Below are 72,089 nucleotides of genomic sequence, written 5' to 3'. Positions count from 1 at the left end.
CCTGCGCCTCCTGGTTGGGGATAACCAGGAATACCCGTCAAGCGCCTTCACTCCTTTGTTCCTCCGCAAGGACTGGGAGCCACTCATGGCTTCCAGTCCGACCTTCAACGCGCGCGGGCTGGTGTCGCCTGCGCTCTCCGGAGCCCCGACGGCACCGAAGCCAGTGGAGCTATATTCTGACGAGTCCCGTGGGGAGGAGGAAGAGGAGGCGGACTCGGAGAAGACTCTTGAAGAGGTGGGGGAGACTCCTCCTCTGAGCAAGGCCGAGATCCTCCGCGCCCTGCCAGACGATGCCGAGACCGACGCTCGACAGGATGAGAGGGAGCAGCCCCTCATCCCGACAAGGGGTAGGTCGTCGTTGGTTCCTCGAGATGATGCCTCCGTCTTGACGCCTCCTGGGGCCGGCTCCAGCCCTTCTGTTGCGCCGCCTTCTGCCGCCGGAGCCCGCGTGCCCACTTCTCAGGCCCCAACGCTTTCAGGCTTCAAGCTTCTTAAGCGGAGGGTGGAATACACCACGGTGGATCAGTAAGTGCTCGATCTCCATCTTGTTTTTGCTCATGTCGCCGCTTCCTGACGTTCATCCTTGGTTGAGCAGGCCGTCGTCTGCGGCGAAGAGGAGGAAGGAGGGTACGGCGGCTGCGCCCCCTTCTGCTGAGAAAGGAGACGTCAGCGCTCGCACCTCCCCAGCCCGGTCGTCTTCGCGAGGCCAAGAGGAGCGTCGCTGGGAGGAGTCAGCCCCCATTGCCCCGCTGGCCCCGAAGGTGCTGACGTCTGGCTCGGCTGAAGAGGTCCCGACCGTTCCGGAACCCGCAGTCTCCCAGGCCCTGGTGACGGCGTCGCCTCCTCCCACTACTGCACCTCCACTTCCAGGTTCTTCTGCCTCTGCTGTTGTCCTAGAGCATGCTCTTTTGGAGATGACCCAGTTGCAGGCAGATCTCCTGAGCGCGGACCCGCGCCTGGTGACCGGGCACTTGGAGCTGGCCTCTGGCTGGCTTCACTCCGACTTGGTGATTCGCGCGATGCTGAGCCAGGCCGCGGCGTCTTCCGAGAAGGAGAAGCAGAGCGCTGCCGATGCTGCAGCCAGTCGTGAGGTGGCACTGAAAGACGCCAAGGCTGCCCGCGACCGCTGCCAAGAGCTGGAGGACGAGCTGAAGATCCTGCGCGACAAGCACGCCGAAGAAGCATGCGGCCGCCAGGTGAAGGAGGAGGAGATGAAGGCCCGGGAGGACGCCGTCAAGAACTGTGACGCTGAGCTAGGGGAGTTGGGGAAGACGCAGGCCGCCGAGCGCAGCCGGCTGGAAGAGCTGGAGCGGAAGGTGAAGGCGAGGGAGGCCGATCTTCATGCAAAGGCGCGGGTCCTGGCCGAAGACCGAGTGGCCTTTGCTGATCTTGAGGAGAGGTCTCGCATGGCACTGAAGACGCTCTACGAGCACGACTTGGAGAGGCCGCTGACCACCGATGAGGACGGCCCCGCCCTGCTGCTTCCCCTCTTGGTGAAGGCGCTCGAGGAAGTCGCGGATGGTATCGGTCCCATGGCAAAGGCAGAAGCTCGCGTCCTGTCTTCAGCTGCATTGACTCGCGTCTTCAGCCATCTGCACCTCCGCGACCCCAACGCTTGTCTTGACGAGCTGCTGGAGCCTGTGGCTGATGATCACTGCGCAGCCGCCGCCGCAGCTGTGCAAGGTCAGGTGGAGGCCCTGCTGAAGAAGTTCTGCGGCTTTGCCTCCGCACCCTTGTCAGGTGATGCCGCCGATCCTGCGGCTAGTGGTGCAGGTGAAGGCGACATTACCCGGGGAGGAGCACCTTCTGCAGGTGGTGGCGGTGTCCAGGGGTGACCTGCGGCTGCTCTCCTGTTTCGTTCCTGTAATATGCATCAAGCCTCGTGGAGGCGTTAAACTTTTCACTTGATATTGTGAGGACAATATGTTTTGTAATATTTGCTTCGAGATTTTGTGATTTTCTTCCCATCCGCTTTGTGTTCTGCGTCGGCAGAGCCCGGCCCCGCGCATACCTCAACCGCCATTGGGCCGACCGGAGACCAGGACGGACCAAGGAGTGAGGGGCTACATGACCAGTCAGGCTCCTGAGTCGCGATGCTCAGGAGTCCCCCTTGACACGCAAACAGCTTATAGGGAGAGTACGCGAGGATAGATTAATGTTCTACGTCGGCAGGGCCCGGCCCCGCGCATACCTCAACCGCCATTGGGCCGACCGGAGACCAGGACGGACCAAGGAGTGAGGGGCCACGTGACCAGTTAGGCTCCTGAGTCGCGATGCTCAGGAGTCCCCCTTGACGTGCAAACAATCTCCATACCTGCCCTCACCGAGGCCTCGGGAGGGGTGTGCGACGACCAGGTCCGGGAGACCTGGGTGGCGTGCGCTTGGGCGTGACCTGAGCGCAGCCCTCGGGTCCGGGAGACCTGTGGATGGCGTAGGCTTGGGCGTGACCCGAGCGCAGGCCCTGTGCCCAGCCCCCTCGCACGGCTCTCCCGAGTGGAGGCGTTGCGGTGAGGCCGGACGCTGAGCTCTGGGGCTCCCTGAGGTTGGTACGACCACGAAGCCGCCCTCAGTTGTTTATCACCAGCGCGGAGCATAGTGCTTCCGCTTATGCACGGGCATAGCCGCTCCTCGGTAGTGTCGACGGCCAGCACGGAGCATGGTGCTTCCACTTGTGCATGGGAGGGGGGCCCCCTCCGGGAGGAGCCCCCGGGGCATGTACAGCCCCGCCCTGACACGTGGCTTGCATGGCAGGGCTGCGAGGTGTATCTAGGCACTCGTGAGCCAGCGCGGGACTCACGAGGCCCTACCTCAAGGCGGGTTGCGCCTGGTCTTGGGTCTTGATAGCTGTATGTTCCTGCGAGGCGGTTACGTGCAAGCGCTCTATGTCCTTAGGTCCCGGCCCTCAAGTGAGCTCAGCCGCCGCTGGTATGCCAGGTCGCGATGCCGTGGTCAAGGCCAGGGGGTGAGGGCTGGAGAGCCAGTAAGAGCTCCTGAGTCGCGATGCTCAGGAGCTCCCATTTTAACGCGCAAGCGAATTGCATGATGGAGGGGTGGACCCGTCGCGGGTGGCAATCGAGCAGGTGATAATCATGGGTAGATTAAGCATTGGAAGGCAAATCAGCTTGGGTAAATGCAGGAAGATACATGCCACTTGGGTCAGGCCCGAGCGGCTTGGGGATGTTGCGGCCCGAGGGGCGCCCCCAGCAAGGTAAGCTAAAGACATAAGCAAAAGAGATACATGCCACAGGGACGGACCCACGCGGCCTGGGAATGATGCAGCCTGAGGGGCGCTCCCAGCTGAATGAACTTAGAAAATGTCACCTGGTTCTGTTGATGAAGAGATGTCGGGGCAGCTGAAGGTACGCGGCGGAGAGGCTGCTCCTCACGAGCCGCCAGGGCCCTGAGCCTCGGGAGGCACTGGGGGCCCAGGCGGTTCCCTGAGGACCGTCTCCATCTCTGCCAGAACGGCGTGGTGCCTGGCCTCCTGAGTCGCCAGGACGCGCCGCAGGTTCCGCTGGTAGACGAATGACACGCTCGGCAAGCCAAATGGCATGCGAACGTAGCTGTGCGGTGGACCCTAGCACCGGCCCACGCGCGAAGGCCAGAAAAGCTCCTGAGAGGTGGCCCTGTTGAGCCCTGGGACGTCAACGTAGACGCGCAGCCCGGCATCCCCGCCTGGATGGGGAGCTGCGCCTCGCGAGCGGCGGTCGCCGCGCATCGTCCTTGCGTCTTGTAGTTCCTGAGTGGTCTTGGTGATGAACTCCTGAGCGGTGGGCGCTCCTTGCCCTGTGTTCTCCTGAGGGAAACGTGCCTTGAAGCACGCCTCCAAGTGGTGCCCGAGCGCCTCCCTCATGATGTGGGCAAGGTCTGAGGCCCTCAAGGAGAGAGCCCCCGAGCCCTGCCGGAGGAGGGCACCGAGCGCGCCTTCCTATGCGATGGAGGGAGGCGCGCCTGGAGCGGGCGCTGATCCTGACGAGGCTCCAGCTGCGTTGCCACCCTCCCGAGGCCCGGTACGGCGCAACTGCTTCTTCTTGGGGATGGCTTCCGGAGGGCCATCGCCCTGGCTGTCGGGGTCGTTGATTGCTGCAGCTTGAAAGGCACGCTCGAGGGAGCATACCGCGTCTCTTTCTTCGCATGGGACTGTGATGATTCTGCCGCTTCCCGGCATCTTGAGGACGTTGTAGCCGTGGTGGGTCACTGCCATGAACTTGGCCAGGGCTGGATACCCAAGGATGGCGTTGTATGGCAGACGGATGTGCGCAACATCGAAGTCGATGAGCTCGGTGCGGTAGTTCTTGCGCTCTCCGAAGGTGACAGGGAGGCGGACCTGCCCTATCGGTGTGGTGGAGCCGTCGGTCACTCCTGAGAAGGTCTTGGTGGGCTGAAGCTGGTCATATGGCACTTGGAGGTTGTCGAACGTGTCGACGGACAGGACGTTGAGCCCTGCACCGCCGTCGATGAGGGTCTTGGTAACTTGCATGTTGCTGATGACTGGTGAACAAAGCATCGGGAGGGCACCAGCGGTGGCGGCGCACTTGAGCTGATCTGCCGAGTTGAAGGTGATGGCACACTGGGATCACCTGAGCGGGCGTGTGGCCTCAAGCTTGGGGAGGACTGCATTCACTTCACGAGCAAACTGTTTGAAGATACGCTGTGAGGCTGGGGCCTGAGCTTCGCCCAAGATGCGGGCGATTGCATGCGGCTCCTAGAAGCCCCCAGCCCCCTCGTCCTGATGGTGGTCGTCATTCCTTCTTGGCGGTGGCGGCAGCGGGGGAAGACCGGCGTTGCCCTGAGGACGATCCTCACGAGGCTGGTCTCTCCAGGCGCCCTTGCGAGGATGATCCTGCCAGCAGTCCTCGCGAGGCCGGTCGCGCCACTCCTGGCGCGGGCCACGGTCGTCCCAGCGTCCGCCACCACGTTCTCCCCCTCGGCCGTAGCCCCGGTCGCTGCGCTCGGGGCGTCGACCGAAGCGTCCTTCTCGAATGGCTCTGAGCTCTTGACAGTCACTGGTGTTGTGGGTGTTCAGGTTGTGGAAGGCACAGAATGGTCGGCTGCTCTTGGATGACTTGGGCTGATCTCTGCCTCGCTTGGTGTCCGGCTCCGCTGCGAGCACGACTGCCTCCTTGCGCTTCACGTCCTTGGCCTTGGCTTTCTTCTCCTCCGGGCCCGCAGCTGGCAGCTCGAGGAGGGATAGGCGCCCCTCCTCAGCTCTTGCGCACTTGGTCGCCAGGTTGAACAGCTCCTGAGATGTGCACAGCTCCTCATGGATAGCGAGCTCCTCCTTCATCTTGATGTCGCGGACGCCGTCAGAGAACGTGGAGATGATGGCCTCGTCCGTGACCTTGGGGATCTTGAGGCGAGTGTTGTTGAAGCGCTGGATGTACTTCTGGAGGGTCTCTCCTGGTTGTTGCTTGATGCGGCACAGGTCATCCGCGGCCGGCGGGCGGTCGCGAGTGCCCTGGAAGTTGGCGACGAAGCGGTCGCGCATCTCGTCCCAGGAGGAGATCGAGCCCTGATGCAGGTTCAGGAGCCACGAACGGGCGCCGTCTTTGAGTGCCATAGGGAACCAGTTCGCCATGACTTTCTCGTCGCCGTTGGCTGCCTCGATGCTCAGCTCGTAGAGCTGCAAGAACTCCGCGGGGTCGAGGGTGCTGTCGTAGCGAGGAGGCAGATCTGGCTTGAACTTGCCCGGCCAGGCGACGCTACGCGGCTCGGGGGTGAAGGCGCGGCAACCGGCCGTGGTCGCTGGGGCCCGCCTTGGAGGTGGAGCCTGGTCTTGATGCCCACGCGCTGCTACGGCAAGCGGCGCGGGAGCCTGCCGCGACAGATGATCCTGGCGCGGTGGTGCGAGGAGTGGCGGGGCGTTCTCTTGCGGTCGAGGAACTTCTTGGTAGCTTCCTTCTTCACGCGTGGGCGCCGGACGCGGCGGATCGCATCGCGGCGGCGCACGCCTTGGTGCCAAGGCGCCATCTTGGGGCAGAGGCGGTGGAGGCGCTCCGTGAGCTGCGTCGCCTGAAGCTGGCGGAGGGCCAGGCGGAGAGAGGGACGGCGCAGGGGAGCCCCCTGCGGCGCGGACAAGCTCGGTGAAGCGGTCAAGCCAGTCCTCGTAGAGGTCGTCGACCGGGCAGTAGCGCAGGAGCTCATGCTCCATGAGGAGCGCGGCCCGTGCATCCATGGGAGCTCGACGGGCGTGGGATGATGACCCGGCTGGGGTCAGCGACGGAGTGGCGGTGCGGCCGTCCTGCCGCACCGAGGGGTGCAACAAGGACGCCTGCTGCTCATTCCCCACCGGGCCAGCGGCAGCGTTGGTGGCAGGAGACAGAGAGCGACGAGGTGGCCCACCGACGGGAGCCGTCCGAGCGATGTGGGTGGCCAAGGCGGCCCGACGCTCAGCGCAGGCAGGGCGAGCGTCCGCCATGGAGACGACGGAGCAACTGGGTGCGAACGATAGAAAGGAAGCTCCGGCGCACCCCTACCTGGCGCGCCAAATGTCGGATCACGGGTTCCGGCAAAACCCTCAAGGTTCGAACACTGGGGTGTGCGCGAAGATTTCCTCCCTACCGATCTACGTCCTAGCTTGCTAAGTTCTCGCGGACGAACTCGATGAACTCGCAACACAAAGACACAAGATTTATACTGGTTCGGGCCACCGTTGTGGTGTAATACCCTACTCCAGTGTGGTGGTGGTGGATTGCCTCTTAGGCTGATGATGAACAGTACAAGGGGAAGAACAGCCTCCTGAGGTTGGGGTGTTCTTGTGTTCGGTGTGTGGCTAAGGATTGGCTCTCGATCAGATGAGATCAAGCTGCCCCCTATTGTGGTGGCTAGTTCTACTTATATAGGCCCTGGTCCTCTCCCCAAATATTGAGCGGGGAGGGAGCCAACAACGGCCAATTTGAAAGGGGAGAGCTAGTACAGCTTATCCTGACAAAAGCGGTCTTCGCCTGCGGAAAGCTCTGGTGGTGACGCCGTCTCGGGCTCCACGGTGACCTCCGTCCTGCCGTTCGGCTGGTCTTGGTCTTGTTGCACTGATATGGAAACCTTTGCCTGATGCCTCGGTACTCCGCGCCTGCGCTGGCCTCCATAGCACCAAAGAGGAAACAAGGACGTTGCGCGCTCTGGCGCCCGCCTGGCGCCCGCCTGATCTTGATCGTCATGGCTCACATCACGAGAGCCTCGCGAGGTTTGCCCTGCCTTGATATCTCGGCTCCTCGCGAGGCAGCCTGGGGAGGCCGCTCCTGAGAAGGTCTCGCGTCGTCCGCCTCGCGAGGCTTGGCCCCTAGTGAGGGTCTTGATTGCCTTGTTGATGAAGATGGGCCGTACAGGCCTCCTAGCGCAGCCACGCCGTGGGCCGCAGGCAGGCAAGTCTGGGGACCCTCGTTCCCAGAACGCCGACAATAGAGGCCATAGCAAGCATTCAAACTACTTAGAGCACTAAGAATTCAACATGCAAGCACATCTACAGCAGCACCAAGAGTAGCTAATTATTCAAAGTATAAACCACTAAAGCAAAAACTAATTGGACAAACGGTGGAGTCGCATACCAAGCAACAATCCCCCGAAACAGTTTCGAAAACCGAGCTTCGAGCAAAGAGATCAAAATCCTCGGGTTTGAGCTCAAGAACACGAGAGAGAGAGAGCAATGGAGAATTTTTTCTGGAGGTAAGTGATGAGGTGGGCTAAAGAGATAAGTGAGGAGGGCCCACGTGGGGACCACAACCCACCAGGGCGCGCCTGGGGGTCCTGGCGCGCCCAGGTGGGTTGTGCCCACCTGGTGCACCTCCCTCTGGTATTATTTGCACCAAAAATTCATAAATATTCAGGAAAAAAATCATGTCCAATTTTCAAGGCATTCTGAGACTTTTTATTTTTGGGTCATTTTTTATTGCACGGGAAATTCAGAAAACAGACAAAACATGGCATTTTATTTTATTTAGCTAATGAAAACAGAGAATAAAAAGTAAGGATAGAAGGTAGTGCTTACTAAATTCATCAACTTCATACCTCTAAAAAATGATCCATTAATAAGGTTGATCAGGTCTTATTAACAACCACTTTCGATTAGCATGAAACCGAAGAACTTTCGTAAATCACAAAGTTACCTCAATGGGGATATGCATTTCCCCAATAATAATTACTTCATATTTCTTTTTGACAGTAGGTAGAGGTATTTGAAAACTTCCAATAGTGATTGTCGAAGATTTTTCAATAACATTAATACCATTCACTTGGAATTGTTTCTTCAAAAAATGCACCGTATGCTCATTACCATTAATATGAAAAGTGACCTTGCTTTTATTGCAATCAATAACAGCCCCTGCAGTATTCAAGAAGGGTCTACCAAGGATAATTGACATGTTGTCGTCCTCGGGCATCTCAAGTATAACAAAGTCAGTCAAAATAGTAACATTAGCAGCAACAACAACGGGCACATCCTCACAGATACCGATAGGTATGGCAGTTGATTTGTCAGCCATTTGCAAAGACATCTCAGTAAGTGTGAGTTTATTCAAGTCAAGTCTTTTATATGAAGAGAAAGGCATAACACTAACACCAGCTCCTAAATCACACAAAGTAGTTTTCACATAATTCTTTTTGATGGAGCAAGGTATAGTTGGTATTCCCGGATCTCCAAGTTTTTTAGGCACTCCATCTTTAAAAGTATAATTAGCAAGCATAGTGGAGATTTAAGCTTCCGGTATTTTTCTCTTATTTGTGATGATGTCTTTCATATACTTTGCATAAGGAGGCATTTTAAGGATATCAGTCAAGCGAGTACGCAAAAAGACTGGACTCAGCATTTCAGCAAAGCGTTCAAATTCTTCATCATCTTTCTTTTTAGTTGAATTGGGTGGAAAAGGCATAGGTTTTTGAACCAACGGTTCTCTTTCTTTACCGTGTTTCCTAGAAACAAATTCTTTTTTATCATATCTTTTATTCTTAGGTTGTGGGTTATCAAGATCAACAGGTGGTTCTATCTCAACATCATTGTCTGGTTCTTTTTCATTATTTGGTTGAGTGTCTTCATGAACCTCATCATTATCTTTTTCATCACTAGGTGAGTGTTCATTTCCTGATTGAGTTTCAACATCAGAGATTGAAGTTTCATTTTCATTATCAGGAGGTTTTTCTATTTCAGGTTCACTAGAAGTGTGCAAAGTCCTATCATTTTTCTTTTTCTTTCTAGAAGGACTAGGTGCACAGCTCTTTGTGAATCTTGTTCAATTCTTTTTGGGTGTCCCTCAGGATAAAGTGGTTCCTGAGTCATTTTACCTCCTCTAGTTGCAACTCTAACAGCAAAGTCATGCATATTATTATTCGTTTCATCAAGCAATTCTCTTTGTGATTTAGCAACTTGCTCTAGGTGAGTTTGAACCATAAAAGCATGTTTTCCAACACCTCTAACATCATTTGAGATTCTAAATAACAAGTCACTCAAGCGATCAATTATTGTATTTCAGTTGTTTCATAACATTTGCATTGAAGTGATCTTGTTTTCTAATGTAGTTTTCAAACTCATAAAGGCATTGACTAGGATGCATATTGTGAGGATTATCATTTTCATTGAACTTCGGTAGAGAATTTACCTCTACCACCTTAGGCACTGGTGGTGTATTAAGCCCATGTATTTCTTCAATAGGAGGTAAATTTTTAGCATCCTCAGCTTTAATACCCTTTTCCTTCATAGATTTCTTTGGCTCTTGCATATCTTCAGGACTGAGATATAATATACCCCTCTTCTTCGGTGTGGGTTTAGCCGGTGGTTCAGGAAGAGTCCAATCATCATAATTTTTCAATATGTTATTCAATAATTCTTCAGCTTGTCCAACAGTCCGTTCCCTGAAAACACAACCAGCACAACTATCTAGGAAGTCCCTAGAAGCATCGATTAGTCCATTATAGAAGATATCAAGTATTTCATTTTTCTTAAGAGGATGATCAGGTAAAGCATTAAGTAACTGGCAAAGCCTCCCCCAAGCTTGTGGGAGACTCTCTTCTTTAGTTTGCACAAAATTAAATATTTCCTGTAAGGCAGCTTGTTTCTTATGAGCAGGAAAATATTTTTCAGAGAAGTAATAAATCATATCCTGGGGACAACGCACACAACCAGGAGCAAGAGTATTGTACCAAGCTTTAGCATCACCCTTTAATGAGAACGAAAATAATTTGAGAATAAAGTAGTAGCGAGTTTTCTCATAATGAGTAAAAAGGGTGGCTATATCATTCAACTTAGTAAGATGTGCCACAACAGTTTCAGTTTCATAACCATGGAAAGGATCAGATTCAACCAAAGTAATTAACTCTGGGTCGACAAAGAATCCATAATCCTTATCATCAATAAAGATAGGTGAGGTAGAAAACTTAGGATCACTTTTCATTCTAGCATTCAGAGATTTTTCTTTATACTTGCATAATAATTTCTCTATATCATCTCTATCCTTACAAGCAAGAATATCTCTAGTTGTCTCCTTATTCATAACATAACCTTCTGGTACCTTAGGAAATTCATATCTAGGAAGGCTAGTTCTAGCAGGTTTTTTAGGAGTTTCAGTTTCAAGCTCATCATCAGATTCAACAACATCATGTTGTATTACTCTAGCAATTTGTTCATTAAGAAATTCACCAAGTGGCACATCATCATTATCAAGCAAGGTACTAGCATCGTCATAAGCATCATTCATAGTAGAAGTAACATCATCAATAACTTGCGACATATTAGAATTGATAGCATGTGGTGGTGTTGCAAGTTTACTCATAAGAGAAGGTGAATCTAAAGCAAAACTGGATGGCAGTTCCTTACCTACTCTCGTCTTTGAGGGAAATATCTTAGTCTTTGGATCCTTCAAATTCTTCATAGTGATAATATGATAATAATCCCAAGTGACTCAACAAATATAGCTATGCTCCCCGGCAACGGCGCCAGAAAAAGGTCTTGATAACCCACAAGTATAGGGGATCGCAACAGTTTTTGAGGGTAGAGTATTCAACCCAAATTTATAGATTCGACACAAGGGGATCCAAAGAATATTTGAAGGTTTTAACAGCTGAGTTGTCAATTCAACCACACTTGGGGATTAATTATCTGCAGCAAGTAATCAGTAGCACAGTAATATGATAGTTTTGATAGTAGTGACAGCAGCAACGGTAACAGTAACAGTGATAGCAGTAATTTTGTAGCAAGTGTAACAGTGATGATAGTAGTAGTAACTTAGCAGAGACAATATAAGATAAATTCGTAGGCATTGGATCGGTGACTTGTTGGATGATATTCATCATGTGACAGTTATAACCTAGGGCGATACGGCACTAGGCATGTATTCCGTAAATAGTCATACGTGCTTTATTAAAAGAACTTGCATGACATCTTTTGTCCTACCCTCCCGTGGCAGCAGGGTCCATATTAGAAACTAAGGGATATTAAGGCCTCCTTTTAATAGAGAACCGGAATAAAGCATTAACACATAGTGAATACATGAACTCCTCAAACTACGGTAATCACCGGAAGAAGTCCCGGTTATTGTCACTTCGGGGTTACCGGATCATAACACGTAGTAGGTGACTATAACTTGCAAGATCGGATCTAAAACATGGATATAATGATGAATTCATAAATGGTTCAGATCTGAGTTCATGGCACCCGGGCCCAAAGTGACAAGCATTAAGCATAGCAAAGTCATAGCAACATAAATCTAAGAACATGGTGGATACTACGGATCAAGCCCTAACAAAACTAACTCGATTACATGATGAATCTCATCCAACTCCTCACCGACCAGCGAGCCTACGAAGGAATTACTCACTCCCGGTGGGGAGCATCATGGAATTGGCGATGGAGAAGGGTTGGTGATGACAAAGAACGAGGATCCCCCTCTCCGGAGCCCCAAACGGACTCCAGATCTGCCCTCCCGAGGAAGAACAGGGCTTGGCGGCGGCTCCATCTCGTGGGTCGTGATAATTCTTTCTCTCTGATTTTTTTTCTGGAAATATGTGATTTTATAGTATCAGGGGGATCGTCTGCGGGGCCACCAGGTGGGTACAACCCACCTGGGCGCGCTAGGAGAGGGGGGCGCGCCCTGGTGGGTTGTGCCCACCCAGGTGCCTGTCAGGAACCTGACCTTGGGCAGTGCTAGTGACTTTAGTCCCACCTCGGATATGGGAGGAGGCTAGGAGCTCTTTATAAGGGAGAGTGCCACACTCCCTTCAGGCTGGTCTTTTGGGATGTAGTGGGCTCTCCGCTTGTAGTGGAGTGTCCGATGTGCACCGGAAACGTCCGAACATATGCTGATGGACCGGGAGCTGGGCCTAGGCTGCTAACAAGTGGTATCAGAGCTAGGCCCCACGCCACCCTAAGGGGGGCTTCCCTAGGGGGGTGGGGCGTCAGGAACCTGACCTTGGGCAGTGCTAATGACTTTAGTCCCACCTCGGATATGGGAGGAGGCTAGGATCTCTTTATAAGGGAGAGTGCCACACTCCCTTCAGGCCGGTCTTTTGGGATGTAGTGGGCTCTCCGCTTGTAGTGGAGTGTCTGATGCGCACCGGAAACATCCGAACATATGCCGATGGACCGGGAGCTGGGCCTAGGCTGCTAATAGTGCCCGTCTCCGGCAGGTCTTGGCTCCAGAAATTCTCTTTATTGATATAAAAAATCCTCGCAAAGTTTCGTTCCATTCCGAGAACTTTTATTTCTGCACAAAAACAACACCATGGTAGTTCTGCTGAAAACAACGTCAGTCCGGGGTTAGTTTCATTCAAATCATGCAAATTAGAGTCCAAAACAAGAGGAAAAGCGTGAGAAAAATTAGATACGTTGGAGACGTATCAATCTATTCGATGTAATACTTTTTTTGCGGTGTGTTTGCCGAGATCCGGTGAATTGTGGATTTATGATCAGCTTATCTATGAATATTATTTGAATCTTCTCTGAATTCTTTTATGAATGATTTGATATCTTTGTAATTCTCTTCAAACTATCGGTTTGGTTTGGCCAACTAGATTGGTTTTTGTTGCAATGGGAGAAGTGCTTAACTTTGGGTTCAGTCTTGCGGTGTCCTTTCCTAGTGACAGTATGGGCAGCAAGGCACATATTGTATTGTTGCCATCGAGGATAAAAAGATGGGGTTTTCATCATATTGCTTGAGTTAATTCCTCTACATCATGTCATCTTACTTAATGCGTTACTCCGTTCTTTATGAACTTAATACTCTAGATGCATGCTGGATAGCGATTAATAGTAGTAGATGCAGAATCATTTCGGTCTACTTGACACGGACGTGATGCCTATATTCATGATCATTAGCTTAGATATCGTCATAACTTTGCGCTTTTCTATCAATTGCTCGGCAGTAATTTGTTCACCCACCGTATTATTTGCTATCTAGAGAGAAGCCTCTAGTGAAAACTATGGCCCCGGGGTCTATTTTCCATCATATAAGTTTCTGATCTACTATTTTGCAATCTTTTACTTTCTGATCTATAAACCAAAAATACCAAAAATATTTACTTTATCGTTTATCTATCTCTATCAGATCTCACTTTTGCAAGTAACCGTGAAGGGATTGACAACCCCGTTGTCGCGTTGGGTACAAGTTGTTTGATTGTTTGTGCAGGTATCACTGGTACGCGTCGGTGCTAAACAAACGGTTTTTAACCCCTTTCCGCGACGGTATTTGGAACCGTCACCAAGTGAGTGTGGGCGATAGGGGGGTCCTTCCCACACGACCCAGAAACCGTCGGGGATATGCCCTCCTGGCACACACGCTCGGCAAAATGATGTTGTGTGCGACCGGCGAGCGCTCAAATACGAAAATATGTACAGTAGAGCTAAAAAAATACAATTATATGGCGAAATTGTTTCCGGTCGCAAGTACATCCCACACAGTCAGTCCCCACTAAATGTTTCTGTTCGTATGTACATCCCACACAGTCGCTTCAAGGAAAACATTTCCGTTCACAGGTACATCACACACAATTTCTCCCGTTAAATCGTTTGTGATAGCGTTGCCATTGCACACGATATTAATAATTTTATCGTTTACGTTATTGAATGCATCACACATGGTGCGTAGAAGAAACTGTGTGGCAAAGGTTGTCCATCACACACACTTTTTATGTGGTAAACGTTTGCACAAGGTGGCCTAACGCAAACAGTTTTCAAGAGAAAGTCGTGTGTGCAGTGGAGATTGATCGCACACACAGTGGATCCTAGAAACGTTTCTGATCTCCATGTATATCGCAGACGTTTCGCTTTCGCAAACCGTGTGCAGTGTAATCCCTAATTAATCCAATTAATCCCTAATTTAAAAATCACATGTTTTGAATTTGAAAGTAGGCAATCACTTATTTCATATCCAACCATGTTTATTACAAATATAGGTTCAACCACGAATCCATAATTCGATGCACAGGTACATATACTGAAGAACTAGAGAAGCACCAAGTAAAGAATGATGAACCACACTTATACTAAAGACTGTAAAGAGAGAGGCGAAAGACATTCTGGTTGCTGGAGAAGGTGAAGCGGAATGCCCATATTGTGCCCTCCACCATGCGTAATGCGCGCACGACTCTAGGCCAACCCCTTGTGATGGCTGCCCGTCCATCCTTCACTGTCTTCATTACGACTTCTCGATGCTCATTGTACTCTGGATGAAATACTTTCACCTTCATTGCGTGTCCACCAATCATGTACTTTGCGAGGTAATCTTGAATGAACTGCTTCGGGAACCACTGGGAACGAAAAAAATTCAGACATTGTTGTCTAACAACTCATTATGGGCAGTAAAAAGAGAAGGTTGCATAGTTTGTAGTTACCATCCTACAGCTCACTGTTGTGTTGGATAGAGCATAAACAAATAATTTGCTTGCCACCATTCGTATCTTTTTGCTAATAATCCTTATCAGTTTCCTCACTTGATGCTTGTTCATGAATATCTCATTGCCCCATACGCAAAAAGGGTCGATGCGTGGATCCTTGCCAAGGGCATATGTACCTACAAGCAACAAGTCAATATTAGAAGCTAACAAGTGTCAAGGCCTGGATCTATATGCACTACATTATGGAACGACGGGGGGAGTACAAGCCGAGGGATGAAGCTAACGTCGGCGGAAAATGGTGGCCACTCCCGTTGTTGTCCTGCATAAGTAGTGGAAAGGCATGATAAGTACAGCAATCTTAACATCAAACAAATATAGCAAAGGTAAATAACATCATCTCCAAATGATAACTTGAATGTGTTGGTTTCAGTATGCTGTTTAGCAGATATAAAATGGAAGGCAATGTTACCGACAACAGGCTTAATAGCCATCAAATATTGCAATTCAAACTGGTATTGTTGAAAATGAATAGAACGTAGGTAATGCTTAAACATCACACTGGATAAATGTGTAAAACTGAAATAAAGGGTATGTGTTAACTACACCAGGAATAACTGGAACCAAATATAGCCGTTCAAACTGGTATTGATGTAGTCGAGCGGCACAGTTCCAACTTGCACATAATGAACAACACATTGTGAATGACTGAAATAAACAAGGCATAAATGACCAGTATAACAACCAAATATAGCCATTGAAAACTGGACAGAGTCTCACTGCAACCAACCTAACAAACAAATACAGATAAACAGGGCATATGCTTGAAAACTGGACAAATGCTCACTGCAACCAACCTAACAAGCAGATAAAGATAAACAAGGCATCTGCTTGATAACTGGACAAATGCTAAAAAAAGCAACCTAACAACCAAATACAGATAAACAAGGCATCTGCTTGATAACTGGACAAATGCTAAAAAAAGCAACCTAACAACCAAATACAGATAAACAAGGCATCTTCTTGATAACTGGACAAATACTCACTGCAACCAAACTAAGAACCAAATACAGATAAACAAGGCATCTGCTCGATAACTGAAAAAATACTCACTCCAACCAACCTAACAACCAAATACAGATAAACAAGGCATCTACTCACTATAAACAACCAAATATAGCCATTCGTGAAACTAAAGTGGACAATTCATACTTAAACATCAGATAGACCTATTGAACAATACATTTTTGCATAACTGAAATAATTAAATACGGCATAGTTAAAGCACCGCACGACAAATGCTACTACAACAAAGGGTACGGGTTGGCAAGCTAGAAAAGGTAAGATTTGCTGATAGAATGTTGCCTCACATTTCATGGACGGGATCCTTCCAGTTGGAAGAGCACAGACTCATGGTGCGCTCTCTGATGTCACAGATGGGTTGTTTCACCTTGGAAGAACCTTTGTGGGTGCCCTCCTCATGGTCGTGGTCGTGGTCGATGAGATCTAACTTGGCAATTGAGGATCCCAAGCCGCCGCCGTAGAACGTGTCCTTCAGAAGTGACAAAATGGGCTCGATGGCGTATAAAGCTCGCAAATCCTTGACTGCTTGGCGGAGGAGATCAGTGGCAGGGCCGTCGAAGAGATCGGTGACGGTTGAACCAGAGGGGTTGGGGATGGACCACTTAACCTGTGACATGGCCCGCGTGAAGCCGTCGGTGTGGACGAGCTTGATGTCGTAGCCAGCTTTCCCGAGATACAGTAATACGCTAGCCCACTGACATGAAGCCTTCGGCATGGCAACATAGTCAACGTCTCCTCCGGCTTCTGCGACGACGTGTTGCTCCGGGATCAACAGGTCGGGGCGAACAACGGCCACCTCGCCAACGTCCGCCAGAGAGGCCATGATAAACCTCTTCTTGGCCGAATGCTCGTCAGGCTCCCCGGGATACGTGGTCGAGCTTAGGCTGCAACATTCTGGAGCAGGGGATGTGGATCTGGCGGGGAGGGACACCGCAGGCCTCATCTAAAAACTCAGGGGAGTGGTGCGACGGTATGGGAATCGCTGGGTAACCTGAACTTTATTATCTAAGCTAGGAGGAACGGGCAGACCGGCAGGGTTGGCGGCAGCGGCGGCGGCCGCGAGCTAGGGTTCGAGGGGGGGAGGGGCGGGTGGGAGACTGTGGAGGGGGGGTGTTTGAGGGTACGCCGCGGATACTGAAAATTTTAGTAATGGTGGGTGGAGATGGTGGTGGACGAGGGAGGGCGACGGTTCAATTGCCTCAGCTACTACAATTTTACTATAAGGTCGGTGCTGGAGGAGTGTGGGTCACGGTTGAAGTACAATGGCTACTAAATTTGGGTAAAGGAATTGATGCGGGGCGGGAGTGCCCAAGATCGCGCACGGTCCAATAACAATATGTGTGTATGATAATAAGGAAAAGTGGCGCGGATCCGCCGATTTTTGTAACGCTCAAGGCGGGCAGTTTGTTTTTTATATTTCTAGCTAGCTGGTCTATGGCACACGGTTCGTCCTAATTTCCAAATTAAGTTGCTCGCCTTTAGCTTGCACAGGTGGTGGTTTTACAGCGCACTTGCATCGCACACGGTTAAGCCAGTACCTCCACCCTTTGCTCACGCTTGCGCGGTCGTGGTGATTTCAGCGCACTTGCATCGCACACGTTGAGCCAGTACCTCCACCCTTTGCTCGCGCTTGCAGGGTCGTGGTGATTTCAGCGTACTTGCATCGCACACGGTTGAGCCAGTACCTCCAGCTTAATTTGCTCGCGCTTGCGCAATCGTGGTGATTTCAGTTTGCTAATCGAAAACAGTTCATCCGAGTGAACAGTATGCCCTATATCACACACACCTTGATTTGGCTAACCGTTTATGTTGCACTCCCTAATAGCAAACGGTTCATCGGAGAGAACTGTATGCCGTATATCACACACACATTGATATAGCTGCCCGTTTCTGTTGTTCTGCCTCATCGCAAACAGTTCGAACGGGTTAACCGTGTGCCCTGCATCGCACACGCAAATAAAATCTGAACCGTGTTTGATGCACCCTCCATCACAAACGTTTTGCACCTTTTTGACGATTTTTTACATCCCCGTTTTTTATTAATGCATCGCACACAGTTTCGTGAAAGGGTCTCTGATCGTAGTGTCGCGTTAGCAGCATCCTGCAGTAGTGTATTCGGTGATTTGTGCGTTATCTCCTACTGGATTGATACCTTGGTTCTCAAACTGAGGGAAATACTTATCTCTACTTTGCTGCACCACCCTTTTATCTTCAAGGGAAAAACCAACGCAAGCTCAAGAAGTAGCAATCCCCCTCCAGTAGGGTGCCGGAAAAGGTCCCTAGATGGGATCTCAAGGGTACAGAAGGTTGCGGCGCTGGAAAAGTGTTTTCGTGGATGCCTCTGATGGTTTGGGGATATTTGAGAATATATAGGCGAAAGAATTAGGTCAGGAGGTGCACGGGGGGGCCACAAGGGTGGGGGCGGGCCCTCCTTCCTTGTGTCCGCCTCGTGGATCCTCCGACTTCATCTCCAAGTCACTTGGTTGTCTTCTGGTCCAAGAAAAATCATCGGAAGGTTTCATTCCGTTTGGACTCCGTTTGCTATTCCTTTTCTGCGAAACTCAAAAACAAGGAAAAAACAGGAACAGGCACTAGGCTCTAGGTTAATAGGTTAGACCCAAAAATAATATAAAATAGCATATTAATGCATATAAAACATCCAAAACAGATAATATAATAGCATGGAACAAAAAAATTATAGATACGTTGGAGACGTATCAACCGCACGCGCACGCCGCTCCCAACGGGTCGCGGTGCAGCCGGATGCGTAGGCGGCGCTGGCGATCGTGGACAAACGCCGACAGCTAAGCGTCCTTCGTGCTGTGAAGGATGCTTCATTGGTACTGGTGCGGCGAGCGTGCCGCCCCATCCATGTCCATCATCAACCTCACGTTCACTGGCGGCAGATGCTACTTCTTGAGATTGCGTTGGTTTTTCGCTTGTAGAGAAAAGGGTGATGCAGCAAAGTAGAGATAAGTAATTCCCTCAGTTTGAGAACCAAGGTATCATTCCAGTAGGAGAAGAACGCACAAATCACCAATACCTGCACAAACAATCAAACACTTGCACCTAACGCGATAAAGGGGTTGTCAATCCCTTCACGGTCACTTGCAAAAGTGAGATCTGATAGAGATAGATAAATAAAGCTAAACAAAAGATAAAATATTTTTGGGTTTTCTGTTGTATAGATCTGAAATTAAAGATTACAAAATAGTAGATCGGAAACTAATATGATGGAAAATAGACCTGAGGGCCATAGGTTTCACTAGAGGCTTCTCTCTTGAAGGCAAATAATACAGTGGGTGAACAAATTATTGTTGAGCAATTGATAGAAAAGCGCAAAGTTATGACTATATCCAAGGCAATGATTATGTAATATAGGCATCACGTCCGTGTCAAGTAGACCGACTCCTTCCTGCATCTACTATTATTACTCTACACATCGACCGACTCCTGCCTGCATCTAGAGTATTAAGTTCATGAAAAACAGAGTAACGCTTTAAGTAAGATGACATGATGTAGAGGAATAAACTCAAGCAATATGATGTAAAATCCATCTTTTTATCCTCGATGGCAACAATACAATACGTGCCTCGCTGCCCCTACTGTCACTAGGAGAGGACACCGCAAGATTGAACCCAAAGCTAAGCACTTCTCCCATTGCAAGAAAAACCAATCTAGTTGGCCAAACTAAACCGATAGTTCGAAAAGAATTACAAAGATATCAAATCATGCATATAAGGATTCAGAGAAGATTCAAATAATATCCATAGATAAGCTGATCATAAATCCACAATTCATTGGATCTCGACAAACACACCGCAAAAGAAGATTACATCGGATAGATCTCCAAGAACATCGAGGAGAACATGGTATTGAGAATCAAAGAGAGAGAAGAAGCCATCTAGCTACTAGCTATGGACCCGTGGGTCTGAGGTAAACTGCTCACGCTTCATCGAATGGGCACTAGGGTTGATGTAGATGCCCTCCGTGATCGAATCCCCCTCCGGCAGGATGCTGGAAAAGGCCCCAAGATGGGATCTACGGGAACAGAAGGTTGCGGCGATGGAAAAGTGTTTTCGTGGATGCCTCTAGTGGTTTGGGAATATATGTGAATATATAGGAGGCAGAGCTAGGTCAGGGGAGTCCTGAGGGGCCCACAAGGTAGGGGGCGCGCCCTCCACCCTTGTGGCCGCCTCGTGGCTCTTCTGACTTGATCTCCAAGTCTCCTGGGTGTCTTCTGGCCCAAAAAAATCATCGCGAAGGTTTTATTCCATTTGGACTCCGTTTGGTATTCCTTTTCCGCGAAGCTAAAAAGCAAGGAAAAAACAGAAACTAGCACTGGACTCTAGGTTAATAGGTTAGTCCCAAAAATAATATAAAATAGCATATTAATGCATATAAAACATCCAAAACAGATAATATAATAGCATGAAACAATAAAAAATTATAGATACCTTGGAGACGTATCAGCAGACAGGTCGCGGACTTTGACGAGGAGTAGTGGATGGGAGGCGGCGGGGCCTCGAGTCCCAAGTGGGTCGGTCCGCGTCCCATGTCCTACTCTTCCTCACCGACGACCGCACCTTTGCTTCATGGGTCTCATCTTCATCGGACATGGACACGCCAACACCGGAGGGGAATAAGGACTTGGAGGACATCACCACTATAGATTTAGACTAGGTTAGGTCCAGTCGTTTTTTTAGCGAAACATGTCAAAAATGTAATGAATGTGCTTCGGTTTAATTAAAAATCATCCGGTTTGTCTAAATTTATTTTAAAATGGACATGGTTGGATGGCTGACTACTGCATCACTGTTCACTGGTTGGTCCCCACTGGTCCTTGGACGATTTGGAGTTAATGTTGGAGATGCCGTAATCGTTATATGTGTGTATAGGCTCCAGCTGTATTTGTCAAAGTTACCAAAAAATATATTTGGAAAGCATACATTTTTCCTAAATGGCAGAATTGAGCATTTATTTCTTTCCAATATTGGAGACCCTCGCAATGTTGTTATCCAAGAGCTTTGACCCTTGCAAAATCCCGTACTAAATGGAGTGACAGCAGATGGTACCAATGCATACATTCATTGCGTCCAGCTAGATCCAACACTGGTGCATCCTCCCCCCCTGTGCTACAAAACCCCAATCCGCCGCCGGCCTGCTTCCCCGGCATGGCGACGGGCGAGGAGGCGAGGGAGCGCAGCGCGGAGTCCGCGGAGATGGTGCCGTCGTGGCGTGAGCAGCTGACGGTCCGGGCCTTCGTGGTGAGCGCTCTCCTGGCCGTGCTCTTCAGCGTCATCGTCATGAAGCTGAGCCTCACCGCGGGGATCATCCCCTCGCTCAACATCTCCGCGGGCTGCTTGGCTTCTTCTTCGCCCGCCTCTGGGCGGCCGCCGAGGCCAGGCTGGGCCTGCCCCGCCGCCCCTTCACGCGGCAGGAGAACACCGTCATCCAGACCTGCGTCGTCGCCGCCTACGGCATCGCCTTCAGCGGTAAGCGCGGCCGTTTTCTTTGCTGACTGTTTTTAATTACCCCGTTCCTCTCCGTTTCGTGTGCTCTGCTGACCGGTGAGCAAGAGACGCGTGCGTACAGGTGGATTCGGCTCCTACATGTTTGCCATGAGCAGCAGGATCGCTGGCCAGGCGACGGAGGCGAATGACGCCATGAACGTCAAGGACCCCAGCTTGGGGTGGATGATCGGGTTCCTCTTCCTCGTTTGCTTCGTCGGCCTCTTCGCTCTAGTGCCCCTGAGAAAGGTAAATCTTCCGGCCAGAACAAATCTGATCCGTTAATTTGTGCCATTCTCCATTTGCAAAGTTGTAAATCTGAATGGATTGCGTTGCGCGTGCAGGTTATGATCATCGACTACGGGCTGAGCTATCCAAGCGGCACCGCGACGGCGACCCTCATCAACGGATTCCACACTCCTCAGGGCGCCAAGGAAGCAAAGTGCGTGCAGTCAGTGCGACCTTAATTTGTTCTGTACATTGCGACTGACATAGTGATAGTGTAGGACATTGTATTGTTGTACCACTGGATCAGAAATTTCTTGTGTTGCTTTGTTCCAGGGAGCAGGTGAAGACTCTTGGCAGGTACTCCCTCGTCAGCTTCCTCTGGGGCTTCTTCAAGTGGTTCTACACCGCCGGCGACGACTGCGGCTTCGAGAGCTTCCCCTCGCTGGGCCTCGAGGCATACGAGAGGAAGTTCTACTTCAGCTTCTCTCCGATCTACGTTGGGGTCGGGATGATCTGCCCCTACATCATAAACGTCTCCATTCTCCTCGGCGGCATCCTTTCGTGGGGACTGATGTGGCCGCTGATAGAGAAGAAGAAGGGGAGCTGGTACCCGGCCACCGCCAAGGGGTCCGACCTCCATGGGCTGCAAGGCTACAAGGTCTTTATATCCATCGCCATGATTCTTGGTGACGGTTTCTACAACTTCGTCAAAGTCAGCCTGCGGATGACCAAGGCATTCATGGCAGCAGCCAAGAGGAGGAGCACGCTCCCGGTGTCCGGTTCCAGTGACGGCCCGGCGAGGTCCTTGGACGACGATGACTTGCGTCGCACCGAGTACTTCCTCAGGGACCAGATCCCGATGGGCGTGGCGCTGGCTGGGTACGTCGCCGTGGCAGCCGTGTCCGTTGGCGTCGTCCCCAAGATATTCCCGCAGCTGAAATGGTACTACATCCTGGCCGTCTACGGCATGGCGCCGGTGCTGGCCTTCTGCAACGCCTACGGGATGGGCCTCACCGACTGGTCCCTCGCCACCACCTACGGGAAGCTCGGCATCTTCGTCTTCGGCGCGTGGGCCGGCGCCTCGCACGGCGGCGTCATCGCTGGGCTTGCCGCGTGTGGCGTCATGATGACCATCGTTGCCACCGCCGCCGACCTCATGCAGGACTTCAAGACCGGATACTTGACCCTGGCGTCGCCCAGGTCCATGTTCATCAGCCAGGTCATAGGCACGGCCATGGGGTGCGTCATCGGGCCCTGCGTCTTCTGGCTCTTCTACAGGGCGTTCGACAACGTCGGGCTGAGCGGCAGCGACTACCCGGCGCCCTACGCCGTCGTCTACCGCAACATGGCCATCTTCGGCGTCCAGGGCTTCTCCTCCCTACCCAAGCACTGCCTCACCCTGTGCTGCGTGGTGTTTGCCGCGGCGGTCGTCATCAACCTTGCGCGAGACCTGGCGCCAGAGAAGGTGTCAAGGTTCATACCCGTCCCCATGGCCATGGCGATACCGTTCTACCTCGGGTCGTACTTCGCGATCGACATGTGCGTCGGCAGCGCGATACTGTTCGTGTGGGAGAAGGTGGATAAGGCCGGGGCGGACATGTTCGCGCGCTCGGTTGCTTCGGGCTTGATCTGTGGTGAGGGGATCTGGAGCATGCCGCAGTCCGTGCTGGCTCTGGCCAAGGTGCAGCCTCCGATCTGCATGAAGTTCCTCTCCAGATCCACGAATGCTAGAGTGGATGCCTTCATCCAAACCCTCTCGTCCAAGACATAGCATTCATTCTCGTTTACCCAATTAGTACTACTCAGCTTCGTGGTCGTGCAACATTATATCGCTTTGTTGATTTAGTTTGTGCTGCTGATTTGTCTGCGATTTTTGACGGAAGCTTCATCTAAATGGCAAGATCCAATGTTCTGAATCCATATATCTTGGTATGTCCAACTGACTGACTGTCCTTGCTGATCTTCCATGAAGTATTTGGTATATTTACACAAAATAATTGACACTTTAGCTACTCGTAAGTTGCCTGGATTTTAAATTTGGGTCAGTCGATTTTCTAACCATTGATTTCTGCTCCGAGATTGTTTTTTTAGACAACTGCTGAGATTGGTGCTACATTTTTTTTTCTGTCCTTTGTTGTTTGTTGTGTTGGGCTTGTTCTTTTTGACTGAACCTATTGGGTCAGTAGTTTGCTACTGGGCCGAAGCCCATTAACTTTGAGATCCAGCCCTCATCTCTTCCTTTGTTTGTTTTATGTTATTTCTGTTTTTATGTGTTTTTGCTTTTCTTTTTCTTTGTTAGTTGGTTTTTATTTTTCTTTTCTCGGTATTTTTGCGATGATAGATGAGTGTAAATGTATACACATAAATACTATGCAACATGTTGAAAATTATACAATTATATGATAGTGCGCTACCGTAAAAAAACAACTAACTATTCTTTGCATACTGCATAATATGCAATTTCAGTGCAAAATAGTGTGCAAGTTTTTTTAAAGGGCAATACCAATGTCACTAATTCATTTTTGGTTATTGTTTTATTATTTTTAAGTTAGTAACAATGCCACTAATTCATTCCTCCTTAGAAAACTATTTTGCGAAAGTTACACTATTGTATCCTTATTCTTGCATACTTGAAAAAGGTGCAATTTGTGTGTATATTTTGTGCAAATTTTGTTATTGTTTGTTTTAGATTTATTTTTGTGTGTAAATATAAATGCAATTACTAAATAATATGTGTGTAAATTATAGTAGAAAGTGAAAGTTGCACTATTATATGCTTATTCTTTGCATATTTGAAAAAGTGCAATTTAATTGCAAGTTGTGTGCAAGTTTTGAAAGGTTTTTCATTTTCATTTTCTTTCTTCTTAAAGGGCTTCATTCTTTCTTAGAAAACTTAGTTATTTTGATTTTATTTTAGTTTTTATTTTATTTTCTTCTGAAAGGGTAATACCAACGCCATGAATTCAATCTTACACAAAAAGCTTCATTTATTTTTTATTTGTTATTTTAATTCATTATTATTATTTTTGTTTTCATTTTCTTTTCTTTTGTAAGGATAATACTGATCTCACTAATCCATTACTTTTTAGAAAACACTTCATTTTAGTTTTTATTATTAGTTTTTATATTCTTTTTGTGTGTAAGTATAAATGCGAGTACTAAATAATATGTGTGTAAATTATAGTAGAATGCGAAAATTGCACTATTATATGCTTATTCTTTGCATATTTAAGAAAGTATAATTTTACTGCAAGTTTTGTAAGGTTTTCCAATTTCTTTTTCTCTTTTCTTAAAGGGTTTCATTCTTTCTTAGGAAATTTCATTATTTTTATTTTGTTTTATTTTTTATTTTCTTTCTCAAAAGGGTAATACCAATGCCATGAATTCATTTTTTCATAGAAAACTTCATTTTTACTTCATTTTAGTTTTTATTTCTTTGTTTCCTGCAGAAAAAGTTTTTATTTTTTTGATTTTGTTTTAATTTTCATTTATTTTATTTTGTAAGGATAATACCGATCTCACTAATCCATTACTTTTTGGAAAAACTTCTTTGTAGAAAACACTTCATTTTAGTTTTTATTGTTTTTCTTGATTCAAGTAATTCATTATGCATTAGAAAACTACTTTTATTGTTTTTCATTATTTCTGTTTTTGTTGGTTTCGTGTGGAAAAAAAGGCTTAAGTTGTGTTTATAGTACTGAATTGACTAACCTTAATTTTGGTTCAGTCGATTGGATAGAAATTGACTGACCCCAATCCTAAAATCAGGCGACTGCCCCGCAGCTAGTCCCAATAATTGATGACTACCCAAATGGTCGATAACAACTAGCTTATCTACATTGTTGCTCTCTATAATTTAGCTCCACTTAAAAAAACACATATCAGATGGGGTTGCCCCATGATATTTTGCTCCCGAAAAAACTAGAATATGAGATATAACTCCCTGTTTTTCATTAAGGTGCTTTAAAAACTCTAGTTCAAAGAGTCCTTATGGAGTTGGGGAGAAATTACCCGTCACTACCACCGGCAAATGAATACCCCTTCTCTGTTTTCCCCACATCAACCAACCAAATAGACTTTTCTGACCAGAAAATTCCATTCTTTAAGCTGAAGCTAGTTGAAAACCAAACATGATAAACTGTTATTTGGTGGAGCTGCAACTCTTGAGTGAAATTTAAAATTGATCTGATGGAGTGAAGTTGATTTTGATGGAGCTGAGTAGTCCCAAACAAGCTCTAAATGGTTCTTCTAATTATGCAATCTCATTGCAAAACAAGAGTTATTTCCTGGGCTCTTTGGTCACACAGAATTTAGTGTAGCATGCCAGACGGTTCTTGAAATTATTTAGGGATTTCATTAACTTACTGCTTTGATTTCACTATTCATCGGCAGTACATGAAAACAATGTTCCATGAACTCCTTGTATAATAACTAGTCCGAGCCATTTCTTTGAGATGTAGACCTCAAAACGCACATACTAAATATTCAAGTTCCATGGTATTTATACTTTTTCCATTTCATGTCCAAAGAAAATCAAAGGTAATTCTTTAAAATGAAATATAGTTTTTTAATATAAACAAAAAACATGGTGTTCTCTTACAAAAATGCATACAACAGACTATAGACACATACTATATACCTAATAGATTCATCCCTACTATCTTAAAAAAATGCATACAACAGACTATAGACACAGAATATATACCTAATAGTATCCACGTCATCAAGTATGTCCATCATGTAAAAACGCTTTCCAGCTAACTCTTCGTCCGTATGCTCAACTCTTCATGCACATGCAACCTGCCCTAAATAACCATTAACTTTTTTTTTTCATACACTCTTGTCATCTTAAGTTTCTTTTACTATACGTATATGTCTTGACGTCATCCAATTCACTCCAGACGTCCAGCACGAGTCACAGTCCAATCATGTGGCGAGCAGAAAGAGGAACGTTCAAACATTCATTTTTTTGACTGGGACGTTCAAACATTCATTGTGTCCATTTGGGTGCTCCAACAGGCAATGAGAAGCAATTTAAATAAAGATGCACTGTCTTCTCAAAAACAGAAATGGAAGACCAGGTAAACTTTGCAAAGTCACTATCCTTTTTACAAAGAATCAAAGGAGTATTCAGCAAAAAAAAAAGATACTATCTCTGTAACTAAATATAAGACGTCTGTAATATACAGAGGTAGTACCAGATATTCACCAAATGCAGGTTGCTGGCAAAGACATGTATGTAGTGGCTAAACTCTCGGAACCAGAGAGACCTTATATTACAACCTGAAGGCACACAACATACCCGAATTTCTAGCTAGCTGTCTAAAAAGCAGCAAAACCAAGCTAATCAATCTTTCGACCGCAGAACTAAGAGGAACACACCCTGTATGAAATTAATTGATAACAGGAAATAAAGAACAGAGACAAAAATGACATCAGAGAAGAAAAAAAATACAGCCAAGTAATTCTGGCAAGATAAAAGATACAAATACTTTAATGATCTAACATTTAAAAATAATTTCATGACGGCATCATCATAAGAACTTCTAATCCTAGGATATTAGGCAACAACAATGTGTATGTGAAACAGAAAATGATAAACTGCACCAAAAACTACCTGCAGCACAGTGCAACAATGTCCCGAATAATTTGTATTGACGCATACTTGAGAAGCATAGCTGGCCAACATACTATTATTAGAACACATGCAAAAAAAAGGCATCAGGACAAAGTTCCTGGCATTAGGAGAAAAAAGCTAGCAGAGAAACAGGTCGGTGAATGATAGAAGCAGTTACTAGAGCTGCGTGGTTGGTTCAGTTTAGCAAGCGACTTGCTCGGTACTACTCCATATACTCCCTCCGTTCCTAAATATTTGACTTTTTAGAGATTTCAAATGGACTACCACATACGGATGTATATAGACACATTTTAGAGTGTAGATTCACTCATTTTGCTTCGTATGTAGTCATTTGCTGAAATCTCTAGAAAGACAAATATTTAGGAACGGAGGGAGTATAGATCTATCTTCGAGCAGCAATACAAGTCACAGCTTCAGAAAAACACTACCCTGTGTTCAGCCCCAGCTCCCCTCTGCTTCTCTACTTCAGCTTTTTTCTAACAGATTGTTTTCAGTACAACAGCTGTCGTACTCGAATTTCATATCCCACAGCAAACCTTTAAATTACAAGAAACACAAAGTCTAACCGACATCAATTCTGTTATTATGGAGGAACAACACAGGTAAATAAATGGGAGTAAACTCTATAAGAAAAGCCATATTTTAGGATACCATGCAACTTAAAATATTTGGACTAAACCAGAGCAACATACTGGGCAAATACGCCTATTTATATTTTTGGGGTTTGGTACAAAGAAAATCCTGAAGCAGGAAATACCTAAAAGAAGGTTAACATAGAGCTAACACTGTATTAGGGAAAAAAGCACAAATAGATTACCACTAACCAGACACTAAAGGCATACCATCTCCTACATTACCGAAGTAAAACTAACACCAATATCATTAACGGTGAATCAGTGATTGTATCAATTCACTTGTGAAGTAGGATATCTCTTCGTCACTTTCTGTCCCTAATGTCTTGCTGATCTTCCAGGAAGTATTTGGTATAATATTAGTTGCTTAAAAATTTAAATGCTGACTACCCAAATTACCAAGTTATTCCCATTTCACTCTTCTTCTAATTATGCAATGCCATCGCAAGACAAGAGTTGCATGGAGAATGTGCATGACAATATCTCTTGGGCTCTTTGATCACAAGGTATTTACAGCAGCATGATTTGGCAAACCTGGCAGCTGCAGATTCCTGAAATAAATTACTACACACAACTCCAAAACATTAGAACATCTAAAATGCAGTTTTCTTATTACCACAGGTAGTTCATGGAAGCAAAGCAGGAACCAAACTCTTCTTAATTCGCGATAGAGAAGACAAAGTACCAGGACCAACACTGTTAATGGTGAAGCAGTCACTTCACTCACTTGCAGTGGTGCTGGTTTCACTGCACACCCTTGCTGCTAATAATAATTCAGACATCCATACTACTATTGATACAAAGTAAACTTGGATACACAAAACCATAATAACAATAAAAATGGCAATGCCCAATGATTTTAATTGAAGACAAGCATCACCGGAACAATATCGCCTAACATCGCGCACACTGCTCACAGTAACAGCCGACTCTTAATTCCGAAGTGACATAATCCTATAACTTATTCACGTTAGTATCCCACGAGCCCTTATCGAAAACGGCAACACCTTAGCGTCTACCTCTCCCCAAAGCAGCAGTAACAATTCTTCAATGTTGAGAATGAGCTCAATTCAAACATTCTAACCAAACTGAAACAAAGTACTCTTCAATTAAGCAGGACCCCTCGGCACTTCCTCATCAGTGGATGTCTCAGGTGAGGGCGTTTCATCATCATCAGATTCTTCTGACACACCTGTTTCCTCAGCAGCAGAATCTTTGAGTTCAAGTGCCTCGGTGGTAGCAGGCTCAGCCTCAGAGACTGGTTCTTCAGCTGTACATTCTGCGTGAGGGGTTGTATCTCCGTTATCTGAGCAGAACCCAAGCTCCTTTTCCAGCTTCTTCCATCCGGACAGCATAGTATCAGGGAACTTCTTCATCACCACATAAATAACCTCCTTCGCCTCAGCCACCCTGCCTCCCTTCGCCAACCCTTCAACAAATCCTTTCATTGTCTTGAAGTCTGGCACCTTGTGCTTGCTCATGCTTTCCCTGAAGATCTCCAAGGCAGTATCAAAATCGCCATGAGCAAACAGCGCTGCAAGCATGTGCTTATATGTGGCTGCATTCGCTGAGCACCCTTTGTCACCTAGCGAACGGTACAGCGCCTTGGCATCCTCCATCTTTCCATCTTTGCAATAGGCAGTCATGAGGAAATTGTAGGTGATGGTGTCTGGCTTTACTCCATCGGCCTCCATTTCCGCCATCACCTGGAGAACACCTTCCGGCTTGCCATTCAGTCCGTGGTGCATGGCCTTCACATTATATGTTGCATGGTCCGGCTTGCATCCGCTCTCCAGCATCTGCTTCCACAAAGTCTGGGCCTCCTCTACCTTCTTCTGCTTATACATGGAATCAATCATTGTGGTGTAGATGGTGGTGGTCGGCGAGATACCTTCCTCACGCATCCGAGCTATCACTTCGTGTGCCTTGGCGTCATGGCGGACCATACAGTGAGCCTTCACCAGTATGGCGTAGGAGATGGCGTTGGGGGTGATGGAGAACTCCTTGGAGAGCTCCTCGAAGAGGACCGGGACGCGGAGGTGGCGGCGGCACCGGACGAAGGCTGACAGGAGGGCGTTGAAGGGCATCGGCGAGATGGGGGATGGGAGGGACGGCGCGGCGGAGCGGAAGGCTTCGAGGGCCTTCTCGGGGAGGCCGGCGGAGGCGTATGAGCAGAGGATGGCCGAGAGATGCGGCTCGGTTGGGGAAGCTGGGATGTGGGAGGAGAGGAGCGCCTCGGCATCAGCATGCCGTCCGGCGCGGGTGAGGCGGCGTGCGGCAAGGGAGAGCGCATGGCGCGTAGAGCCGGCGGAGAGGGAGGCGGTGTCGATGGCCTCGAGGAGGGAGACGGCGCGGTCGGCGTCGTACTCGCGGCGGAGGCGGGTCTTGGCGGCCGAGGACGTGAGGGGGGGCGCAGTGGCGGTGGCGCAGAGCGTGCGGAGGAGGACGTCGGCGCGGAGGCTGCTGCGGCGGCGGAGAAGGGAGGCGAGGGCTGCCATTTTCGGGGGTGGAATTGGATCGCAGCAAGGTTTGGGGTTTTAGGTTTTGGGCGACAGAGTACAAAGCACAGAGTACAGCACAAGAGGAGTCTTGCTATGGCCAGTGTTGGGCCTACCTGGGCCGTACTGTACCAATTTTCTTCGCGAAGCCGAAATCCTAAGCCCAGAACGTATCGACGGTCCAACTCCTATACCATCACCACGTTCTCACCGGCCTTCGCCGTCACTGCGCCGGCGCGGCCACCGGCGAACGCCCTCAACTCGTCGTAGCGCTTAAGCTTCCTCTCCCCCGACCTCAGACTCCCCAGTCCCCATCGTGTGTCGGAACCGATGCGGCTAGAGCCAAAACCCTAACCCCTCGAAACAGCTGCCTCCTACTCGAGCTGCGGGCATGGACGCGCTCATCTCGGCGGCGCTCGAGGAGGTGTGCGCCCGCCTCTCCTGCGGAATCCCCGTCACCGACCTCTGGCCGGCGCTACGCGGGGCGCTCGAGGCGGCCGGCCTCCCGCTCAGCCCCGCCGTCAAGCGCGTCCTGTGGGCTCGCCTTCTCGCGCTCCCCGTCATCAGCCTCGTGGTGGGCGACGGGGATGGATCGCCCGTCGCGCCCGGCGATCCGGCGGAGAAGGACGTGGAGGAGGCAGAGCGGCGGGGCGTGCGGCTGGTGTCGAGCGCGCCGCTCAGGGACAACTTCCTTGGGATGTATGACCACATGTTCGCCAAATCGGAGCTGAGTGCCGTCCAGAAGGCCGCGCTAGAGCTTGTCGGGGCAAGCAGGTGCGCTCCGATGTGCATTTGAGCAAAGTATCATATTGGTTGCTTACTATCCCCCCTTCGTTTTCTATTAATCTGTGCCGAATCTCTGGCCCCCTTCGTCTTTGTACATTTATGCCTGACTTACCTGTGATCTTGTAATTCTTTGGGCTTAGGAGCTTCTGAGTATTGAGTCAGTTATTTTACATGTCTCCGTGACTATTTTAGTTATGAAGATTGGAGAATGTTCTCTATTCGGTCTACATATGAACCTCATTTTGGGATGTTTTCATGTGTGTGCTATAGTTTTTTTTTGTCCGGCGGGAAATTATTCGATTTTACTGCCCCCCCCCCCCCCCCCCCCCAATCATCCCACATACGACCACACATGTCAAATGGCAGGTTCAGTTGTGTAGAGTTTCCATGCTATCTTGCTTTGGCAGGCCGACATTGGCTCCCTTGGACACGTTTTAAGGGGTTTAAAGCCTGTGTCTTAAGTTTAACCAAGTCAAGTGATAGATATGATCTGGTAAAAGTTGGCATGGCATCTCCCTTTGGCCGCTAAAAGTTTCAGGACTACTTTCTCTCACTTATCAAGTTTAGGTAGCATAAAATTCATTTTTCAAATTTAACCACATTCTCCAACACAATTGCTACTGCTTTCTTTTTTTTATCTTTCTTCGCCATAATATATGAATTTGCAAATTAGCAACAAGATATCATGACTTTGGTAATAACGCCTGCGATATTTGTTTACCTTTTGTCATAATAGGACTGTTGGTGTAACACAGAATGATCTATGCAAAAAATTTCACATGAAAGGAAACAACTTCCATTTTATCGTAAAAAGCCTTGTATCACAGCGGCTGATAGTTAGACAATCAGCTCTCATAAAGGTGAAAGACAATGGGGCTGAGGGGGAAGAGATTTCACATAATAAGCAGGTTATTAACACCAACTCATTATATCTGTCCCGATATGCCAAAGACATGAATATGAATTCACAACAAAGAATTGAGATTACAAAACCTGAACTACTGGGGAGCAATGAAGAGACCAACATTGCTTTGCAAGAAGATGGAGCTTTGGCTGTAAACTTGAAGAATGACATATCTGTTCATGATTATCTTCCAGCAATGGAAGCCATATGTGAAAAACTTGAAAATGCCAGTGGAAAGGTCAATTGTTCTCTTCTTTTTCCATTTGATACTCTGTTTTATTTGTTTCTGATTTGCACATTTGCTAACCTGGGGCAATTATTTCCCTTTAGGCTCTTGTTGTATCAGATATAAAAGTTGATCTGGATTACAAGATGGCATATGGACACAGAGCATGGAGAAATGTAGGTTTGTTTATTATTGGTTACTGCAGATGTTCTCTATTTCCCTATTTCCTTCCTTTTGAGACTCCTTTTTCTTAAGGTATTGCATAGGCTAAGAGATGCACAGCTTGTTGAAGAATTCGATGCCAAAGTTGATGATAAGGTGATGTCAATGTTTCCTCCTGTTTCATTGTTATTTTCAGTTATTATTTATGCTATTATTTCATATTTTTTAGGGTTCATTCTTGTGGTTGCCCCCCATGAATCTCTAATTAGCATATTATCTATCTGTTGGAAGTCTGTTCTTCCTGGGATCTCCAATAACGCTCGAGTGCTAGGCGGCACTAGTTACTGTTACTAGCATTATTCCATTCCCTTGTTCAGTTCCTGCTGGAAACTTGCATATTGTTTTAGATTGAAGATTCAATTCCCCCAAGCCCAGGTCCATATTTCATCAAATAAACAGAAGCAGAACACATAAGGTGATTCCAGAGCCCAGACAGTACTATCCAGTTTAAAGACAGGAAAGGCCAGACTAGAGACACCACCATGACAGATACAGTCATGGATAGACAACTATGAACTCATACGTATGTAAGGACAGACCCAGTGCATAGAAGCTCCCACACAAGGTGGGGTCTGGGGAGGGATTATAGGAACCTAGTCTTACCCCTGCAAAGTGCAATGCAGAGGGGCTGGTTCAAATCCAGGACCTCTTGGCACAAGCGGGGAGGACTTCACCACTGCGCCAGGCCTGCCCTCCAACTCATACATATGTAACAACAATAAAACCATGGATAGACAGCTTATGAATGGCCTTAGTGATTACGAACTGCCTTATTAATTCAAGCAGTTTCATCCACCTTTTGGGCATTCTCCAATTGCAATGCTTCTTTCAGAGCTGCAAGAACACAATTTATTTGGCATAAGACTGCAGAATATTCAACTGCAATGCTCCGCCCTGCTGTACTCTATTACTTTGTTATATTTTTGCATACTTTGTTAATGAACTAGCTAGACCCTTTTCAGGTTGTTCGCTGTTTACGATTGCTGAAGAAATTTGATCCAGTTGAGTTCCAGTCGAAAAGTACAACCCAAGACTACAAAATTGGCGAGAAACGCCAGGCAACTGATCAAGTTATGGAGCTTCCATTAGAGAACTGTATATATGATATGATCAAAGCTGAAGGGTCAAAAGGTATAACCCTTGTCGAGGTACTTCTCTGAACCTTCCAACAGCACCACACAGTGCGCTACATTCCTTCATAGCATTGACACATTGCAGTGTTATTTGCTTCATTTCCAGGAGTACTGCTTTTCTCTGATAGTTGAATACTTGAATCTGGTTACGAGTCAAAACCAGATTGAAATGTTGACAGATTTGGTTGTTTTAGCAACTGCTTAGTTAATTTAGCAACTTGGAGGACATCAATAATTTCCCACGTCAAGATAGGACAAGCTCCTGAAAACAAACTTTTACAGCTTACTTTGGTTTAAACTTATTTTTTGATGTGCTACAACAGATTGGATAGTGTTCATCCACTTAAATATCTTTCTCAGTACCTATATGGTCTGCATTATCGTTATGACAAATCCCCATAATCCATATTCAAGGAAGTGAGAATTTCCATTGTCCAGTTCAAAAGGACTTCCAGTGTTAATAATCATAGCTGTAGTTCAACATCTGCACTATCAGGAATACAACGTGTATAGTGGCCTGCAGACTATCTATTGCTAGTTTGCTACCCACAGCTGTTAAAAGGTTTTAGTCATAGTGTCATATGGCACTACTGGCAGAATTCTGGTTATACTTGGACATAAACATGTGTCTTAATGTTTTATTAGCAGGCGTATTTGTGCCTATATTAGTACTTCTTTTTTTGCTTCTAACTGCATGGCCTTAACGAATTTATTTATTGAAATTTCATTTACTGCCCAACTTAAAAATGACACATGATCTTTTCTTTATGGCATAACATTCTTGCCAATACAATAACCTTCTGATTGTGGTTTCTAATGAAAAATTAGCTGCATGCCACAAAACGTCCTTGCACTATGAACCCAACAATGTGTTGTTGGTGGTGAATATACAAGGCATCTTTAGTGCACATCATTATGTAATACACATTGGTGTTGTTTATCTCATCTAATGTGGCAAATTAGTTATTTGTATTTCCTGAAATTAGTAACTTGTGTTCTCATATTACATACAACCAGCTTGGCAAACGTCTTGGGCATAAGAATTCAAGAAGGCTTCATAAAAGAGTGTCATCCATGCGCCAAAGATTCAATTTGACTTGGGATGCTGAAGTTTCAGATAAGACATCTCAGTACCGAGTTTGGACTTCAAAAGACTTTTTGCACTACAAATCTGGTACTGCTCTGCAAAGTTTTGAGGCACTCCCAGGTGATCATGTCAAGCGTTCCGATTCGTGGTCACTAGTTCCATCTAGTGGATTGGATTCTCATAGCTCTCATGGCAACAATAATGAACTCTTGTATGAAGCGGAATGCCATGATGAGCCAGTTGGACATTCTCTCCAAAGCAGCCATGAAGCTTGTGTTGGAGTTTCCCAACTAGTTAAACAAGGTACAGTAATCTAAATTCCTGTCGCTAACTGTGTATTCTCTCTGCGCTTTACATTTGTTTGTGAACTGCAAGCTGCCGTAAAAGCTTTATGGTATTTCACTATTTTTTCCACAAAATTTTAATTATGATTGGCTTCCACAGCTTTGAGTTATGACCACTCATAGATCCAACAAAATCATGTGCATGAGTTCCCAAAATTATCACATATGGAAGGGTATATTCTACAAACATACAAAATTTCAAGATCACAATCCATTGTATTTGTGTGATATGAAAAAGACATACTCTGTGAACACTATGCAATCTATATTCACTGAATACTATGAAATTTCGAACACCCTTTACCCTAAAATTTTCAGATAGTTCAAAACTTCTTTCATGATTTTCACACATTTGCAACATTTAGGGAATTCTTACCTAATATGTCTGCAATCAATAAGTATTGCAGCAACCTTGAGTGTACAAAATATTTCCTGTTTTTATTTATCTGTTGCCCTTTTTGTATGTACCCTCTCAGCCTCTCCATTGTTTCTCTAAGACACAGTTTGACTTAGAATGGTCTATGGTATTCTTTAATCTTGACCATTAATTTATTTCACAGAACATTTTTTTAGTAATGGCAAAATCATGATCGTGAAAAGAACTTTGAAATGCAAATCTACTGGTACCGTTTTGGTGCCAGTCAACCTATATATTATTTCCATTCTGAATAAATGTTGGTAGAAAATTACAAAAAATGAACCTCAAAATACATGGATGCGTTATTAAAATGTGTAGAGTGCACAAAACCACATGTTTAGGTCATATGGGTTGTAGAGAGGAAATACTGGTCAGTTAAATGCAGATAATCACATGTTTTCTCTTCTCTTTTAGATAAACTTGCTTTGGGTCGGAAGAAGCATCGGTGCCCCCCTTCAACTTCTGATGATCGACGACAGAGAAGGATTCTACACATGTTGAAGGTGCTTGCTAAGTATTCGTTAATCAGTTTTTTTTTCATATGAACCATCTGTTCAAATACAAATGTGCTCTAAATTACTGCTTTTACTGTGCTTGATCTGTGGCATGAAGTAACGCTCGCTCTTGACTTGATGCACTTCACAAGTTCACAAGAACATTAACATCGTCTGTGTCCTACTTGCGTACCTTTAGTTGCATCGCTTTTGCAAACATGAGCTCAGTTTATATATTGTAACCATTTTTGTGCACTTTTTTTTACAATTTACAGGAACATAACATGGTCTATGCTTCTGTAAATACTAGTAATTACAATTAAATTAATTTAATTGTAAGTGTTACTTTGTGCAATATGTTGTCTTCAGCAATTGTATCATAAGCCACAAAATCCCCTTCTCGTTTTACCCTTTTTAATAGGACTTCAATTATCTATTCATTTCGTGCACTAATCATTTGAAACTGCTGAAATGTGTTCATTAAGAGTTCTTTTAGTGAAAAAGAAACCCAAACCCCTTCCCTAAAAGTCACTCCTTTTGTCACTTACCACCCTATTAAGTTATTCGGGTCCATTGATTTTCATCTATAAATCATTCTACCATCTTAAGACACTCTTGTAGGGTTCATTTATCTCATTTTCTCACGAATTTCTGTTGAATTCGTGACACGTCAGCAGCCACAGACGAATGGGATCGAGCAGACAGCCTCGTCTGGTTTCTCTCCGTCTTTCTTAACAATAGCTTCCCTCTTAACTTACTGTGGCGTCACTGTAGGTGATAGACTGATATGACTGTGTCCCTGTGTATCCCATGTGTCATGTGATATTGGGATGGTTGCATGGCCTCTAATATGTCATGCTTCAATAAAAACCACCAGAATTTCACGATAAATTGTAAAAATGAACAGGTAGGTGTGTATATCTATGGTAAAATGCTTTCTGGTGATGCTGATAAACTAGAATGGCTTATAGGAGGCTACATTATCCCACGTAAAACTATGTCAGCCTGTGGATTCTGGCCTTAATATTCCTTATACCAGCATGCTTCTATCTGGGAAGTACAGCTCTATGGTACCAGTACAAGACTATTATCCTTCTTTCTTTTTTAATGTTTCATGTTTATCATTTATTTATTCCTCTTCATTTTTTTATTTGTAATAAATGAAAGCACTTCATAGTTATCTTAGTAGGACTTGCAAGAAGTAACATCATTTTTTGTTCTTTTGTGTACACACGGTCATGTCCATGCATGTTCGTGCACTCCTGAATGTCTTCTTGCATTTCATTGTTGCACCTTTTTTTTCCTTTGCAGAAAAAGAAATTTGTGCTAAAGGTGGAGTTACATAAATGGTTAGAGAGACTTGAGAAGGAAAATGGCAAAATGATGGATAGGAAAACATTGGCTCGCACGTTGAATAAGCTTCAGCAAGAGGGCAGCTGTAAATGTATCAAAGTCAGTGTCCCTTTGGTTACAAACTACACCCGCAATCGTCTCATTGATGTAATACTGCATTCTTCTGTTGGGGACTTATCACCAGAACTTGTTGATCAAATTAGGATGAGGCAGCGGAACTTTGACACTGAAACTCGTTCTGGTGCAGCAGCTAAACTGAAGCAAAATCAACATAAGACAGCCATACCTGGTCTGAGGATTTCACGCAGAGTTAAAGATAACAAACCGTTAATAATAGAAGCTATGCATGCCAATGGATTTATAGGTGCAAAAATGATCCGGGTGAAGCTGTTCCATAAATTTCTGTGGGTATATGTTAGTTGTTTGCCAGGTTGCTGCATACCAGCTGGTTATGCCGAAGAAGGGCAGCATGCCAAGGACCTTAATCAATCATCTCCGTTATTTTCGATGGCAGCAGCTATAAATGAAATGCCTGTCGAACTCTTTCTACAAGTTGTGGGATCAGCCAAGAAGATCGATAACATGATAACTAAGGTGCTTTCAGAACTTCCTACCGAGGAATACAACCAGCTCATGGACACTCATGCTAAGGGACGACTCTCACGCTTAATAAATATTTTAGATAAGCTCAAGGTAATGTTCCGTGTCTTCGATGTTTGTGAGAATCTAGAAAAGGAAAAAACTAAGAATACAAACCTGAAGTTCTTTTAGGTTGATAAGTGCCTGATGCATGATCTTATTTAGCAAAGTCAACTTCATGTTTATTGCGATTCAACTTCCATGATATCTTAATTCACTAGGGCGCAGCGGACTTGTAATGACCCAGTTCTGCACTTCTGTGGCTTTGTTTGCTAGTTGCTCCAACTTGCAAATGAACTTGTAGATGAGTCAGGTGTACCATCAGATGCTGCGCCTACACATTCAATGGAGCTCAGGCCTTATATTGAAGAACCAATACGAAGAATTCTTCCATCATCACATGTTAATTTGAATCATCGTCCAAAAATTCGGCATGATTTTGTGCTTTCAAAGCAGGAGTTTGTTGATGCTTACTGGGAAACATTAGAGTACTGCTATCTGACAGCTGGCTTGACTGAGCCGTTAAGTGCCTTCCCTGGCTGTGCTGTACCTGAGGTTGGTTATCATTGCTGTGCATTGTTGCAATATTATCTCAAAATAGTACTCCCTCCGATCTATAATTAGTGTTATTTTAGTTCAAATTTGAACTAAAACCGCGACACTTATTATGGATCGGAGGGAGTAATATTTTACTGTTGGTTTACCTGTTACCATCTTTAAATGCTCATTTTCTTTCTTATCCCGTTATGTACTTTGAAAATAATGTGTATATATATTTGTCAAAATTTGACTGCTGCATCATTGACTTAACTGTATAGTTCTGTTTACACTAACTTATGTTTCATTCTCTACACATCTTGCATTTCATTGTCCTTTCTGGTTGTGGTAAATGGTTTTGCCTGTAAGATCCTTTCAGCTAAAATGTTCCTGTTCATTTGAACGTCCAATGCTGGTCTGTTTTATAAATTCACGGCCTTCCAATTTTACCTTCTGAGTATATCTCAGTATCGTATTTGGCTGCTACTGCTGTTAACTGCTCCATCAATATTCATGATTTGGTGTTGCATTGCTGCTGCCCAAATCTAGTCAACAGTGTCGGCACTTTTAAAACCTGCTTTCCAGGATCTCGATATTGTCATACTGATATGTGCTTTTTAGTTCCTTGCTAATATGCTCTTTTTTATCATAAATGTTGCCAGCTGCAAGCATTTTGCTGATTGCCATTTTTTTTATATAATCTGGAAACAATATTTTCTGGCATTGGCAGTTCTACCTCATCGAGCTTTATATCGTACCATGTTTCATGCAGGTTTCTCATCCTCGTTCGTGGAGTTCTCGTAGAGTAATGACTATTGAACAACGGCGGGAGTTACAAAAGCGTATTAGAAAAATCAGTGAGGAGGGGAGAATTCCTTTCAAAGATTGTCTTGTAATCGCAAAAGAGTTGAACCTCTCTCTAGAGCAGGTATGAGCTCGTAATTTCCCTCCATCTTCATGTGAGGGCAATTTATTTGCAGCATTAGTCTGAATAGTATTTGACTTGGTTTTGCACTACCATTGAACTTATATGCTAGTGCTTTTCTACAACTTTGTGTTTTTGGGCATTCCATATTGAGGAAGGAGAAAATATATATTTCGAATTAGTTAAATCCAACGGAAAAATTAAAATGAAGGGTCAGCACAAAACCAGATAAATTGAACATCAGATTAAGTAGGAACCGCCTAATGCCTCAGCAATTACATACTCCCTCCGTTCCATAACGTAGTGCATATAGATTTTTTGAGAAGTCAAACCTCGCAAACTTTGACCAAGTTTGTGGAGAAAAAATATTTGCATCTAGAATGCCAAACATATATCATTACATTCATCATAAGATGTAGTTACATATTTTATATATTTGGTATTGCAGATATAGATAGTTTTCTCGATAAACTTGGTCAAAGTTTGACTTTTGAAAAAAAATCTATATGCACTACATTATGGAGTGGAGGTAGTATAAGTTTATTACTGAGGCAATCCTATGGTCTACACCCTTCTTACATACTGTAATCAAGATGGAAGTTGACCACACGGTAGTAAGTTCCATCATGTGCCCCCTTTGTCATGGAAATTGGGCATGCGACGAATGCTGAGCACGGGAAGGTGGGTGCTGCTCTAGTACCACCTGAGAGAGTAGAAAGCATTTCAGGAACAAGTCCAAATGTGTTCAACTGCTCATACAAAGGAACATCATGAACTGTTGAAGGAATAACTTTAATAAGACCCGCTAAATGTTTTTAGAGACATAGAAAACCAAAGGCAGTAATAACTTGATCCAAATATCTAAGGGGCATGGTATGTAAATTCCAAAGGATAACAAGAACTGTAGTTTTGTATTTGGACTTTTGGAGGAAATTTAATTCAATTTTTCTTCTTATTGGAGTAGAAATGGATATTGAATTATTTCTACTAAATGTCTGCTTGGGTTTGCTACCACAGTTGAATTGAGTTTGTAAAAATGGAGGCTCAATGTGTTTCCAAGTTGAAATAGAATTGGGCTTACAATTCAACTTTCTGTTTGGTTGCTAAAGAATCCACAGATAACATATAGGTCACCACCCAAAACCAAATCATATTTGGCTGCCGGAGAAATGGAATCACACATGTGGTCGAGTGGCTTCACCGTGAATCCCGGTGGAAGCAGAAGAGGTGGTGGGAGCTGGCTGGCGGCAGAGGCTGTGGGCTGTTGCCACCCGAGCCGAAGACAGGGAGGAGGAAGAAACAGTTCATGATGTCGGATGTACTTGAGATCTTGCTGGTTGCAGTCAGTGCCACAGGCTGCCATCTGAGCGTTATCCCCACCTAATAACTCAAAGGTGGAGGAAGAAGCAACCATTGTCAGAGGGGAGAATAGAGGAGGCGGCCAGAGGTGGAGGATGGAGATGCTGTACCAGATCCTGATGGAAGGGAAGAAGCAAGAAGATGAGGCGAGCGACTGTAGTGGTAGACGGAGGCAGGGGGGCTGTGGAGGTGTCAAGGGGACACAGGCTGACTGGTGGCCGTTGGCGGAGGTTGACAAAGGCACGGCATCGGATATGAGAGGAAGTAGGGGTGGCCTTCGAGCAAGCAGATCTTGCATTCAATTACAAAGAATTCAGAGTGTTATGGCTCAGTACTTTGCAAGGCCTCCCCACCCCCCCCCCCCCCCCCCCCCCCCAAATTCCGCTTCCAGATCCTAATAGCATTTGAACAGCCGATATTCAGAAGACTTGATTTCAGTTCCTGAATTCCAAGTCTAGTTCCAACATCCAAACAGGGTGTAATACAATATGGCTGACCTCATATAACTAAGAGTATAATTTTGACAAGCTAACATAACAAAAATGTGCAGTCTGGCTCTTTTGATTTGTCAAGGTTAAAGTTTGACTCCGCGTCACGAAATTCATAACTAGGCAGGCTTGCTTGTTACACTCTGCACTGTGGGATGAACGGGCAGATGGCCTCTTTAAGCCTATCCTAGTGAATCTTCATTTGACTTATTTTCTGCCATGCACATGCGTGTGCTCTTCGAAGTTTATGTGGCACATTTTTTCCGAACATGTACTTAAATGCATGCTATTTTGTATTAGAAGAAACCGTCAAGAAGGCGGCAAAAGTATACAAAACCACCAAAAGTGGCTGTCCTAAAAACCAAAACTAGAGGTATGAAACAAATAAAAACAAAACTGCCTAGCTAACCAAAACAGAAAGGAAACTAGGGGTGAGGGGCTAGTATTTAAGGAGCTCTGGCATACAATGGCAAAGTCAGAAGATCCTTTGTTTCTGCTAGTTTCCGGAGATCAGCTTTGCTGAGGATGCTATCAGCCATTGATTGGCCAGTTAACTAGCTCATGGTATGATACTATAAATGGAATTGAACAACAAATCTGAGCTCAGTGCCCCGGTGGGAGGTAGGTAGGGAGGGGATTTAGGCCATATTGCAAACCCCGACTGCTGCTGCCAGTCATTGGACCTTTAATTTTCGCATCTTACCCACAGTACAGAAAGGGAATTAGGGAACTCGAGAGAGTACTTAAGCCTGATGGCATACCCCAACAGCCTCCACTTGTCTGGTCCTTCCTACCTTGCATCTGCATCTGCTGCTGCTTGTTGTGGCGGCTGCTGCTGTTCGTGGTGGAGGCCTGGTAATATTAGGGCACAGGATTTGATGTATAGGACCACACTTAGAGAAGATACAACATTCATAGCATATAATTTGTTGATACTAATGAACCATGAAAAATCATGGAGCAATTGTAGCATATCTCCAACACAGGTCCACCTTTATTTCCTTTTTATGGCTTTCTTCACATATGGCCATGATTTTTTCAAGCAACCATATCTTAATTAGCACAACTCGCAGGACTTTTTTTCCATTGTGTTGGTACAATAAAAATATACAACTGTTAATTGTCTGATATGTGTACGTAAGCTACTCATAAGGTGTAAAGATTATATGGTCAGGAAGGCATTTTCTTGCATTTTTTCTTCAGTTTCAGTTAGTAATAGTGTCCTTAATTGCTTATCCTGCCAGCAGTCACTGCCTGCTTGTTTCTTAAGTTATGATTGTTTCATTATCCTAGTTAAAATATTGTTTATATCTGATTTGTTTTGTCCATTAGTTCCTATTCAGTATTACTGACTGGCAGGATTTTTTCTATTAATGTAGGTGCTTTGTGTTTCGTACTCTCAGAATAGACAGCTCAGCTTTCCTACACAAAAGCAGCAACGAGCTAGTTCTGGATCGATCTGTCAGAAAAGGAAAAGATCTGCTAATAAGGTTACCCTACGGTTTATTAAACAAAAAGTTGAAGCCAGTGGATCCTCTGGAAAGATATCAACCCAGTCTACCCTGGATGAGGGATTACCAGGGAGCATTTATGCATCATCCACTGGTAAAAAGTTCGTGTGGACATATGAATCTGACAGGTATAGTTTCGTTCTGCACCTACTACAGACCTTACTACTGGAGCTAAAAAAATGTTTCCCATCGTGCTGGAGCCTGATTAGTTATTATTATCTGCAGAAAACTGCTGATGATCTACACTAGATTTTGTGCAGCACGGGGACCCAAATGTCAATGGAACTCTCTCTCTGGTCTTCCAGCTGCACCACCTACATGTCGTAGAAGGATGGCATATTTAAATAAAAACATAAATATAAGAAAAGCTGTTGTCCGAATCTGTAGCCTTCTCAGAGAGGAAAGGAGATCGAAAGAGAGGGAATCCCATTCTCATATGTCAAATTCTAGTCATGAGAACTGTGTGGATTCAGATTCTGAGATATTCAATTGGGATTATTTTGAAGATCCAGAAATAAAAAATGCACTTGATGAAGTCCTTGAATTCATCCGAGTAGAAAACGTGAACCAGACCAGGAAAGCTGAGCCTAATAATGCAAAGTGCAACAATGATAATAATGCCAACGAGGAAATTCCAAGTGGGCAGAAAGAGCAGGTAAGTAATTGTCATTTAACCTGAACTTCCGACCTATGTTTTGGTTAATACCGATCTTTCACCTTGGATTAATCAGGTTATGCAAGGTGTTACCAGTACAAGCACTGCAGTTCCAGAAACTGGATCACGTGAGCTTGCAGAATTGCCTAGACAATCAAATGCACCCCATGCTAGTAACAGCGTGGACGGTCCCTGTGCATCTGATGAAAACATCATTAAGGTCAACAAAGATGAAACTACTAGAAGATATGGATGCAAATCTTTAGCAGTTGCCAATGCGATAGAGCTTCTGAAGTTGGTTTTTCTCAGCACATCATCAGGATCAGAAGTACAAGCTTCATTAGCTACAACCCTCCAGCTGTATTCACAGAGCGAAATTGTGGCTGCCTTTTCCTTTCTTAGTGAGAAGAAGTTCACGGTTAGTATTTGCTAACTTATGCAGTTAAGTTCCCATTGACATTGAATATCCAGTCTCTGCTATTGTTCAGTTTGCTCAGCCCAGCTCAGGTCTTTTGAACCATATTAACTCCACTTGCTTGCAAAGTGCAACATTTAGCTTCATTGCTTGTGAAACCTAGATATTTTCCTCCATTTCTTGCTGTGAGAAAACTATCCTTACAGTCCTACCACTTCTACTTACAAATAACTGTTTATAGGACTCGAAATTTGCTAACCATGGTTTGTGATCACAAAAATTATACTTCATCTGAAGCATGGTCCTATCAGTCCATCACACATCACCATTCAGAAAGTAACTCGATATAGAACTAACATGTACAAATATAAGCTTGTGGTGGGGGAATAGCATGAACGTAGATGTTGGGTTCTGATGTTGAGAACTGGAAATTCATTATGAAGCCGGAATCTAAACACGATGTGATTGCCTGGCTAACATTGTCTGGATTTATGAATGTGGTGATCAATGCTGCATGCACTTATGTTTATGCCCGTGTTATCACAGCCTTTACTTTCCCCATGTTATAAGCACCTGAGTTTGCAGTGGAGCTATGCTGATAATCTTTATTCTTAGCATGTGCTGTAAAGGATGATTAGTCTGTTCAGCATCTTCACTGTTATCCTGTCTGTAATCATGTCAGGAATCATAGAGTTCCTTCAATTCTGTAATGAGCTGGAGCAGACAGTTTGATTTTAAGTCTAATATGTGATATAAGACAACAGCTAATTTTGTACCGCTGTTCTTACTTCTCCCTGCATTTTGCAGGTTAGTGGACATGGAACAAAGCCATACACCCTTTCTAGAAAATTCTTCTTCAAGGCTTCTCATTCACCCTTCCCATTTGGTTCTGGAAAAAAGGCTTCTGAATTTTCCAACTGGCTTATAGGGCAGCAAAGGAACACTGCAGACAATAGAATTTATTTGTATCCAGATGTAGAATGTGGAGAAATTGTTTATCTCTTTTCGCTGGTTTCGTCTGGAGAGTTGTTCATTTCACCTTCCTTGCCAAGCGAAGGAGTTGGTGATGCTGATGGGCCTAATAGTTCCAATCCTTTGGTTGAAGATACCAGTGGACTAAATGATGGTACTCACAAACGCAAGGCTGATACGGTGGAACAGGAAAGCAGTGCGGCTAAGAAAAACAAACTTTGCTACCGCCGTGAGAAAGGTTTCCCTGGTATCCAAGTTGCTCTGAATCAGGACAGAATTCAAACAAGCTATCTCACGCAGGAGTTACATGATAAAGAGTGCCTTATTTTTAGTTTAGCCCAGGAAATGAGCATGAGGGATGTTGATTCACAGGTTGAAAGCCCCGACACGTCACTGTATTTAAACAACTCCAGTTCATGTCGACATATGCTGTCTGAATCTCATTTGGAAAGCTCTTATAATGGATGGCCTTGGGATGCTATGAAAATATATGCGGACCAGTTACCATCATTATCTTGTAATCAAAATGAATCGTCCATATTGTCCTCTGATCTGTTCAGAAATGCATTTTATGTTATTTATCAAGGTGGCGAAGGAGGAGTTAATTTGAGAGAATTGTCACAGGAACTGCATCCATTAGGTACTTGCTGTTCTCATGAATAATCATTTGCGTAGTTTTTTATAACTTAGTTGTTGCATAAGGTACAGTCTTTTTTTTTTGGTAGGTATAGTTCATTTTGTTTTGATCTTATCCACTGCAGGCACACAGTTAGTTGATGTGATTGTTCATACACTCAAGAGATTTCATCTGGCCATGGAGGTAAATCTATAAACTTTTGTATAATAGACTAGTTGTGTACTTGTTTATCTACATATTTATTTCTGTTTAGCAAGAGGTCATTCAATTCACTTCATTCAACACCTAGTTGTGACTATTTCCACTGTGTTCTGGTTTGTTATCAGTTGTCTATAAAATTCAACTTACAGATTTGTTACCAACTTTATATTTATAGAAATCTGTAGAGGGTAACATAGCTGAAAATGTATATCTGCAGGATTCTGCTACAAACTTTTGGTCATGCCAGTGGAATAACAGAGAAAACATGAAAAACAAAGTCGAATATGTACACTCAAATTCTTCAATTTTTTTACTATACATAAAGCATTTTAATTTTAAAATGAAATCGGTTTTCATATTTTTCAAGCATGTGTATTGGAGACCTTGCAGATCTATCAAAAAACAAATAAAAAAGAGCAGAGGAGTATATATCTGCTTCATAGATGTGAGAGAATGTAGCACCTTGTACATACTAGGCACTTTTTTTTTTGCAAGAAGTACATACTAGGCACTTTAACTGTGGTAAGATGGAGAAAACCAAGTGCAGATCATGTGGCATTCTTCAATCCTGTGGTGTTCACCTTTTTTAAGGATGCTAGCTGTCTTGCCTGTTTTCTTTCCTTTTTGAGATGAAGCCTTGAGTTGTTAGAGCAATGCATTACTTTTAAAATTCGAAGCTGTCCACGGCTTCTGTTATTTCATCCCTATTTATTCATATATGGGAGTCACCATGTCTGCTCAATTGTATTTCATCCCTATTTATTCATATATTGGAGTCACCATGTGTGCTCAATTGCTTTATAGGTCAATGCGTACGATGGTTTCCAGATCGTTGACTCATTACATAAGTCAAAGTATCATATAACCACACTTGCAGAATACAGCCATTGCAGCTGTTCACAAGCTCCAGGTTCTCAAATAATGAAGACTGGAGGCACAGAAAATGTATTGAAAGAGAAGCATGCCATGTCTAGTAAGCAGGGAACTGTAAAAAAACTTGGTGATGGGCACACAGTGACAATTCTTAGTGGTGAAAGCAAGTCAAGTTCATCTCATATGTGCAGTCAAAATTGTGGAGATAAGGAAATACTGTCTACTCCATCACAAGACAACATGGAGAGTGATAGCTGCCATGCTTGTGAAAGGCATATTTATCACCCTATATTGCCATGGATAAATGGTGATGGCAGCATCAATAGTACGGTCTATGAAGGTTTAACTCGTCGAATTATTGGCTATGTGATGCAATATCCAGGAACAGTAGAGGTGCGTATCTATTTTTATCATCTATATCTGCTTTTTATGTATTTGGAAAATTTTGTGTACCACTAGTTGTGAACTCTTGAATCAGCCCTACTTCATAATAATAGTGTATTTTGTCATGATTTTGACCAAGCATCCTGTTATTAAGATCGTAGGAAAACTTGTTTTACTTCACGCATTCCAAACAACTTAACATGTGAAACCTATACTGAGAGAATTGCAGCTTTCAAGTGGTAGTTCGAAAAGAATGCACCCTTGCTTTGTAAAACAAACATATTCCTTATACACGAGAACCAAACTTACTATGTTTGTGTCCTTACTTTTTGAGGAAAGGTGACACTTCACACATTTACAAGAAAAATCTCAGGTCTTCCTATTCGTATGGTCTTCGAAATTGCTTTATGTTTCACCTATCGTTGTCAACATGGTTATGTTAGAAGTTCTGATCGTATGCTTTGCTGTTATGTTAGGACGATGTTATCCACAAGATGGATGTATTGAATCCTCAGGTATGTTACCTTTGTCTATTTGTGCCAGTATCATCTATATTCAAACGATTGCTGTTTAATGACAATGATGTACGCTTTGGCTCGTACATTGTCTTGCTGTTTTCGCAGACATGCAGGACCTTGTTGGAGAAGTTGACACTTGATAAACACCTCTATGTTCGGGTGTTCGAAGAACCTGTGCCTACGGCTCCCACCATATTGCAGAGTCTTTTCAGTCGGGACACCTGTACACAACCATGCAAGCGTAGAAGGCGTTACTTCTCTAACTCAACGAGCACATTCATGTTATAAGAGGAACTTGGTTTGTGTGCGAAGTTTTGAAAAGCGTTGCCTTGTCTGCTTGTGTGGAATTGTAAACTACATCCGCGGACACTGAATTTGAGTCATATATTCTTTTTGGTCACTGAACTTAAATATACTCGAAATATGTTCACTAAGAGCTTCTGAGTTGCACTTCATCCTCCAGTGAGGACTCGTCGTCTCTCCCTGCCAATGCCGGGGGTCCAATCCTGCTGCTCATCTTAGTGGGAAATGAATCAAACGGCTGTGGATGTTGTAGACCTTTTGTCACATCCCAGATTTCCCTCCAAATCTGGTATATTAAAATTTTCACAGGATTTTTTAGAAACACCCATGTTTGCCTAGGATTTGACTTTGAATTGTTTGATTGTTTGCCTAGAAGAATGAAAATCCAAATGCAACTAGTGATACCCTAGCAAGCCTTAGTAGGAACCCAAGCCATTTTTAAAATATTATTTGGGCAAAAGTATTTACAATAAGTCCCAAGTAATATTCAAGTCATGGTGATTCTCCCAAAAGAATTGAGTTGGATTCATTTGAGTCAATTCAGGACCAAAGGGAATTATTCAAAAATGGTTTTGCATTCTACTCCCTCCGTTCCATAATACATGCTTTCCATTTGTCAAAATCTAGATGTATCTAGACATGTTTTAGTATATAGGTACATCCATTTTTGGACAAATGGAAGTCAAGTATTTTGGTACGGAGGGAGTATGTGGCAGGAAGTTGAATTTTATAAGTCCAAATAATATTCTTGACCCTCTACCTATTTTCTAAAATGAATTTGAAACATATTTGGTTTTGAAACCAAATTCAAATTCAAAAGGGAAAATATAAGTGTAGTAAATATAAGTCCAAATTTCTCAAAAAAAAATCAAATATTCCCAAATATTCCATTTGGAATTTAGGACATATTCATTATTGGAAGAAAATTCAAATTCAAAATCATTTGAAAAGACCGAACAAGTTAGAAAAGAAAAATGGAAACAGAAACCAAATAAAAAGAAAGCCCCAATTGGACCAGCTAGCAGATCAGTATAGCTAGCCCAGCTAGCAGATCAGGACCTCGCGCACGACCCGCGCCCACGTTCGCCACTACGCGCGGCCACCGTGCGAGCCAGCCCCATGGCCATGCCCCTATAAACCCTCCTTGCCCGCCCTTCATTTTGCCCCCAGTTGATTTGACCCGAGCGCCGTAATGCTGCCGCGGGCGACCCCTCCGTCTCCGTTCTGCCCTAGCTCGTTCCGGCGAGCACACCCACCCCCGAGATCAACCAAAGCCACTGCTCGACTCCCCGTCCTCGTGCGCACCTCCCAGACATCTTCGCCAAGCCCACAGTCGCCTGGAACCTCACGTTCATTGACGGCCGAACCTCATCGCCGCCGGCGTTGAAACTCCAGCGAGCCTCAAGGTACTTTGGCCCGTGCACCATGTCCATTGTCTTCGTTTCATTCTCGTGCATCTCCCTAACCATTTGGCTCATCTTCACGTACTTATTTTGGAGCACTTGGTCCACACCCGAAGCCGTCCACCGCCGACCGAACTGCGGCGACCTCCTGCGCATCGACTCAATCGTTCCTGAGAGCAGTCGAGGCCATCTTCGACCTCATCGTCCCCGCCGGCGTCCACCCGTGCCTTCCGCGCCACCGAAGGACCACCAAAACGACCGGAGCATACATGTCCGAGCCGTGAGCCGCCGCCATTGATTTTTCCGGCGAGATTCCGACGAAGACTTCGATGAGCCCTAACACTAACCCCTCTGATCTAATCACAACCGTTGATTTAGATCTAACAGCTCACACGCGCACTCACTTACCGAATTGGTATGGACCAATCGGAACATGCTACTTGTGAGTTGCGTTGGGGTTTTTTCCGAAGAGTAGAGGAGATGCAACACAGTAGAGATAAGTACTTCTCTCAGTGAGAACCAACGTATCAATCCAGTAGGAGAATCACACGAAGCCTCATGTACAACACCTACACATACAAAAGCAAATACTTGCACCCAACGCGGGCAAGAGGGTTATCAATCCCTTTGAACTCATTATTTGTAAGGATTAATTCTGATAGTGATAGATAGTAAACTAAATTGCAAAAGAAAATAAAAGAAATAAAAATGCAGCAAGGTATTTTTGGATTTTATATATGTTTAAAGTAGACCCCGGGGCCATAGTTATCACTAGAGGCTTCTCTCAAACACATAACATACGGTGGATGAACAAATTACTATGGGCAACTGATAGAAAAACGCGTAGTTATGACGATATTCAAGGCAATGATTATGTATATATAGGCATCACATCCGAGACAAGTAGACTGACTCCTGCCTGCATCTACTACTACTACTCCACCAATTGATCGCTATCCAGCATGCATCTATGGTATTAAGTTCATGAAAACAGAGTAACACCTTAAGCAAGATGATATGATGTAGACAAAGTAAACCCAATCAATATGAATAAACCCCGTCATTTACCCTTAATGGCAACAATTAAAATACATGTCTTGTCCCTTACTTTGTCACTAGGATATAGAGCACCGCAAGATTGGACCCATTACAAAGCACCTCTCCCATTGAAAATAAATCAATCTAGTTGCCCAAACCAAACAGATAGATTGGAGAGAAATACAAAGCTATAAAAATCATGCATAATAAAGTTCGGAAAAGACTCCATTACTTATCATAAATATTCAGATCATAAACCCACAAATTCATCATATCCCAACAAACACACCGCAAAAGAAGATTACATTGGATAGAACTCCAAGAACATCGAGGAAAACATTGTATTGAAGATCAAAGAGAGAGAAGAAGCCATCTAGCTACTAGCTACGGACTCGTAGATCCATGGTGAACTACTCACGCATCATTGGTAGGGCAGCAAGGATGATGTAGAAGCCCTCCATGATCGATTCCCCCTCCGGTAGAGTACCGGAAAATGCCTCAAGATGGGATCGCGGAAGAACAAAGACTTGCGGCGGCGGAAAAAGTGTTTCGGGTGGCTCTCTGTTAGTTTCCCAATATTTGAGAATTTATAGAAGTGGAATTAGGTCAGACGGAGCCACGAGGGGCCCACAAGGCATCAGGGCAAGACCCCCCGGGCACGCCTAGTTGCCTCGCCGTCTCGCTTGCCTTTGATACGTCTCCGTCGTATCTATTTTTCCAAACACTTTTGCTCTTGTTTTGAAATCTAATTTGCATGATTTGAATGAAACTAACCTGGACTGACGCTGTTTTCAGCAAAATCGCTATGGTGTTGTTTTCGTGCAGAAATCAAAGTTCTCAGATTGACCTGAAAATTTACAGAGAAATTTGATGGAATATATAAAAAATTACTGGTGGAAGATATACCAGAGGGGGGCCACCCACGAGCCACAAGCTCCGGGGGCATGTCCACCCCCCAGGGCGCGCCCTACTGCATGATCTAAAGTATGTCTAGAGGAGGGGGTGATTAGACTACTTGACCAAATAAAATCTATCCTTTTCCCAATTTTAGTTGTGGGCAGATTTTAGCAATTAGCACAAGTCAAGCAATCAACCTACACATGCAATTCTAAGAGTATAGCAGTGGAAAGTAAAACATTGCATATGAAGATAAAGGGAAGAGATTGGAGAAGGCAAACGCAATGGAGACATGGAGATTTTTTGGCGTGGTTCCGATAGGTGGTGCTATTGGGGAACGCAGTATTTCAAAAAAATTACCTACGATCACACAAGATCTATCTAGGAGATGCATAGCAACGAGCGGGGAGAGTGTGTCCACGTACCCTCATAGACCGAAAGCGGAAGCGTTTAGTAACGTGGTTGATGTAGTCGAACGTCTTCGCGATCCAACTGATATAAGTACTGAACGTACAGCACCTCCGCGGTCAGCACACGTTCAGCTCGATGACGTCCCTCGAGCTCTTGATCTAGTTGAGGCCGAGGGAGAGTTCTGTCAGCACGACGGCGTGGCGACGGTGATGATGAAGTTACCGGCGCAGAGCTTTGCCTAAGCACTACGATGATATGATCGAGGTGTGTAACTGTGGAGGGGGGCACCGCACACGGCTAAGAGAAGACTTGGTGTGCCCCCCTCCCACGTATATAAAGGGGGGGAGGAGAGGTGGCCGGCCCAAGGAGGGGGCCAGGTGTGGGAAGTCCTACTAGGACTCCCTAGTCCAAGTAGGATTCCCCTCTCCTTTTCCTTTTTCGGAATAGCAAAGAGGGAAAGAGAGGAGGATTAGGAGAGGGAAAGGGGGGGGGGCGCCGCCCCCACCCCTTGTCCAATTCGGACTGGGCAAGGGGGGCGCGAGCCACCTCCCTGGCTGACCCTCTCTCCTCCACTAAGGCCCATGTATGGCCCATTAACTTCCAGGGGGCGGGGGGGGGGGGGTTCCGGTAACCCCCGGTACTCCGAAACTCATCCGATACGACCCGAACCATTCCGGTGTCCGAATGTAACCTTCCAATATATGAATCTTTACCTCTCGACCATTTCGAGACTCCTCGTCATGTCTGTGATCTCATCCGGGACTCCGAACAAACTTTGATTCATCAAAACACATAACTCATAATACAAATCGTCATCGAACGTTAAGCGTGCGGACCCTACGAGTTCGAGAACTATGTAGACACGACCGAGACATTCTCCAGTCAATAACCAATAGCAGAACCTAGATGCTAATATTGGTTCCTACATACTCTACGAAGATCTTTATCGGTCAAACCGCATAACAACATACGTTGTTCCCTTTGTCATCGGTATGTTACTTGCCCGAGATTTGATCGTCGGTATCATCATACCTAGTTCAATTTCGTTACCGGCAAGTCTCTTTACTCGTTCCATAATGCATCATCCCGTGACTAACTCATTAGTCACATTGCTTGTAAGGCTCATAGTGATGTGCATTACCGAGAGGGCCCAGAGATACCTCTCCGATACACTGAGTGACAAATTGTAATCTCGATCTATGCCAACTCAACAAACACCGTCGGAGACACCTGTAGAGCATCTTTATAATCACACAGTTACGTTGTGATGTTTGATAGCACATAAGGTGTTCCTCCGGTATTCGGGAGTTGCATAATCTCATAGTCTGAGGAACATGAATATGTCATGAAGAAAGCAATAGAAGAAAAACTAAACGATCATTATGCTAAGCTAACGGATGGGTCTTGTCCATCACATTATTCTCTAATGATGTGATCCCGTTCATCAAATGACAACACATGTCTATGGCTAGGAAACTTAACCATCTTTGATTAACGAGCTAGTTAAGTAGAGGCATACTAAGGACACTCTGTTTATCTATGTATTCACACATGTACTAAGTTTCCGGTTAATACAATTCTAGCATGAATAATAAACATTTATCATGATATAAGGAAATATAAATAACAACTTTATTATTGCCTCTAGGGCATATTTCCTTCAGTCTCCCACTTGCACTAGAGTCAATAATCTAGATTACATAGTAATGATTCTAACACCCATGGAGTCTTGGTGCTGATCATGTTTTGCTCGTGAGAGAGGCTTAGTCAACGGGTCTGCAACATTCAGATCCGTATGTATCTTGCAAATCTCTATGTCTACCTCCTTGACTTGATCGCGGATGGAATTGAAGCGTCTCTTGATGTGTTTGGTTCTCTTGTGAAATCTGGATTCCTTTGACAAGGCAATTGCACCAGTATTGTCACAAAAGATTTTCATTGGACACGATGCACTAGGTATGACACCTAGATCAGATATGAACTCCTTCATCTAGACTCCTTCATTTGCAGCTTCCGAAGCAACTATGTATTCCGCTTCACACGTAGATCCCGCCACGACGCTCTGCTTGGAACTGCACCAACTAACAGCTCCACAATTCAATATAAATATTTATCCGGTTTGTGACTTAGAGTCATCCGGATCACTGTCAAAGCTTGCATCGACGTAACCGTTTATGACAAGATCTTTGTCACCTCCATAAACGAGAAACATATCCTTAGTCCTTTTCAGGTATTTCAGGATGTTCTTGACCGCTGTCCAGTGATCCACTCCTGGATTACTTTGGTACACCTCCCTGCTAAAGTAATAGCAAGGCACACATCAGGTCTGGTACACAGCATTGCATACATGATAGAACCTATGGCTGAGGCATAGGGAATGACTTTTATTTTCTCTCTATCATCTGCAGTGGTCGGGCATTGAGTCTGACTCAACTTCACACCTTGTAACATAGGCAAGAACCCTTTCTTTGACTGATCCATTTTGAACTTCTTCAAAACTTTATCAAGGTATGTGCTTTGTGAAAGTCCAATTAAGCGTCGTGATCTATCTCTATAGATCTTGATGCTCAATATATAAGCAGCTTCACCGAGATTTTTCATTGAAAATTTCTTATTCAAGTATCCTTTTATGCTATTCAGAAATTCAGTATCATTTTCGATCAACAATATGTCATCCACATATAATATCAGAAATGCTACAAAGCTCCCTCTCACTTTCTTGTAAATACAAGCTTCTCCAAAAGTCTGTATAAAACCATATGCTTTGATCACACTATCAAAGCGTATATTCCAACTCCGAGAGGCTTGCACCAGTCCATAAATGGATCGCTGGAGCTTGCACACTTTGTTAGCACCTTTTGGATCGACAAAACCTTCTGTTGCATCATATACAGCTCTTCTTTAAGATATCCATTAATGAATGCAGTTTTGACATCCATTTGCCAAATTTCATAATCATAAAATGCAGTAATTGCTAACATGATTCAGACAGACTTAAGCATCGCTACGGGTGAGAAAGTCTCATCGTAGTCAACTCATTGAACTTGTCGAAAACCTTTCGCAACAAGTCGAGCTTTGTAGACAGTAACATTACCGCCAGCGTCAGTCTTCTTCTTGAAGATCCATTTATTTTCTATGACTTGCCGATTATCGGGCAAGTCAACCAAAGTCCACACTTTGTTCTCATACATGGATCCCATCTCAGATTTCATGGCCTCAAACCATTTTGCGGAATCTGGGCTCATCATTGCTTCCTCATAGTTCGTAGGTTCGTCATGGTCAAGTAACATGACTTCCAGAACAGGATTACCGTACCACTTTGGTGCGGACCTTACTCTGGTTGACCTACGAGGTTCAGTAGTAACTTGATCCGAAGTTTCATGATCATCATCATTAGCTTCCTCACTAATTGGTGTAGGAATCACTGGAACTAATTTCTGTGATATGGACTACTTTACAATTCGGGAGAAGGTACAATTACCTCATCAAGTTCTACTTTCCTCCCACTCACTTCTTTCGAGAGAAACTCCTTCTCTAGAAAGGATCCATTCTTAGCAACGAATATTTTGCCTTCGGATCTGTGATAGAAGGTGTACCCAACAGTTTCCTTTGGGTATCCTATGAAGACACATTTCTCCGATTTGGGTTCGAGCTTATCAGGTTGAAGCTTTTTCACATAAGCATCGCAGCCCCAAACTTTAAGAAACGACAACTTGGGTTTCTTGCCAAACCACAGTTCATATGGTGTCATCTCAACGGATTTAGATGGTGCCCTATTTAACGTGAATGCAGCCGTCTCTAAAGCATAACCCCAAAACGATAGCAGTAAATAGTAAGAGACATCATAGATCACACCATATCTAATAAAGTGCGGTTATGACGTTCGAACACACCATTATGCTGTGGTGTTCCAGGTGGCGTGAGTTGCGAAACTATTCCGCATTGTTTCAAATGAAGACCAAACTCATAACTCAAATATTCACCTCCACGATCAGATCGTAGAAACTTTATTTTCTTGTTACGATGATTCTCCACTTCACTCTGAAATTCTTTGAACTTTTCAAATGTTTCAGACTTATGTTTCATCAAGTAGATATACCCATATCTACTCAAATCATCTGTGAAGGTCAGAAAATAACGATACCCGCCGCGAGCATCAACACTCATCGGACCGCATACATCAGTATATTTTATTTCCAATAAGTCTGTTGCTCGCTCCATTGTTCCGGAGAATGGAGTCTTAGTCATCTTGCCCATGAGGCATGGTTCGCAGGCATCAAGTGGTTCATAATCAAGTGATTCCAAAAGCCCATCAGCATGGAGTTTCTTCATGCGTTTTACACCAATAAGACCTAAACGGCAGTGCCACAAATAAGTTGCACTGTCATTATTAAACTTGTATCTTTTGGCTTCAATACTATGAATATGTGTATCACTACTATCGAGATTCAACAAAAATAGACCACTCATCAAGGGTGCATGACTATAAAAGATATTACTCATATAAATAGAACAACCATTATTCTCCGATTTAAATGAATAACCGTCTCGCATCAAACAAGATCCAGATACAATGTTCATGCTTAACGCTGGCACCAAATAACAATTATTCAGGTCTAAAACTAATCCCGAAGGTAGATGTAGAGGTAGCGTGCTGACCGCGATCACATCGACTTTGGAACCATTTCCCACGCGCATCGTCACCTCGTCCTTAGCCCATCTTCGCTTAATCCGTAGCCCCCGTTTCGAGTTGTAAATATGAGCAACAGAACCAGTATCAAATACACAGGCGCTACTACGAGCATTAGTAAGGTACACATCAATAACATGTATATCAAATATACCTTTCACTTTGCCATCCTTCTTATCCGCCAAATACTTGGGGCAGTTCCGCTTCTAGTGACCAGTCCCTTTGCAGTAGAAGCACTCAGTCTCAGGCTTAGGTCCAGACTTGGGCTTCTTCACTTGAGCAGCAACTTGCTTGCCGTTCTTCTTAAAGTTCCCCTTCTTCCCTTTGCCCTTCTTCTTGAAACTAGTGGTCTTGTTAACCATCAACACTTGATGCTCCTTCTTGATTTCTACCTCCGCAGCCTTTAGTATCGCGAAGAGCTCGGGAGTTGTCTTATCCATCCCTTGCATATTATAGTTCATCACGAAGCTTTTGTAGCTTGGTGGCAGTGATTGAAGAACTCTGTCAATGACACTATCATCAGGAAGATTAACTCCCAGTTGAGTCAAGTGGTTGTGGTACCCAGACATTCTAAGTATATGTTCACTGACAGAACTATTCTCCTCCATCTTGCAGCTATAAAACTTATTGGAGACTTCATATCTCTCAATTCGGGCATTTGCTTGAAATATTAACTTCAACTCCTGGAACATCTCATATGCTCCATGACATTCAAAACATCGTTGAAGTCCCAATTCTAAGCCGTAAAGCATGGCACACTGAACTATCGAGTATTCATCAGCTTTGCTCTGCCAGACGCTCATAACATCCGGAGTTGCTCCTGCAGCGGGTCTTGCACCTAGCGGTGCTTCTAGGACGTAATTCTTCTGTGCAGCAATGAGGATAATCCTCAAGTTACGGACCCAGTCCGTATAGTTGCTACCATCATCTTTCAACTTAGCTTTCTCTAGGAACACATTAAAATTCAAAGGAACAGTAACACGGGCCATTTATCTACAACAACATAGACATGCAAAATACTATCAGGTACTAAGTTCATGATAAATTAAAGTTCAATTAATCATATTACTTAAGAACTCCCACTTAGATAGACATCCCTCTAGTCATCTAAATGATCATGTGATCCATATCAACTAAACCATGTCCGATCATCATGTGAGATGGAGTAGCTTTCAATGGTGAACATCACTATGTTGATCATATCTACTATATGATTCACGTTCGACCTTTCGGTCTTAGTGTTCCGAGGCCATATCTGCATATGCTAGGCTCGTTAAGTTTAACCCAAGTATTCTACGTGTGCAAAACTGGCTTGCACCCGTTGTATGTGAACGTACAGCTTATCACACCCGACCATCACGTGGTGTCTCGGCACGACGAACTGTAGCAATGGTGCATACTCAGGGAGAACACTTGTACCTTGAAATTTAGTGAGGGATCATCTAATAATGCTACCGTCGTACTAAGCAAAATAAGATGCATAAAGGATAAACATCACATGCAATCAAAATAAGTGATATGATATGGCCATCATCATCTTGTGCCTTTGATCTCCATCTCCAAAGCACCGTCATGATCACCATCGTCACCGGCTTGACACCTTGAACTCCATCATAGCATCGTTGTCGTCTCGCCAACTATTGCTTCTACGACTATCACTACCGCTTAGTGATAAAGTAAAGCAATTACATGGCGATTGCATCTCATACAATAAAGCGACAACCATATGGCTCCTGCCAGTTGCCGATAACTGTTACAAAACATGATCATCTCATACAACAATTTATATATCATCACGTCTTGACCATATCACATCACAACAAGCCCTGCAAAAACAAGTAAGACGTCCTCTACTTTGTTTCTGCAAGTTTTAGATGGCTGCTACGGGCTTCTAGCAAGAACCATTCTTACCTACGCATCAAAACCACAAAGATTTTTCGTCAAGTGTGCTGTTTTAGCCTTCAACAAGGACCGAGCGTAGTCAAACTTGATTCAACTAAAGCTGGAGAAACAGACACCCACTAGCCACCTGTGTGCGAAGCTCGTCGGTAGAACCAGTCTCATGAACGTGGTCATGTAATGTCGGCCCGGGCCGCTTCATCCAACAATACCGCCAAATAAAATTAAGACGTTGCTGGTAAGCAGTATGACTATTCTCGCCCACAACTCATTGTGTTCTACTCGTGCATATAACATCTACGCATAGACCTGGCTTGGATGCCACTGTTGGGGAACGCAGAATTTCAAAAAATTTACCTACGATCACACAAGGTCTATCTAGGAGATGCATAGCAACGAGCGGGGAGAGTGTGTCCACGTACCCTCGTAGACCGAAAGCGGAAGCGTTTAGTAACGCGGTGGATGTAGTCGAACGTCTTCGCGATCCAACCGATCCAAGTACTGAACATATAGCACCTCCGCGATCAGCACACGTTCAGCTCGATGACGTCCCTCGAACTCTTGATCCAGTTGAGGCCGATGGAGAGTTCCTTCAGCACGACGGCGTGGCGACGGTGATGATGAAGTTACCGGCGCAGGTCTTTGCCTAAGCACTACGACGATATGGCCGAGTCGTGTAACTGTGGAGCGGGGCACCGCACACGGCTAAGAGAAGACTTGGTGTGCCCCCTCCCACGTATATAAAGGGGGGAGGAGAGGTGGCTGGCCCAAGGGGGGCGCGCCAGGTGTGGGGAGTCCTACTAGGAGTCCCTAGTCCAAGTAGGATTCCCCTCTCCTTTTTCCTTTTTCGGAATAGCAAAGAGGGAAAGAGAGGAGGAGTAGGGGAGGGAAAGGGGGGCGCCGCCCCCACCCCTTGTCCAATTCGGACTGGGCAAGGGGGGCATGCGACACCTCCCTCGCCGGCACTCTCTCCTCCACTAAGGCCCATGTATGGCCCATTAACTTCTCTGGGGGGGGGTTCCGGTAACCCCCGGTACTCCGAAACTCATCTGATACGACCCGAACCATTCCGGTGTCCGAATGTAACCTTCCAATATATGAATCTTTACCTCTCGACCATTTCGAGACTCCTCGTTATATCCGTGATCTCATCCCGGACTCCGAACAAACTTCCGTTCATCAAAACACATAACTCATAATACAAATCGTCATCGAACGTTAAGCGTGCGGACCCTACGGGTTCGAGAACTATGTAGACATGACCGAGACACATCTCCGGTCAATAACCAATAGCGGAACCTGGATGCTCATATTGGTTCCTACATATTCTACGAAGATCTTTATCGGTCAAACCGCATAATAACATACGTTGTTCCCTTTGTCATCGGTATGTTACTTGCCCAAGATTCGATCGTCGGTATCATCATACCTAGTTCAATCTCGTTACCGGCAAGTCTCTTTACTCGTTCCGTAATGCATCCTCCCGTGACTAACTGATTAGTCACATTGCTTGCAGGGCTCATAGTGATGTGCATTACCGAGAGGGCCCAGAGATACCGCTCCGATACATAGAGTGACAAATCCTAATCTCGATCTATGCCAACTCAGCAAACACCATCGGAGACACCTGTAGAGCATCTTTATAATCACCCAGTTACGTTGTGACGTTTGATAGCACACAAGGTGTTCCTTCGGTATTCGGGAGTTGCATAATCTCATAGTCTGAGGAACATGTATAAGTCATGAAGAAAGCAATAGGAGAAAAACTAAACGATCATTATGCTAAGCTAATAGATGGGTCTTGTCCATCACATCATTCTCTAATGATGTGATCCCGTTCATCAAATGACAACACATGTCTATGGCTAGGAAACTTAACCATCTTTGATTAACGAGCTAGTTAAGTAGAGGCATACTAGGGACACTCTGTTTGTCTATGTATTTACACATGTACTAAGTTTCCGGTTAATACAATTCTAGCGTGAATAATAAACATTTATCATGATATAAGGGAATATAAATAACAACTTTATTATTGCCTCTAGGGCATATTTCCTTCAGGTGTTATCATACGTCCATGTTGATGGAGACTTCAACCCACGAAGGGTAACGGCTGCGCGAGTCCATGGAGGGCTCCACCCACGAAGAAGCAACCTTATCTATCCCACCATGGCCATCGCCCACGAAGGACTTGCCTCACTCGGGTAGATCTTCACGAAGTATGTGATCTACTTGCCCTTGCAAACTTCTTGGTTCAACTCCACATCATGACGGAGGCTCCCAAGCGACACCTAACCAATCTAGGAGACAGCACTCTCCAAAAGGTAATAGATGGTGTGTTGATGATGAACTCCTTGCTCTTGTGCTTCAAATGATAGTCTCCCTAACACTCAACTCTCTCTCTCTCTCTCTCTCTCTCAGATTTCACTATGGTGGAAGAGTGATTTGAGTGGAAAGCAACTTGGGGAAGGCTAGAAATCAAGGTTCAAATGGTAGGAATGGAATCTCTTGATCTCAACACATGAGTAGGTGGTTCTCTCTCAGAAAATGAATGGTGGAAGTGAAGGCACGTTATGATGGCTCTCCCACAAATGGAGAAGGGGTGGAGGGTTATATATAGCCTCCACACAAAATCCAACCATTACACACATTTGACTCATCTCGGTGGGACTGAATGGTTAAACTCGGTGGCACCGATCAGATAAAAAATGTGAACATTAGGAATCTTGGTGGGACCGACTGGAACTACTCGGTGGGACCCATGTGCTAGGGATTAGGGAAAACGTCATCTCGGTGGCGCCGATTGCATCAACTCGGTGAGACCTTAAGTGAAGCAATAAGTAACAAAGAATCCGTCAAGCCAACTCAGTGAGACCGATTGCATAACTCGGTGAGACCAAAGTAAATGCAACAAGTCACAGAGCGCTGGCAAGGCCATCTCGGTGGGACCAAGATCTGTATCGGTGAGACCGAACTGTTAGGGTTTCTGGCAGTGGCTATGTCATATGAACTCGATGGCTCCGGATAGAAAGAATAGGTGGGGCCAAGTTGGAGTTTTGGATTTGGACATATTTGGATGGAGAAAGTGGTTGAGGGTTTGGAGCAATATCACTAAGCACTTGAGCAAGTAAGCCATTGAGCAACACCTCATCCCCTTTTAATAGTATTGGCTTTCCTATGGACTCAATGTGATCTGGAATCACTAAAATAAAGATGAAGAGTCTTGAGATTTTGCCAATCTTTGTCCTTAGCATTTTGAGGGGTCCACATCTCTAGTCCATGCCATGCCAATCATTGAACATCTTGAAATATTTATCTTGAATGGATATTAGTTCAATAAGCTATACGTTGTTATGAATTACCAAAACCACCCGGGGATTAGTTGCACTTCCAATCTCCCCCTTTTTGGTAATTGATGACAACATATAGATCAAAGCTTCGACAAATGATAAAATGAATGAAATACATCGTCGCTTTGAAAAGTATGTGATAAGCAAGAGCTCCCCCTAAATTTGTGCATTATTTAAAATTTGTGTTTGAATGCAAATGCACAATCGATTAGGATCATGGGTCACTCTTCCATGTCACATACATCTTGGTCGAGCGCACAAAATGACAAGAGTGAAATAACATGCACGCATCAGCAAATACATGAGTGAATTATCATACATCAATAATCATAGAAAATATAGGCATGAGTCACACATTAAGCATAGTATGATCAATCACACAACCACACAAAGTATCTCACGAGCATAAAACAATAAGTAGCATGAATCAAACGGACAAAGTAGCAACGAGCAATAAAAACTGACGAGCAAAATAATGAGACACACACACACTCTCTCTCAAAGCCTATGATCTATACATTTTCTCCCCCTTTGGCAACAAGTTACCAAAAAGCTTGAAAACATATAGTGCTATACAACACTCTAGGCGCAATCTCCGGGAGCTCCTGAAGGGGTCTTCTGGCTTGTTGCTCCGGTGTGTGTAGATGGCGTTGAGAGAACTCCTTCTGCAAATGCCTCGGCTGATGTCTGCTGAGCTGGTGGTGGTGATACTGGTGGTGGCATTGTAGCAGTGGCGGTAGGTGCAGAGTAAGTAATCCTGGTGTCTGCTACTGGCACAGCTGAGGACATGGCTGCCCTTGGCACTGTCTGAAACCTCTCAGTAGTAGTGTCCTCATTGCCATCTTCAGCATCATCTCTCAGCTTCTCCACAATAGAATGTATCTCAATGACCTTGACATCTAGATTGTACATCTTGTCCTCCACTATCAGCTCTAAGCTCTCATGGTTCTTGGCTAAATTGGCCAGACTTTGCTCAATCCTCAGTGTTGCTTCCAGCAGATATGTCATCTGGTCTTACTTATTCTTGAGATTGGCTATTGGGGCATTTGGTGCATTGACTACCTTTTCTGCTCTTACTGCCGCTGCTGCCTCAGCCTTCTCTTGAGCCTCAACTGAAGTAGGATGGGAAGCATCCATCGCCACTTCATTGTCTTTGAACTCTGGCTGAAAAGGAAGGTGTTCATTGTCAAGTAGATATGTATCTGTACCAACCTTGGAGTTGATAAGCATCTGAATGTGTGGTGCATATCCACATGACCTCTTCTGGTCAGCAACTGTCCTTTTGATTGTCTCAAGAATCAAGCTCATGACTTTGAATTTCCACGGGACATCAAACAAGTGGAGCCAGTTGATGGAGTGGCCATGAATCATCCTCTCATCTCCAGATTTGGGCAACAAAGTGTGCCTCAAAATATAGTTTGTGGTGGCCAGACCAGCAAGCAAATAATATACTGATCCAAACTTATGAGTTTCCAAATGCTTGTGAGGAATGGTCTTGTACATATGTGCCATAGTGGTGTGATCCATCCTGGGTTTCCCATAGACATCAACATCATTTTAATCTTCCTCTGGGGCATTAATGAGAGCAGCCCACTCAGAGATAGATGACTGGTATCTAGTGCCCTCGGTCATCCACACAATTCTGCCATCTGGATAAAAATGTGTTGTGGAGTAGAATTGCATTACCATCTCATCATTCCATTTTGTAAGCTTTTGTCGAAGAAAAGCATCAACTCCAGTAAGTCTGAAGCTTTCATGAACATGGGGGAAGTAATCTTCATTTGCATCTGTATACTTCCAACCCACCCACTTCATGTTGCTTATGATGGGCTTCTTGTCGAGTAGCGATGTCTCATAGAAGTCTTGCCATTCATGGGTATGGAAACGATAACCACAAGTTGTTCTCCTCCTCATAGAATATGGATCCACTTTCCTCCATTCTCTCAGACCTTTGTCTTTCCTGAGCTTCATGTTTTCAGCAACTAGATGTCCATCATCATGATCTGGAATATTTGGCTTCAACTTTCTGAGCACTAGTGGCTCAACATCCTCTTGAACTTCTGGCACTAGGGCCTTGTTCTTCTCAGTAGCTGGGATGTTCCTAGTTTATCTCTTTGGTGCAGGAACTAGAGCTTTGGGCTTAGACTTGGAGGGGTTGGCAGACTTCATAACATCAGACATCAATTTCCGAGTCTTGGCAGGAGGTGCAACTGGTTCTTCTTCCTCCTCTTCTTCACCATCTTTCCTCATGGAAGGCTTTCTAAGCACTATGGAAGTGGTCTTCCTAGCTCTCTTCTTTTTCTTACCAACAGCAACCTCATCATCACCTGATTGCTCAAGAGTAAATGTCATTGTCTCTTGTGGAGCTATAGATATTTTGGCTTTTGACATAGGAACTCTTTTGGCAGGGGATTTCTTCTTGAGATCTGGTTTGGTAGCAGCTGCAGTGCCATATTCTTTCTTTAGCACTTTCTTCCTTGTTGAAGTGACTTCCTCATTGGTCACAAAATCCTCATCCTCACTTTCTGAGGTTGTCTTCTTCCTTGTCCTTGTGGCAGCTTTAGGCAGATTACTCGGTGTACTCCTGTTGCCCTCATCATAACTACCACTAGGGCTTGTGCCCTCACTTAGATTCACATCTTGTTCTGACCTGTTCTGGCTGTCACTTGCTTCCGACATCTTGCAAATCTGACCCTGTGAATAGATGGGTGTGGATAGAGTAGATAAGTATCACAAAAAGCAAATGTTTTTTTTTCAAAAATTCGGATCCAAACTTTAGTTTTAGTTTTCTGCAGAAGGCATTTCAGAGCTACTGATATGATCATCTCGGTGACACCGAAGCACACACAGAGCCTAAACACACAAGATCGGTTAGAACGAGTTGTGGTTCGGTGGCTCCGAGATGCTAGGGTTTCACTCAGATTTTACGATCGGTCTCACCAATTAGTACATTTCGGTGGCACCGAGTTGTACTTAGTGCAATGGCCCGAGCCAATCGGTGGGACCAAAAGTTTCATTTCAGTCAGTCTGAGATGAGTTCGGTGGAAACCTAACCCTAAAATTTTTCTTCGAATCTATTCTAAAGGAACTTTTCTATGGATAGAAGAACCTCAAACGTGGCAAGATACATGGCATTATCCTTGTGCATTGAATCAGAAGGGGATAGCACGAGGAGATCGAATCACACCCTAACTTGGTGGCGATTCTCTACGTCGGCAATGGTGGTGTTGATTCCTGTTGACGGTGACGGATACCTGTGGCGGAGATGCACAAGCGGAGATGGTGATGATCTGGAGACCAAGGGGGCGACAACAACAGGGCGCGGACTCATGAGGTTTGAAGGATTTTTCAACCGTATGGGTCCGCTGAGTATATATACCCATGTGCTGTCGGTGGCACCGAATGGAATGTTTCAGTGGCGCCAAGATGCAAAACTGTGTGCAGTTATTGCAACTCGGTGGGACTGAGTCATTCTAATCGGTAGCACCGAGATGAAAACTAGATCAGTCTAGTGCTTCTGTGTGACCGAGTTTGAGTGAGTTGGTCTGACGAAATGCAATAGAAGGTTTTGGAACGCAACCCTTGACAGATCGGTGGCTCCGAGTGCTCCTCACCCGAAGGGTCCAAAAAAGACTTGTTCATTTTTTGTGATATAGCATGAATAGAGTTTGTGACAAGAAAAGCATAGATAGCCACTGTTAAGGAAATCGGTAACTGGTAGGTGCTCGGTTGGACTGGGAGTAGCGATTAACCGGTGAATCGGCGTATTAACTGGGTTAATCGGCCGACCATTAATCTATAGATTAAATAGGAACCTACCAACATATATCTAATTTTCTATGTATTATACCATTCTCTCATGCTCTCAACTATGTAATATACCAAAATATGTTACAATTTGGTCGAACCCTAGCTATTGAGGTGCAAGAGGGGGATGGGTGGGGTTATGGGCCAAAAGTTTGGGCTTTGTTTGCACATAAGTTAATGGGCCAGCAGTAATTAATCGGCCAGACAACTTATTAATAGGTCTCACACGCAAGTTAACCGGCCTAACAAGGTAACAAGACAAATATGTGCTATTTGATTCGGCTATCCTAAGAGTAGCGATTAACTAGCGTGTTAACGGATTAATCAGATGAATTCTTGAATAGTGTAGATAGCTCGAGAAGGTTCTTAGGCATTCTTGTCCGTCCATTTGGCCAATAAAAACCAATACAATCAAAACTACAAATGGATGTCCATGAATGGAGAAATTATGCCACCAACATGCTCACACAATAAGATAGCAATTGAAACATGTGGCCAAGCATGCACAAACAATTCTAGCATCTATCAAGCAATTGGCGATGACTAGGTCATCTATATATGAGTATATTGACTTAGGAGTCAAATGAGAACATTTGATATAGGTCATACTCACCGTTTAAGCACAAGTGGGGTTACCACTTTTACATAAAGCATTAATGTGTTCACACCATTAGAGTTGCTTTAGCTCAATTTTTAGAGAAAAGCTCCCCCTAGATGTGATATCCCCCATAAGAGGGATGGACTAACCTTGGGTTTTGTCGATGATGACTTCATGTAGATAGTGAAGATGTGGATGCTCAATGTTGATGTAGATCATTTGGAGCAATCCATTGGAGTGTTGCACTTTCAATACCTACAAGGGTTAGTCCCACAAGGAACATACAAGGATATCGACATAGAGTGAATTGCACATATGATGATGTCCATGAAAGCATTAGGTTAGCTTGTCCCTTGTCTTACCAACAAGAGGGTTTGTGACTTCATGAACTAGTGCAAGATACGAAAGTTGATTGCACAAGTCCTTGCCAAAATGAATATGAGTGAAATATGTTGGCAGAGTCACCCTCAAGAACACTCTAGTTCTTCTTCTTTGGGATCCAATCAACTTGATGGGAATCCTTGGAGTTGTAATTGAACTTGATGATGTAGTGCTTGACGTAGTCTTGGTAACCCACTTGACTATGGTCTTAGGAGCTTCTTCAAATGAGTCAATCTCTTCTTGAAGCTTGTCCTTGCCTTTTGACTTGTGGTCTTGTGGTGGAAGATCATCTTGAGCTTGTGTTCCTTTGAAAGAAGTGGGGTCATACTTCTCTTGTTGAGGAACAAACTTCGTCTTGGAGTATTGATCTTCATCCCACTCAACTCCATTGGCATTGAACTTTCGTTCAAAACCAACACCTTGATTCTTCTGGTGCCTTCCTTGCTTGCGTATAATTTCCTCAAATTGCTTACTCCCGGCAAGGCTCTCGTAAACACCTTTATCTATGATTCCCTTCAGTAAGCTATTTTCTTGCTCAAGTGTAACTTGGCTAAGAGAATCATTAGTGGAATCAAGAGTACTACTAGAAGCAACAATACTGGATTTATCATGGTTATTGTTACTACTAGAAGAAGAATATTTGTTGCTCTTGTTGCTAGATTTTACTTGTGGCATATAAGTAGACAAGAGGAGACGTTTGGTGTAAGAAGAATTCTTCTTTCAAAGATCATCATTGATAGCTTTTAGGAACTCATGCTCTTGCTCTAATTTAGCTTCTCGAAGCGTAGCTTCTCATGAGTCCTTAGGAGCTCTCTATGATCCTCTTGAGTTGTTTCATGAGCTAACTTAAGAGTGTTTGGTTCTTTAGTTAGACGCTCAATCTCCTTCTTATCATTGTCATTCATTTCATCTTGATTAGCATGATTACTAGCAAGTTCATCATAGTTTTCATCACTAGTTTTGTCAACAAGTAAATCATCATCACCTAGCAAATCATCTTCATCACTATTAAAGTCAAACATACTTGGGGTGTGACACTTAGGGCCTTTAGCCATGAAGCATGTTCCAATTCCTTCATTTGTGAATCAAATATGTCGTAGGAGTTGGATGACACAAGTGCAAGACCGGGAAGACCCTCATCTTGAGTATAGTCGGAGTCGGAGTGATAGCTTCTCTCGGAGTAGTTGTCGGAGTCGGAACTGGATACCCATTCACCGACGTGAGCTTAACGTCTTCATATTGTGTAGCTCTTTGATGACTTGTCCTTCATTTCCAAATTCTTGCTTCTACGAGAGGGTCTTTGTTCATAACGATCATCTCTACTCCTTCTCTCTCTTGGAGGTGATTCATCCCTTCTACTTCTCCTTTTTGGTGAGTCTTTTCTTTTCCTCTAAGGAGTCATACACTCATTGGAGTAGTTTCCAGGTCTTCCACAATTGTAGCAATTATGATCACGACTAGAAGATCTTTTGTCATTGTAGGACCTTGACTTGGAGCTTCTCTCTTTGCTTCTATTCTTGTAGAACTTGTTGAAGTTCTTCATCATTAAGCTCAATTCTTCATTGTAGACTAGCTTGTCACTTGATGTTGTAGGAGCATCACTTGAAGCTTTGTAAGCACCACTTGACTTGTTGTGGAGCTCATCCTTATCCTTGAGTGACATCTCATGAGCAACAATTCTACCAATGACTTCCGTAGGCTTGAGATCTTTGTAATTGGGCATCATTTGGATCAAAGTGCACACGGTATCATATTTTCCATCCAAGGCTCTAAGGATCTTCTTGATGATGAATTTGTTGGTCATCTCTTCACTTCCTAAGCCTGCAATCTCATTTGTGATGAGAGCAAGTCTAGAGTACATTTCGGCGACTCCTTCACCATCCTTCATCTTGAACTTGTCAAGTTGACTTTGAAGCACATCCAACTTGGATTCCTTGACGGACTCGGTACCTTCATGCATATCAACCAAAGTATCCCAAATTTCCTTAGCATTCTCAAGGCGGTTGATTTTGTTGAATTCTTAGGGGCATGATCCGTTGAAGAGAATATCACAAGCTTGAGCATTGTACTGCAACATCTTCAACTCTTCCGTGGTGGCTTCACGATCCGGTTCTTTTCCATCTTCAAAGTATTCACCTTGCAATCCAATACGAACAACGGCCCAAATGGCGGGGTTATGACCAAGAATATGCATTTTCATCTTATGCTTCCAACTAGCAAAATTTGTACCATCAAAGTAAGGACCTCTACGGTGGTAATTTCCCTCGCTAGACGCCATACTCTCCTAGGTTGTGAAACCAAGGCTATGATCACCAAAGATATGGAAATCAAGGCTAATGGATACCAAAGCTCTGATACCACTTGTAGGATCGAAAGTATGTCTACAGGGGGTTGATTAGAATACTTGACCAAATAAAAATCTACCCTTTTCCCAATTTTAGTTGTGGGCAGATTTGAGCAATTAGCACAAGTCAAGCAATCAACCTACACATGCAATTCTAAGAGTATAGTAGCGGAAAGTAAAACATTGCATATGAAGGTAAAGGGAAGGGATTGGAGAAGGCAAACACAATGGAGACACGGAGATTTTTGGCGTGGTTCCGATAGGTGGTGCTATCGTACATCCACGTTGATGGAGACTTCAACCCACGAAGGGTAACGGCTGCGCGAGTCCATGGAGGGCTCCACCCACGAAGGGTCTACGAAGAAGCAACCTTGTCTATCCCACCATGTCCATCGCCCATGAAGGACTTGCCTCACTCGGGTAGAGCTTCACGAAGTATGCGATCTCCTTGCCCTTACAAATAACTTCTTGGTTCAACTCCATATCATGACGGAGGCTCCCAAGTGACACCTAACCAATCTAGGAGACACCACTCTCCAAAAGGTAATAGATGGTGTGTTGATGATGAACTCCTTGCTCTTGTGCTTCAAATGATAGTCTCCCCAACACTCAGCTCTCTCTCTCTCTCGGATTAGCTATGGTGGAAGAGTGATTTGAGTGGAAAGCAACTTGGGGAAGGCTAGAAATCAAGGTTCAAATGGTAGGAATAGAATCTCTTGACCTCAACACATGAGTAGGTGGTTCTCTCTCAGAAACTGAATGGTGGAAGTGTAGGCACGTTCTGATGGCTCTCCCACAAATAGAGAAGGGGTGGAGGGGTATATATAGCCTCCACACAAAATCCAACCGTTACACACATTTGACTCATCTCGTTGGTACCGAATGGTTAAACTTGGTGGCACCGATCAGTTTAAAAATGTGAATGTTAGGAATCTCGGTGGTACTGACTGGAACAATTCTGTGGGACCGATGTGCTAGTCTTAGGGCAAACATCATCTCGGTGGCGCCGATTGCATCAACTCGGTGAGACCAAAGTGAAGCAAGAAGCAACAGAGAATCTGTCAAGCCAACTCGGTGAGACCGATTGCATAACTCGGTGAGACCGAAGTAAATGCAACAAGTCACAGAGCACTGGCAAGGCCATCTTGGTGGGACCAAGATCCGTATCGATGAGACCAAACTGTTAGGGTGTCTGGCAGTGGCTATGTCATATGTGAAGGAAATATGCCCTAGAGGCAATAATAAAGTTGTTGTTTTATATTTCCTTATATCATGATAAATGTTTATTATTCATGCTAGAATTGTATTAAATGGAAACTTGATACATGTGTGGATACATAGACAAAACACCGTGTCCCTAGTAAGCCTCTACTAGACTAGCTCGTTAATCAAAGACGGTTAAGTTTCCTAACCATAGACATGTGTTGTTATTTGATGAACGAGATCACATCATTAGGAGAATGATGTGATGGACAAGACCCATCCGTTAGCATAGCATATTGATCGTTCAATTTTATTGCTATTGCTTTCTTCATGTCAAATACATATTCCTTCGACTATGAGATTATGCAACTCCCGGATACTGATGTCTACTACGCAACTTTATTCTTGTAGACTCGTGTTGGGCCTCCAAGCGCAGAGTTTTGTAAGACAGTAGCAATTTTCCCTCAAGTGGATGACCTAAGGTTTATCAATCCGTGGGAGGTGTAGGATGAAGATGGTCTCTCTCAAACAACCCTGCAACCAAATACAAGAAATCTCTTGTGTCCCCAACACACCAATACAATGGCAAATTGTATAGGTGCACTAGTTCGGCGAAGAGATGGTGATAAAAGTGTAATATTGATGGTAGAAATATTTTTTTATAATCTGAATAAATAAAAACAGCAAGGTAGAAAATAATAAACGGGCACAAAAACGGTATTGCAATGCTTGAAAACAAGGCCTAGGGTCCGTACTTTCACTAGTGCAACCTCTCAACAATGCTAACATAGTTGGATCATATGATTATCCCTCAAAGTGCAATAAAGAATCACTCCCGAGTTCCTATTAGCGGAGAACAAAAGATAGATATTTTTTAAGAATCACTCCCGAGTTCCTATTAGCGGAGAACAAAAGATAGATATTTTTTGTAGGGTACGAAACCACCTCAAATCCATTCTTTCCGTTCGATCTATTCAAGAGTTCGTACTAAAATAACACAAAGCTATTTTTTCCGTTCGATCTATCCTAGAGTTCGTACTAAAATAACACCAAAGCAAATTCATATTCATAATACTCAATCCACACAAGGAACTACAAAGAGACCCCAAAGTTTCTATCAGAGAAAAGATAATAAAAACGTGCATCAACCCATATGCATAGATTACCCCAACGTCACCTCGGGAATCCGCAAGTTGAGTGCCATAACATATATCAAGTGAATCAATACGATTCCTCATTGTCACCTCAAGTATTCATACCGCAAGACATACATCAGGTGTTCTCAAATCTGAATATTCAATCCGACAAGGCAAAACTTCAAAGTGTAAAGATTCAATTCATCACAACAAGAGTATAGAGGGGAGAAACATCATATGATCCATCTATATTAACAAAGCCCATGATATAGATCACGAGAGAGAGAGAGATTAAACACATAGCTACTAGTACAAACCCTCAGTCCCGAGGGTGGACTACTCCCTCCTCATCGTGGTGGCCGTCGGGATGATGAAGATGGCCACCGGAGATGATTCCCCCCTCCGGCAGGGTGCCGGAACAGGGTCTAGATTGGTTTTCGGTGGCTACAGAGCCTTGCGGCGACAGAACTTCTGATCTAGGTTAACCCCAAAGGGTTTCGGAATATTTGGGAATTTATAGTGCAAAGAGGGGGTACGAGAGGTCACTGAGGTGGGCACAACCCACCTAGGCGCGCCAGGGGGGCCTGGCGCGCCCTGGTGGGTTGTGCCCCCCTCGGGGCACCCCCCAGGTGCTGCTTTGGCCCATCGGGAGTTTTCTGGCCCCAAAAAATCCACAAAAAGTTTCGCGGTGTTTGGACTCCGTTTGATATTGATTTTCTGCGATGTAAAAAAACAAGCAAAAAACAGCAACTGGCGCTGGGCACTGGGTCGATATAAAGTTGCTATAAAATGATTGTAAAACATCCAAGAATGATAAAATAACAGCATGAATACTTCATAAATTATAGATACGTTGGAGACATATCAGCATCCCCAAGCTTAATTCCTACTCGTCCTCGAGTAGGTAAATGATAAAAGAAATAATTTATGAAGTGTGAATGCTACCAAAGTGCACAAGTTTGATCAATGATAATTTCAATCACTTTTCCTAGCATCATAACAGCAATTCTTTCTTATAAAACTTCTCATGTTATAGTGGCAACCAATTCACATGTTAAGGTTCAAACAATGAATTCTCTTGAAACCCAACAACCTATGTTCTTAGTCACCAAGAAATTGCAATTCAACTTATTCAACAAAGTTTAAGT

At 44.6% G+C, this 72,089-nt stretch overlaps 2 protein-coding genes and 1 pseudogene across 2 annotated transcripts; 2 read left to right on the top strand and 1 right to left on the bottom strand.

Moving 5' to 3' along the window:
• The first annotated feature begins 20,990 nt into the window (after window positions 1-20,990).
• LOC123141550 (probable metal-nicotianamine transporter YSL12) lies at window positions 20,991-23,592 on the top strand (annotated as a pseudogene).
• A 5,074-nt stretch (window positions 23,593-28,666) lies between these two features.
• Window positions 28,667-30,478, bottom strand: LOC123144896 (pentatricopeptide repeat-containing protein At4g36680, mitochondrial). Its single transcript, XM_044564153.1, has one exon. It carries the CDS (start codon window positions 30,398-30,400, stop codon window positions 29,012-29,014), a length of 1,389 nt encoding a protein of 462 aa, XP_044420088.1. The 5' UTR covers window positions 30,401-30,478; the 3' UTR covers window positions 28,667-29,011.
• A 100-nt stretch (window positions 30,479-30,578) lies between these two features.
• LOC123144895 (uncharacterized) lies at window positions 30,579-47,915 on the top strand. Its single transcript, XM_044564152.1, has 18 exons — window positions 30,579-31,174; window positions 31,923-32,328; window positions 32,421-32,492; window positions 32,572-32,634; window positions 33,501-33,686; window positions 34,689-35,061; window positions 35,935-36,023; window positions 37,326-38,060; window positions 38,283-38,561; window positions 39,316-39,471; window positions 42,695-42,954; window positions 43,052-43,481; window positions 43,558-43,899; window positions 44,704-45,508; window positions 45,630-45,688; window positions 46,511-46,972; window positions 47,440-47,478; window positions 47,587-47,915. Exons 1-18 carry the CDS (start codon window positions 30,792-30,794, stop codon window positions 47,767-47,769), a joined length of 5,322 nt encoding a protein of 1,773 aa, XP_044420087.1. The 5' UTR covers window positions 30,579-30,791; the 3' UTR covers window positions 47,770-47,915.
• The last annotated feature ends 24,174 nt before the right edge of the window (window positions 47,916-72,089 follow it).

Source organism: Triticum aestivum, chromosome 6D (genome assembly GCF_018294505.1).
Source record: "Triticum aestivum cultivar Chinese Spring chromosome 6D, IWGSC CS RefSeq v2.1, whole genome shotgun sequence".
Lineage (NCBI taxonomy): Eukaryota > Viridiplantae > Streptophyta > Magnoliopsida > Poales > Poaceae > Triticum > Triticum aestivum.
The sequence above is the reverse complement of the archived record's forward strand: the minus strand, read 5'-3'. Positions and strand labels throughout refer to the sequence as shown.

Bases quoted from the DNA above. Each gene is read 5' to 3' on its own strand.
- LOC123144895 (XM_044564152.1), top strand. From the start codon at position 30,792: ATGGACGCGCTCATCTCGGCGGCGCTCGAGGAGGTGTGCGCCCGCCTC. The intron at 32,635-33,500 runs GTGATGTCAATG...GACCCTTTTCAG, and splicing joins ATGCCAAAGTTGATGATAAG to GTTGTTCGCTGTTTACGATT. The intron at 46,973-47,439 runs GTGCGTATCTAT...CTGTTATGTTAG, and splicing joins AATATCCAGGAACAGTAGAG to GACGATGTTATCCACAAGAT.
- LOC123144896 (XM_044564153.1), bottom strand. From the start codon at position 30,400: ATGGCAGCCCTCGCCTCCCTTCTCCGCCGCCGCAGCAGCCTCCGCGCC.